Source organism: Prionailurus viverrinus, chromosome D1 (assembly GCF_022837055.1).
Source record: "Prionailurus viverrinus isolate Anna chromosome D1, UM_Priviv_1.0, whole genome shotgun sequence".
Lineage (NCBI taxonomy): Eukaryota > Metazoa > Chordata > Mammalia > Carnivora > Felidae > Prionailurus > Prionailurus viverrinus.
The window spans coordinates 67623842-67695930 of record NC_062570.1 but is presented as its reverse complement, the minus strand read 5'-3'; the positions used below and the strand labels follow the sequence as shown (position 1 = coordinate 67695930).

Below are 72089 nucleotides of genomic sequence, written 5' to 3'. Positions count from 1 at the left end.
AGCTGTTCAAGTCTTCTTTGCCTAGGACTTACACACAGGAGTCCAGAAGCCTTTAAGATGCCCAGACACCATCTGACTGCAACTTCACATGAGAACCTGAGCCGGAACCACTCAACCAAGCTGCTACTGAAACTATGAGAGATGACAAGTGACTATTATTCCTTTAGCCAATAAGTTTTGGAGTGTTGGATCTATGTTAGCATCAACCGATAACTAATACAGATTTCGGTACCTGTAAGTGGGGAGGGGTGGGGGAGGTGATGCTGTAACAAAAAACTAAAAACACAGCAGCGGCTTTGAGGACAGAAGTTGGAAGCGTATGGAAGAAACTGTGGAATCTGATGTTCTTCAAGGAGGCCACCTATGAGGGCTTAAAGGAAAGTAAGGAAGATCATGTTACAAGATGGAGGGAAAGGGATCTTTGTTAGATAGTGCGTTACTCTGCTCAGGCTGCTGGGACAAAATACCACAGACTGGGTGGTTTATACAATGAAAATTTATGTCTCACAATTCTGAAGGCTGGAAGTCCAAGATCAAGGGGCCAGCCAATTCAATTCCTGGTGAGAGCTCTCCTCCTGGCTCACAGATGGCCACCTTCTCACTGTGTCCTCACATGGCAAAGAGACAGAGCCAGCCCTACAAATTAGGGCCCCACTCTTAATGACCTCATTACCTTTATCACCTCCTCACAAACACTGTCTCCAAATGCAGTCACATCGGAGGTTAGGGCTTCGATATATAAACTTTGAGGGACATAACCATTCAGCCCATAACATATAGCCAGGGAAATCGTAGCAACACTGTTTGCTGTGACAAAATGGAAAATAGGAAGTGTACTGTATGAATTGGATGATGCAGCAAAGAAAATTTCCAGGAAGAATGTCAGACATGCCATCTGACTTCGGGTTGCTTATAATAAAACATGAAAAGAGAGAAGACATGTTAAAGAAAGAACCATTGAGAACAAAGGAGCCAGGACTTGCTGGGTTTGAAAATAAAAATGTCTTACTCCTAAGCTCTCCAGACAGAAATGATACTAAAATTTTAAGTGGCCTCCAGGCAAGGATCAAATCTAGGAAAATATCAGGAAAATGCGGTATAAAGATGAACCTGAGGGAAGCAATATAAAACCCTTTATTAAGAACTTGGAAATATTTAAGGTGGTGATTCAAACTGGAAAAAAAAAGTCCCTCATAGATCCTTACCAATAAACAATAGGGCTTCTGGTAATCTTAAGTGTGGTGTCCCACAGCAGCCTTCCAGAAAACTCACGGTAGAAAGAGGCTAGTCTCATTGATATGTGTGGTTGTGACTTTTATCTAAGGAGTAAGTGCCCGTAAGATTCACAGAAAGCTCACAATGATTGTAAAATGACTACATTGTCTGAAACACTGCCTGTTTAGACTAAAAGGTAGAGCGGCAGTGCAAAATGATAATAGGTCTTTGGCCCTCCAACCTCCTGTAAGAAAGCAGACTGAGGAAAAGACTTAGCTGCAAACAACTACCATTTCTTATGGAAAAGAGAGCCTGGCTTGGAGGGCTGCTGCCTCTGAGCCCAAAGGGTAGAGCCAGGAGCCATCGAGAACCATCCCCAAGCAGTCGTGCTGAGTTCTAATCCAGAAAAGACCCATGCACCCAGCAGAATTTCTGACTTGCTAAGGATCCCAGTGTATCTCCCATTTTCCCCTCTCATTTTTTTTTTATAAGAGGACCTACAATAGTTATCCTATGCCTGTCCTACTGTTGCATATTATGTAGAGGGAAGGTAACGTGTTCCTTTATTTCACAAGCCCACAGATCAAGAGGAACTCTACAGGAAGAGCTGTATTTGAGAAATTCGTCCGGGGAGCCTCATCTGAACCTGGACCTGATTAGATGACAAGGCCTAGGACTTCAAGTTGATGCTGCAGCATAATGAGACTTGGGGACCTTGGAAAGAGGTGAGTGTATTTTCATGTGGGAAATATAGGAATCATCAGGAGCCAGCAGGTAGACTGAAGTAGCCAACCTCCGATGACCCCACGGGTATTCGTGCCCCCATGTGGTCCCTTCTTACACGGCCTCAGGGTTGGTCCAGAGTGACCAGAAAATCAGGTAGGCCTTAAAGCCTCTCAACTTCTTCCTTGGACTCAGACCTTTTGCTCTGAGGGAAGCCAGCTGCCATGATGTGAGAACACTCACGCTGCCCTGTGGAGGGGCACAGACACCCTGCCAATCGGCAGCACCGGCTTGCCCGCCATGTGAATGGACCGCCTTGGGAGGAGACCTTCCAGGTCCAGTGAGGCCTTCAGTTGGATACAGCCCTGGCTGCATCTGACCACGACCTCGTGAGAGGCTGTGAGCCAGAACCATCCAGCCACACCGCTCCGGAATTTCTGCCTCCAAAGAAATCATGAGAGAGAGAGAAAAAAAAAAATGATTATTGCTGTTTTAAGCTACTACATTTTCAGGCAACTTGTTACATACCAGTAGAAAACAAACACAACTCTATAGGGTATGGAAAAGGGAACCTAATACAATCCCTGGCAGTGGAGTAGAAAGGAAGTGGGCAGACACAGGAGAACACACAGACACTCAGGCAGCATGAGATTCCCTTGGCAAGCATAACAAAGGCAGCTTCCCTCTCCTGCTGACGTTCTGGCATTGAGGAGCCGGAGGTGACGTGCCTGGGGATGGTAAGACTTCGGGAGACAATTTCAAGAGGTGAGCTGGCCGTGTTAGATGGGACTAAACCTGCCCAGGTCCTGGCTTTGTTGTGACAAAGGAGGCCTTTCCATTTACCTGTGACATCTATCTGTTACCTGTGACAAAGGCAGGTCAGGGATTGCCAACCCCATATCACAGAGGACAAAAGTGAGTGTCCCACTGGGGAATGGGCTTGTCCAGGCCCTGGGCACTTTTTCCTCCCAGAACAGCTCTCTGTTAAAGCTACCTTTGCCTGCCAGAGGAATCAAAGAATCCAAAGTGTCTCAAAACAGGGCCGGAAACACGCATTAAGGAACAACATGGAGAGAAAATGCAGGCCAACTGCTCTGATGGGGACTCTCAGTAAGTAATAACAGACTTTGGCTGCCTTAAAACAATCTTTCACACCTATTAAAATCTGTGCCTCGGGACGTGAAAGCTGAACTAATATCATCCTTCAGATTATGTCCTTCTTCCCCATGTGGCCTCCGGCCTTCCTGGCTCTTTGAGCTTCATCCATATTATGTGAGGTTTGACTGACTGGTCTCTTAGGCTCCATGTGGCTCTGACAATGTAGGATTTGCAAGGGATTTGTGGGACCTTCAATACTGATGTTGGCATAATAATACCAGGCCATTCCCATTTCGAGTCTCCAATCTGTAAAATCAATGCCAAACAGGAAATTGCAGGCAGTAATTTATTCCAAATTTTCCCACCATGGGACTTACTTTATATACATTGCTACATGGACTCTAATAAAATATTGAACAAAAGAGGTTTCTGCCAGCTTCCCCAGCCCCCTGACATATGCTCCCCTTTCTGCCAGATACCTCTGGAGAGGGGACTTCCCCGGGACTACAGCTGTTCAAGAATAACTGCAGAGAGCCAGGTGGGAGGTCGTTTGCAAAAACAACACAGCCTGTAAAATAAAATGGAATGACATAAAAGAAAATAACACCATATGAAATAAAATAATAAAATGGCCAAGCTAAATTAATGTCAGAGGACCCAACACCCACTCTTAGTCTCAGAGTATCCACCTGTCCAGCCCTAGCCAGTTGACGTGGTCCACCCAGGCCCTCAGAGCAATGGGGATCATCCTGGCAAAACAGTAAGATGAAGTGGGGTCTGTGTTGACACCACAGCCCGCGCTGGCACCTGTTCTGCTGTACTTGGCTTTGGGGCCCAAGTGAGCATGGAGCTGATGCTGAATTTCATTACCCTTCCCACCAAAGAATAACAAACCTCCACTCTTTCCCTATTACATCAATATCTGCAGTAGCACATAGGATTAGAAATACCTAGAAACCCAGAAACCTAGTAATGAAACCTCAGGAATCTGAAGGCTAAACTTTGATGCCTCCCCACAAAGCAGCCATACCTGAGAGCTTTGGGTTGGGGATGCGTCTGCTCTGAACAAGGAAATGACCAGCGTGGAGCTGAGCACATCATGAGCCGGCACAGGAAGCAGAAATGGGTTAGCAGAATATGCATAATCATGACAAGGCATGGGACAGGGGAACTGGATGGTGCTTAAATCGCCTGTGTCTAAAGAGGTCAATGTCACCCAGGGGAGTCAAGGTTGACAGCACACAGCCCTCCCTGAAGCGGAGCCTCGTATCATATCGTATGTGGCTGATGTAAGTACAGCTGTGATTAGGTTAACTGTTGGAGGAAACGAAATACAATGGGCTTGCTTCTTAGCTCATCTGTTTGTTGTCTTTACAAATTCCTAAACAAAGGGTGCTTGCTGATACCTTTAAGGTACTGACTAAATTATGATGTGTGCAGTAGGTACCGTGATGCTCAGCAGAAACAAACCTAGGAAGCAGATCCCTGTTCCTTCCCCTGACAGAGGAAAGAGGGAGAGCCTCTTCCTGCTCCAGTATGAGCCTCTCCTTATCCTTTAAATCCCCTTTTCACTTAGCAAAGGGTACACCCAAGATGAGATCTCATCTGTCTTGACTCCTAGTCCAGTGCCCTTTCACTGAGCTATGAAGAAGCAGAACTCAGAGACTGGGCCGGAAAACAACACCAACTTTCTATCTGGTGAAAATGGAACACGAATGACCCTGTTTCCTGTCTCAGGTCTGCACACATGTGCACACACAAGCCTGCCCACTACTAAGCATCAGCACCCCGATGTGGAATGGGGAGTGAAGATGTGAGGACAGAGCCATTGGATTGGCCCAGTTTCCTGGAAATACAGAGGCATGAGTACAGAGGGCACGAAGCCTGGCTACAGGATAGTAGACACCTGGCCCTCTCCCACCCAAGTAGACTACCCACCAGTTCTCTGCCAGCCCATAATGGTTGTGTGCTATAACCGACCTTACTTCTCACAAACCTGCCTCCTCTCTGACCTCATCCCCTATCACCACCCTCACCCCCAGCCCCATTCCAGCCCTAGAGATATTGCCTCTGTGCAAGGATGATGGCACCAGAGCCTCACTCTTCCCCTATGAACCGTGACTTAGCTCACCTGAAGGCCCAAGGCACCCAGTAGCCTCTTCCATCTCCAGCCCTGAAGACATCAACCCGAATCCCATCCCCTTGGCCAGTGTCTGCACAGGCCCAGCGGCCCCAGGCAGGGTGAAGACAAACAGCAGAACCCTCGTTCTATTCCCAACGCTGCACCCAAGAGACCAGGAGTTTATATTCCCACCAGCGATACATAAGGGCTCCAGCTTCTCCACATCCTCCCCGTACTTGTTATTTATTGTTTTATGGATAATAGCCATCCGAATGGGTGTGAAGTAATGTTGCTCTGAGGTTCCGATTTGCATTTCTCTAGTGGCTAATGGTGTTGAGCATCTTTTCATGTACTTACTGGCCATCTGTATGTCTTCCTTGGAGAATTATCTATTCAGACTGGATATTCTAGGCATATACCCAAAAGAACTGAAAGCAAGGATTCAGATACTTGTGCAACAATGTTTACAGCAGCATTATTCACAATAACCAAGAAGTGGAAACAGCACAAGTGTCCATCACAGATGAATGGAAAAGCAGAATATGGTATATCCATACAATGGAATATTATTCAGCCCTAAAAAGAAATGAAATTCTGATCCATGCTAAGTCAAAGAAGCCAGTCACAAAAGGACAAAGATCCCATAGCTCCACTATATGAAGTACGTAAACGGGGCAAATCTATAGACACAGGAGGGAGAACAGTGGTTAACAGGGGCTGAGCTGAGGGTAGGGAGATACAGGGAGTTGCTGCTTAATGGGCAGAGTCTCTATTTGGCATGATGAGACAGTTCTGGAAATAGGTAGTGATGATGGTTACCCAATATGGTGAATGTACATCAGACCCTCTGAATGGCACACCGAAAAATCATTAAAATGGCAAGTTTTATGTTATGTATATTTTGCCACAATTTAGAAAAAAAACAACAAAGTCAATCAATGTACTTCACCATTTTAATGGACGATGGGAGCAAACACAGGCTGACCCCCTCCTGATTTCTCCCACCAAAGGCTTCGAGGAGGATAGACACAGGAGGCCAGCCGGGCTCCCGGGACTTAAGCACATGCAGAATTAAATAGGAGGCTCTCCCAGGAATTCTGAGGGCAGGCAAGAACTCTGGGGGGAATTCTCTAAGTGGCGACCAAGCGGTGACCAGGCCTGCAGGAGAGGCAGAGAAGCTTCCAGGATGGGGCGGGGCTGGTGGAAGCAACCGAGCTCACTACATGTGTAAGCCAAGGCCTACACACTTTCTCTAGGTTTCTCAGTGGCAGGCATTTGATCCCAAACTAACCAGAAAATTGCTGCTGCATAGTGGTAAAGCCAGAGGAGCAGATAAGCCACCCTTGCCTGTCACGGGTGAGGCATCGTAGGAGGAGCTCAAGTTTGGGCATCAGATGGACACTTACCAAGAATATGGCCTTAAACAAGTCACTTGACCTTGAAAAGACCCTAGCTCTCCACTGTAAAACAGGGACAGTAAAATCTGTAGAGTGTGCAATTTTTGTTGTTGTTGTTCCTGTTTTCTATATACTATGATGTTCTGACATCATAAACTTTTCTGACCAGGGAGACACTGCCCCTCAGGACAATCTGATTCTTAGAGATAACAAAGAACTCAGCTGGGAGCACAGCTTTGACGTGCAAACTAAGCAATCCCGACAGCCTCAGCTCCTCTATCTTGCCTGCCCTTACACCCCAGGAGGCAATATTCCTCTGCTTTAACCATCCAAGGGCCAGGGGCCAGGCAACTAGGGACCACCCTATAGCTTAGAGCCTGCCCAAAAGATTCAAACTAACCAGTCCTAAACTGTTTTCTCTGCCCTACCTTGTCTCTGCCATGGAAACCCCAATAAAGGCTCTGGCCTAATGCTTTCTCCTCATCCCATCTTCCCCACCTGACCCAAACCTCGCACTCGCCCTGTGACCATGTGGCACACAGTGACCCCCTATCAAGGATCTGTGAGTGTAGTGAATTTTGTTTTCTCGTGCCTCTCCTGTGTCCCACTTCTAGCCATACCTGACCAATTATCGCCTAAAAGAACAGAACAACCCACCACGCAGGACTGATGCAAGACTGGTAACTGAATACCTATTACATGCCACATAGAGTCCTGTCAACAGCCCCGCAAAGTAAATGCTACTGGCCCTCCTTTATTGGTGAAGTAAGTGAGGCACAGATAACTAAAATAACTTCATTGTTCATGCATCAAATATTTTTTAATGCCTTCCATGATTCCAGACCCTGGGGAAACAGCAGCGAACCCAATGCAATCTGTCCTCAAGCAGCAGCACCCATCCAAGCAGAGAAGACAAGCCAGGTGATTTCAGTATGTTTCCTGAGTATAAGGATGGGGATGTGCTGAGAGCTTTAGGAGAAGCAAGGGGGGAGGGTTAGTCTGAAACGTCAGGCAGAATGTCCCAGAGGCAGTAATAAGAAAGGCTAAGAGGACAGTGAGGAGAAGAAAGTAGCCTGGCAGGTCACTGGGCTGGGATGCAGGTAAAGATCAAATGAGGCCCAGATACGCCATGTGCTTGGCCCCCAGTAGACACTGGAAGGGGTTATCTGTGCCCTCCACCAAATCAGAGAAAGAACAAAGAACACTGGCTGGGGATTCAAAGACATGCATCTCATCTCAGCTCTGCTGCTCATTTGCTGACTGGCCTTGAGTGAGCCACACCCTCACCCTGGATCTCAGTCTTCCACCTGTGAAGAAGCAGGTTGAAATGTTTGGCCTCTGAAGTTGAGTCCACCTCATTCATTCAACCAACATTTATCAAGTGCCTTTTTTGTGTCAGTCACTTTCCTGGAAGGTCAGAATATGTCTCTGAGAAAAAGAGATAACCCCTGCCCTAATGGAGCTAACGTTGTAGTGGAGGGAAGCCAGGCAATGAGCACAAATACATGATAAGCAAATAAGTTATATGTATTTTAGAAAGCGCTAGGTGCTTTGAAAGAAAAGAAAAAGTAGGGGCGCCTGGGTGGCGCAGTCGGTTAAGCGTCCGACTTCAGCCAGGTCACGATCTCACGGTCCGTGAGTTCGAGCCCCGCGTCAGGCTCTGGGTTGATGGCTCAGAGCCTGGAGCCTGTTTCTGATTCTGTGTCTCCCTCTCTCTCTGCCCCTCCCCCGTTCATGCTCTGTCTCTCTCTGTCCCAAAAATAAATAAACGTTGGAAAAAAAAAAAAAGTAGACTGGGGTTAGTTTTCATTTTAAATAGGGAGATTAGAACAGGTTGCAGTGAGGAGGTGTTTTTGAGTGGTAAAGACTTTAGGGAGGTAAGATTTCAAGCCATAGAGAGATCTGGGTGAGGAACAATTGGGACAAAGGAAATACAGCAAAGGCTCTAAACAGAGGGTGCCCATCATGTTAGAGAAACAGCGAGAAGGCCAGCATGCTTGCATCAGAGTGAGGAAGGGAATAACAACAGAAATTAGGCCAAAGAGGTGAAGGAGGTGGCTAGGTAGGTCAGAAAGGCCTGGTAGACTGCTATAAATTCTCTATAAACTTGCTCTGAGGCCCCCACGCTCCCAGGCAGCCCTTTTTAATTTACTTGGGACCCTGGCAGGAACTTCAGGACAGCAATTCCAGCCCAGCCTGTTCTGTCAGAGGCGGGCTGTGGCACTATCTCAGGAATGGCTCCATGTGTCTTGGCATTGAACTTGGCAGTCTGGAGTCAGGCTTGCAGTGTGGCCCTCCCACAAAGAGGCCATGTGCCCAGGGCCTCTCCTACCCCATCCCACCCCTCAGCAGGGCTCCCACTCTTCCTCTGGCTCAACCTATCTCCTCCTTGCTGGGCATAAAGGAGAAAGGAGGAAGGCACTGACTGTGTTCTGGGTTGATGCTTTTCCCAGCCAATGCCATTACTGCTAATTGAACTTTATTGTTCACTCCATCACTTTGAAACCCATTTCAGCCCCCAATTGCTCTCTGTTCCTCTGAAAAGTAAAAAATCGCTTGGGCTTGAACTGAGCAATAATTATCTCAGCATTGTGAGGCCAGCTAGGCCCCTCACCCTAGCCCATTACCTCTCTCCTCTTTCCAACTTGGAACAAAAAATATGAACCAATGTAAAAAAAAGTCATTTATTCTCTACTTTACAAGCTGTGCCTCAAATAGTTTGTCGAGGCCTTTTTAAAACCACTCTCCTCACTCACATTCTGCTCAGAAGTTTGCTTTATCTTTTCCTTGACCATTGATTTTTGCATCTTGTTGGATTGTTCTGTGCTCCTCAGGAATTAATAACAAATTAGCCCAAGTCTAATGAGCTGCAGCTCAGACAGCTGGGCTTACCTGGACAGCCAGTGTGCACTCTGCTTTTCTTCCATTTCATGCCAGGAGAAGGGGGGTGCCCCAAGGATGGAGGCGAGGCTGGAGCACAGCCTGGGGGTCCTGGTCTTACTTTGCATTGCCCAGGAAGACTAGGCTTGATCTTGGAGTTCTGACGATTGAGTGTAGACCACTGGAGATAAGGGGCTGGGGATCTATGGAGAATGGTGGATGGATGTCGTTTTGAATCCAAACTTAACTAGTTACTGGTTATGTGGCCTCTGGCAAGTGTCCCAGTGTTTGGGGGGGCTACAAGGTGTCCCAAGGGTGTCCTGAGGGGGCATCCAGCTGCAGGTTGTGCTGGGTCTCAGCAATGGGAAGGACTAAGGATGGTGATGGAGGAAGCTAAGGAAGTACAAGTCTGGAGCTGGGTCCATAGCCTGACTAGAGCGCAGACCCCTGAACGGGAAAACGGGAATCTGGAGCTCGGTGTTCAGTCTGGGGTCACCGAGTATTCAGGTTTATTCCAGTCTGGTATCAGTGACCAAGAAATTCTACATGGGCCCTTGGGTTCTGAGAAAGACTCTAACTGGGACCCTGTACTGCATGCAAACAAGAAACATCACAGTGGCCAAGAGCAGAGACTGGGAGCCACATTTCCTGGGCCCAAATCCTGACTTGGCCATTTACTAGCTGTGTAAGCTCAGACAAGTCTCTTAACTTTTGTGCCTCGCTTTCCTCATCTGTAAAATGAGGCTAATCATTGTACCTCATGGAGCGATTGTTAAGATTAATGAACTAATATATGTAAAGGCCTTAGAGAAGTGCCTGGCACCTGGTAGGTGCTATAGATGGTTAACAAAAAAATAAAATAAGGAGAAGGAGAGGAGAAGAAGAAAGGAGGGAAGGAAGGGAGGGAGGGAGGGAGGAAGAGGGAGGGAATGAAAGAAGGAAGGAAGGAGGGAAGGGAGGTAGGAAGGAAGGAGGGAAGAAGAAAAAAAAGAAAGGCAGGGCTGGATGAAGGGAAGGAAGGAAGGAAGGAAGGGAGGGAGGAAGGAAGGAGGGAAGGGAGAGAGGGAAAAAGGAAGGAAGAATAAAAGAAGAAAGGCAGAGGCTGCCAGGACAGAGAATGAAGAAAGATCTTCCCTGGAAAAAATAAAAGATGAGGATGATTTGGCCCTTTGGGAGGTTTGCAATTTTATCTCCATGATGTTTCTCAGGCCAGAAAGAGCCCCAAGTCTGAGAGCTCTCTTTGTAGCTAACACTTACACGTAGCCTATACCGTATGCCAAGCACTGTTCTAGCTGCTATGCATGCATTAATTCATAAATCCTCATGACAACTCTACTTTACACATGAGGAAAAAAAGTTAAAGACTCAGAAAAGTTAAATGACACAATACTCTTTCTCCCCATGGGCTTATCTTCCATTTGTGGAGCACCTAGAAGCCCTAGGACAAGGACAGTTTCAGCCTATCTTCCAGAACTTCTGTCAGAGAATTAGGTTTGGGGAAACAGCAGAGATTTGACTTTCTGGAGGCCAAAACAGACATTTTGGAGGCTTCTAACCCTATCTGAACCTCATGGCTCAGGTAATAGGCCAGTGGCCTGAGAACAAATTTCCAAGATTATTCTCACTTTGAATGCTATAAGCATTTTCAAGCTAAGAAAGACTGAACTTTTCATTAGTGTTCATGTTTTACAATATCCTTTGGTGAAATTAAAAAACAGTACAGGTTGGAGCCAGATAACAAATTGCAAGCCTCCAAGCCCATCTCAACATGACACTTGCGTGGAATTAACAGTGATAATATTATGACAGGAGACTGATCTCTCTGCACACATCGCCAGAGCCAAACACCCAGAGGCTGGCGGTGCGGAAACACAGCTCCACTCAGCCATGCTCCGCGTCCCCTACGCCAGGCGTTTCCATAGTCTTAACTGGATAACAACCACAGCCCCTCCTGGGAAATCACTGCTTCGGAAATGTTTTACACCGATGACAAGAGAAACAGCTGTAATTTGTCATTATAGAAATATCCAATTATCAGGCCACTGAGTGATGACTGCAGCCTCCCGTCCTCACTGCCATCAGTCTGGGCTCTGAGCTACACACCTGTCACAGCCGGGACCTGCTGGGCGACAGCCATGGAAGAGCCCAGCTTCCCTTCCCAGCACCTCAGGAAGGGCCGGCAGCCCCTGCCTCTGGCAGAAGCAGGTGCCTCCAAGGCCTCCTCCTGATCCAAGTGCAGGAAGAGCAGAGTATAAGCAACAACACCTGGCTGAACGGCCTCCTCCTCCAAGCAGGCTGCAGGAGTCACTCCTCCTCAGCTTTCCCACCAGAGGATGGATTGGACTGTGAGAAGTTAAGGGGCTGAGACTTTGAAGCCAGGCAAGCCTGGGTTCAGTTCATGTCCCCAGGATATCCTAGCCGTGTGCCCTATGAGGCACACTGGGGACAGAACCTTCCGTGGGTGGAAGGCACTAGGGAAAAAGCAAAGGAATGGAAAACAGCTGAATCCGGTACAGCGGTAATGAGCCAGCATTTATAGGTACTGATTGTATTCCGTACTTTAACCGTTTTTATCCTCACAACCATCCTACACAGTGGGCTATTATTATGTCTATTTTACAGTTGGGGAAACTGAGGCAAAGGACGGTTAAGGGATTTCACCAAGGACACCTGGCCCTGAGGGGCAGACATGGGTCTGCACCCAGCAGTCTAGTTCAGGGATTGTGTTCCTAATGTTTTACATTCCTCATACCAAATATTACTCTTGTCTATGTCCCAGGTGCTATGTTAAGTTTTTAATACACATTATGTCATTTAATCCTCACAATACATAATCCCCAGCATACAGATGAGTAAAGTGAGGCACAGGAAAGCTACATCACTTACCCAAGTTCACACGGCTACTAAGTGGCAGAGCCAGAGCTCAAATCCAGGCCTTTTAGATACCCAGCCACTACCTACCTATTCATACTGCAATGTGGGTCCCTGATTACTTTCTATGCAGATTTGCATTTAATTAATTCGCCCAACAACTTCAGAGAACTATACTATTATTAACTCCAATGTATACAAGAGGAAGGTGAAGATCATAGAATCTATGTAGATTACAGTCAGTAGTTGAGGATCCAGGATTCAAATCCAGATGCCATCTGGCCCCCTCTCTGCTACACTAACCTCCTACCCTAACCCAATGCCTGCTCATATACAGAACATGTGAATTTGAATTCAGTTGAGCTGAAGTGTGAATGAGCTGCTCAGCACCTGAGTCAAATGCCACCTCCTTCAAGGTGGCCTCCCTCAATCCCCTGACAGAAGTTGTCTCTTCCTCTGTTTAATCTCTGACCTGGCTTTTGTACCCAGAAGGGCTCTTGATCACTTCTATGGACAGTCATGCTGTGATGGAGCAAAATCTCCTATGCAGAGAAGTTAAATGTGGTCTGGCCTGGCCCCGACCTCATTGCGGTGACACTGGAGAACATAGTCAGTGAAAAGAGGGAAGGTGGCCATGAGAGAGTCTGGTCCACGGCACAGGGCCAGAGGCCTTGTGAGAAACAAGAACCACAAAGACAGGAAACAGAGAAGAGAAGAGACCACAACACAGAACTTGGGGAAACAGTGAACAACTGGAAGAAAAGTCACTCACCTGGCAAGGCCAAGGAGACTGGATCCTAAAACTGACAAGGAGAGAGCTGAGAATTAACACAAAAATAAAAGGCACAAAATTTAGCAGCAATGATACCAATGGGGTTGAGGGTAAAGGAGGGTAAAAGTTAGATTTGTTGCAAATTATTTAAGAAGCGATTTGAACCTAAGCTCCCTTCCCCCAACTCCATGCCCCCAGGTGACTGCCCTCCCTGTCCAGAGAGGACTAGAGGTTTATTCTTTAGAGAGGACAACACAGATGGTGTCTGGACTGAGGGACAACAGAACCAGTTGAAGGCCAGGGTACCATGTTGAATGAAATGACCACAACAGACAGAATGTTCAGGTTCTCGTCTTGCTTCCTGAACTGGGCTCCCAGAACATCAGCATCCAGGCCTTTTTTCCAGGCAGGAGAGTGAAAGAGTCGATAAGAAGAATCTAGCTAGTTCAAGAGGAAGGATTTTTAAAAGTTACATTGGAGTTTTCCCCAACAAGTGGCACCACTAGATTACCCTACAGATGAGTTCCCAGTTGACAAGCACCAATGACAGCTTTTTAGAACCCCACTCCTCGGCACAAAGATATGCAGGGATCACCAGGCTCGTCTGAGAAGTTTCCAGCATGACGGACAGAGACCAAAAGTACAAGGGGCAGGGGAGCAACCTGAAGGAAACAGAATGTAGTTGAAGTAGGTAATTAAAGTTCTGCCCCTCCCTAAAGGGTGGAGAAGAATCTACATAGCACAGTTTGGTCATATGAGATATGCCCTCCCTGAGCACGTCCTGTTCACCATAAGTCACCAGAAATTTGGGGACAGCTCTCCTGTCCAGCCACAGAGAGCCTGTATCGCCTCCTCTACTTGGGAAACAATTCTGACCTTCTTGACAATGTCATCTTCCATGTGAAAAGTGTCAGCTATATGCCAAGTCACCACTGACTCTACCTTAGGATCAGGGTGCACGAGGAAACAACCAATGGCTCGCCATGCTAAGAATAAAGGGTCAGCAAGCACATGTCTCAGTAGGGCCGTCTACTCTACCATGGAGGAAGACAGGAAAGAAGGGAAAGAGGTAGGTTCAAAATGGAGACAATGAAGAACTCTCCCTCTGCCAACTGTTTAATATCATACTTGGCTTTCCATCACTCTTTGTTATAGATTTTCTGAATCACAGCCCGCAGAGGAGGCACCCAGTCAGCCCTGAGATTGTTTGTTGCACTTGCCCATTGTAAAAACTACATTTCATAACCAAAAGATGAGCTAATATTCTACTTCAATATCAGTAGTAAAAAGCAAATAACTTTGGGCACGAGAACCAAGATATATGAAGGGAAGTTTAATGCTCCCATAGAGAAGCAAATATTTGTACTTATTAATATCCTGAAACCCATGTTGCCATGAATAGTTCCTTCTCCTTTTATCCCACTCTTTTGTCTAACACAGTGATATATTGCCACCCTTTCAAAATCCTGACACAGATGACATTGAAGCAAATTATGTACCTCAGCCAGATTTCTCAGTTGAAATGGAGATAGCTGATGTGTACATTTTTCCATCTAATTAACATTCCGCAGTTTGAATAGCTGTTATCATGCCCTGGGTCCCATATGAATGGGTGAATAGATAGAAAGATCCATAAACAGCTTGGCTTGCATAGAATGAGATTTTTTTCTCCAGACAAAGAGAAAATGGAATGAATCATTGTCATCTGGATGGTAGCAGCCATCAGAGACTAACACAAGCACACCCTCCCCTGTGTTCAGAACACAAGTGTGTTGCTTAGCACCAGCAGCCATCCCTGAAGGATCTTTGTCCACTCCCAGGCTCTATATTTGGCCATGTAACTTTTTTCACCCAGGTCTTTGTTTATGCTGCGTGGTGGTTTCCAAAAACTTGTTCCCAATTTTTTTATACTCTTTCACTCAACAGGTGTAGATGAATTCTCCTTTCCCTGTACTTAGTGATTCAATTCCAAGAGAATATAGCAGAAATGATGGTGTATAACTTCTGAGACTAGGTAAAAAAATGCATCTCTCTCTCTCTCTCTCTCTCTCTCTCTCTCTCTGTCTCTCCAGTCACTCACTCTGGAGAAAACCAGTTGCCATTGCAAGAGGTCAGCCATATAGACCCATAGAGAATATTTGAGGCCTCCTGCCAAGAGCTATGGGGATGAACCATCTTGGAAGGGGATCCCCAGCCCCAGACAAGCCTTCAGATGAGACCACAGCCTAGCCACCATCATGACTGCAACCTCATTAGAGACCCTAAGCCAGAACTGCCCAGCTAAGCAGCTCCTGTATTCCTGACTCTCAGAAACTGTATGATATAATGTTTGTTGGGTTTTTTTTTTAATTTTTTAAATGTTTATTCATTTTTGAGAGAGAGAGAGAGAGAGAGTGAGTTGGGAGGAGCGGAGAGAGAGGGAGGCACACAATCCAAGGCAGGCTCCAGGTTCTGAGCTGTCAGCATAGAGCCCAATGTGGGGCTCGAACCCACAAACCGTGAGGTCATGACCTGAGCCGAAGTCAGACGCTTAACCAACTGAGCCACCCAGTGCTCCTAATGTTTGTTGTTTTAAGCTGCTAAATTTGGGGTGATCCATACAACAACAGATAACTAGTACACACTATGACTTCTGTTGACTCTTACCACCATATTTACGGGAAAAAAACAAAAAACAAAAAACCTCTTCTCCCTAATTTTCAAAGGCCAAAATTACTACAGCCGCCACAGCAAAACTCCAAAGTTACTGCGAAGGGAGGGGATCAGAAGCTTACTCGGGCCTTCCACAAGCCAGCCAGCTCTCTGGGAACTGCACAACTTGCTGGAAAAGGACATAGAGAAATTGAAGGAAAATGTCAAGAGCGTACCGCAAGCCACTCATTACTCACTCCCTCTTTCCTCCACGCTGCCTCCAAGCGATGTCACCTTCTCACAGACCTCACTGCATTCTGCAGCCTCTTTCATCAGCTGTGTGCATGCTCTTGGCCCTGCCTAACTCCTTGTACACCAGTCTTCCCCCCAGAAGCCTGCAGCTGGCATACTAGTGCTCACTGATGCAGACCCTGGCCCAGACCAGGTCCTGAGCCAACTCGGGCCACAGCAGGCAGTGTCAAGATCCCTCGGTGCTTTCAAAGCAAGCTGAACATGGAAACCCCCATGGGTGGAGTAACTACAAATTAGCAGAGCAGTTGAGGTCTTCAGTTTGGAGGTAGATAGAAACAGGTTTGATTCCAGAATCCACTGTTGACCAGCTAATTGGCTTTGGATAAGATAAGTAACTAAAACTTGAGTTCCTCCTCTGTCAAATGGGAGCATACTATTGTCTACCTTAAATGGGATTAGATTGAATCCATGTAACCTCTTGATACAGGGCCTGGTGCCTTACTCAATAAATGATGCTGTTCAGACCAGGAGTAGAAGGGTTGATATCACAAGCTTGGAATCCCTTTCTCACCCTGTGCAATTAGTTCGTTCCATCACATCGTAAATTCAAGCGATGCCTCATACTTGGCGTGGGTGCTTTGGGATTTTGGTTTTTCCCTGCTATTTTGCCCATTCTTCCCTGGTTTCCATCAGCTCTGGCCCTGGCTTCTGGCTCCTGCCCTGACTTCCAACCCACTGTTAGCCCCAGTCATGCTCTGTCCTTGCTGGTATCTGCCCACGTCCACCTTCACACACCCTTGTCTCATCCTGACCAGCTCCAGCTGGTCTACGGGACACGAAAAGGATCTCAGCACCCCTACCATGACATGTCTCTATGCATCTTCAAAAGGTTTCTTATACATTTCGTCTTTAGGAGAAAAGGGAACTTGTCGCCTCCTTTAATGCAGGGAACTGTCTATTCTGGGGGAAACTAGCTAAGGTAATTTATATGCCCTGCTTAATTACTTCACAACCAGACTCCCAGCTAAGTTGCCCTAGCAACACCTAGCAACTGGCTACTGTCACCAGCTGCTTCTGTAAGAGATTTCTTCTAGTTGTGTTATAAAGTCTTTTTCTGGTAGCCTTGATACAGAAAAGAACAAATTAAACAGGACTCTGAACGCTGTGTAAAACCAGTTTTATGCACCCCTCTGCTTGGCTTTGCCTCTATTTTCCTGGGTAGGCATTTCTCCAGCACTCCCATTTAGAAACTGCTGGAGGCAGCAGCGGGCAGTGTTTCAGAGCACATCTTTAGAGTCAGATAGATGTTCTAGCTGTGTAACATTGGGAATAGTATGTAACCTTGCTGTGCCTCAGATTCTTCATCTGCAAAATGGGAGTGATAATACTCCCCCAAGAAAATGCACACTACCTGGCATATAATACATATTCAGTGCTGGCTGCTGTGATTATAAATAATCCCAAATGAGAAAACAAAAGCCAACGTTCCAAATGACACTGCAGCTGAGCCGTGTGACTGGAATGCGCGGTCTGCCTCTGGGGTTATACAAACTGTGCACCTCGCCTTCCTCCCTGGTCCTCTGGCTGCCCACCACCCTGTGTTCTATCCCCACTCCCACCACATATAAGCTCCATGGGGGCAAGAGTTTTTATCCCTTTTGTTCACGACTGTATCCCAGCACCTAGAACCGTGCTTGACATATAACAGGTGTTCAATAAACATTTGTTTGATGAATGAATGTTTGCAGAGAGTCGTCTTGCGCATACAGGTTCCCTAAGGAACTGTACATGCTGAGATATGAGAATTCCTGCACCCCTAGCTTTATCCATCTTAATAACACACAAACCCCTCACAGTTGCTGAGCCTGGTCTTTGTAGGAGGCCAAGTCTAAGTAAAACCCCAAATGTAATGTCTAAGCCCATCCTAAGTGGTCATTTCATGTGGATAGATCTCCCAAACGTATTTCTTTACAATTCAAGTTGTAACCATAACAGGAAAACTAAAGTGAATTCCAAATCCTCAAGACCTGGTATAAGCAGGAAGACAGGGGCAGAAGGAGGTGTTCTCAGTGTGCTATCCTTAGGTGTTTTTCTCCCTCCAACCCAATATATCTGCCCTAAGCAGGGGATCTAGAGGGAGAGGGAGAAGGAATGTCCAAACCATAAGGACAGAGCTTGTCCAGGGTGTGGAAAGGATGCAGAACCAGGGCCAGAGCCAAAGCTTGCCAGCACCTGGAGTCAAGAAACCAGAATTATAAGGGAGGCCAGAGAATCAAAGCTGTGTATTTGGAGCAAGCAAAGAACCACAATACAGGTAACAGTGGAGTTGTTTCCAAAGTGATCTGGAAAGTGTGAGAAGCTATTCCCACAGATTACAAGGCTGTTCCCAAATAGGCATCTTTGGAGGCCCAGATTCTGACTTCCAAACCTGGGTCTTCTGTCATAAATAAGAAGAGCTTTATGAAGATAGAGGGAGCAGCTTATGCCTCATACCAGGGCCAACTTCTTGTGATCTAGCCCATGCCCTTCCAAATATTCATTTTGGAAGCAAATTTGAGAGGATCCCAGAGCAGCCTATTAATTAGCAGGGCTCCCTGACCTCTGCTAAGGATCATGACACAGAGGGCAAATGAGCTCTGTCCTGCCCAGTGCCTGGTCCCCTTGGATATGATCTGGGAAAAAGCCTGTCCCCGCTGAGGGCAGAATGAAGACCCTGCTACTGGGGTCCCAGGGCAGGGGCACATGCATCCGAGCTGAATGTCCAAGAACAGCAGGCAAACACACCCTGGCGTCCCGTGACCCTCTCTCCAGCCTCCGACCTCAGAACCCAGGTTTTGTCTCCTAGACTCACTGCCTGTGTGACCATGCAGTGACAACTCTTATTGATTAGATCGTGAAACAGATTCAGAAAGGGGACCTGACCTCCATGGCACACACCAAATCCATGGGCAAGCTGGGATGGGTGCCAGGGCTCCTGACTCCTGGTCTCAGGTTCCCTTTCCATTGCTCCCAGACTCCACACTAAGTCTCCCAGGACCTGAAAATGAATGCGCTGCTCTGAGTGCCCCAGCATATAGCTGGGGCATGAGTGTCCTCTCAAGTCCAGCCCCTCCAGGGGCAACCAGCACAGTGGGGGGAAATGTGAGATCAAATGTCAAAAGACCTGAGTTAGTAACCAGCATCCCCTGTCACTAGCTGTGTGACGTGGGCAACTCACTTAACCTCTCTGACCTGTGGTGGGAATAAGCGTCAAGTGGGAGCAACACTAACTATACTTAATGAAGTTGTTTGGAGGACTTAATGGAAAAGGTGTAAAAATGTTCTGCATATTCGAAAGTAATGATTTGATTATGATTTTCTTCCTTGCGCTTTTCAGTATTTTCTGATTTTTCTACAATATTGATTTTAAAAGAAAGAACAAATTGTACATAACTTTCAAAAAGAAAATTTTTTGAAAGAAACAGTACCTGTAAATTGGCAAAACTTTCATTTCTTACTCTGATGTCGAAGGGTTCAGTGAGATGAGCCTTCTCATGCTCTGCTAGCGGGAGAATAAATTGGAATTAACTTTCTGGAAAATTATTTGGCAACAGGCATCAAGAGGCTTTTAAAAAGTTTATATCTCTTGGGGTGCCTGGCTGGCTCAGTTGGTAGAGCATGTGATGCTGGATCTCAGGGTTATGGGTTTGAGCCCCGCATGGGTGTAGAGATTACCTAAAAATGAAATCTTAAAAAAAAAAAAGTTTTTATTTCTTGACCCAATAATGCCACTTCTCGGAATCAATGTGAAGAAAATTACCAACTAGGCAGTTAAGAATAATCCTGAAGGCAATTTGTAGCAGAATTTTTCTCTTAAATATACCTAAAAACTGGAAACAACTGAATGTCACCAAATGAGAAATTGTTACATAACTGTGTACTCCTTACAATGAAATATTGTGAAGCCCCTAAACATAAACTTTCCAAACAATATTTAATGAGCTGAGCAAATAGTCATAATATAATATAAAGTAAAACAAATAGAATATTAAACTTGATATATAATAAAAACCATTCTTTAAAATACAGAGAGATACACAGAGAAAGAGAGGGAAAAAAAACCCACAAAAACATTAACAGTTGCCTCTGGATGATGGGATTATGGGTTCCATTTTCTTCGTTATGTTTTTTTTATTTTGCATTTTAAAATTAATTATAATGAGCTTGTGTTCTTTTACAACCTGAAAATGCTATTACAAATAAATAGGCAAATAAATAAAGTTGTATGTTTTTGCAGTCCATTTTGTCTCTGTGGTAGTAGTTATTTACATTTATCTGTATCAAACCTTCTCTTGTTAGTGGTTAGAAGTTTTTATTAACTTTTTATATCTTTTTTTTTCTTTTTTTCAATATCTGAAGTTTACTGTCAAATTGGTTTCCATACAATACCCAGTGCTCATCCCAAAAGATGCCCTCCTCAATACCCATCACACACCCTCCCCTCTCTCCCACCCCCATCAACCCTCAGTTTGTTCTCAGTTTTTTTTTTTCAAAGTTTTTTATTTATTTTGGGACAGAGAGAGACAGAGCATGAACGGGGGAGGGGCAGAGAGAGAGGGAGACACAGAATCGGAAACGGGCTCCAGGCTCTGAGCCATCAGCCCAGAGCCCGACGCGGGGCTCGAACTCACGGACCGCGAGATCGTGACCTGGCTGAAGTCGGACGCTTAACCGACTGCGCCACCCAGGCGCCCCTGTTCTCAGTTTTTAAGAGTCTCTTATGCTTTGGCTCTCTCCCAATCTAACCTCTTTTTTTTTTTTTTTTCCCTTCCCCTCCCCCATGGGTTTCTGTTAAGTTTCTCAGGATCCACATAAGAGTGAAAGCATATGGTATCTGTCTTTCTCTGTATGGCTTATTTCACTTAGCATCACACTCTCCAGTTCCATCCATGTTGCTACAAAGGGCCATATTTCATTCTTTCTCATTGCCACGTAGTACTCCATTGTGTATATAAAGCACAATTTCTTTTTTTTTTTTTGTATTTTATTTTATTTTTATTTTTTTATTTATTTATTTTTTTTAATGAAATTTATTGACAAATTGGTTTCCATACAACACCCAGTGCTCATCCCAAAAGGTGCCCTCCTCAATACCCATCACCCACCCTCTCCTCCCTCCCACCCCCCATCAACCCTCAGTTTGTTCTCAGTTTTTAACAGTCTCTTACGCTTTGGCTCTCTCCCATCCTAACCTCTTTTTTTTTTTTTTTTCTTCCCCTCCCCCATGGGTTCCTGTTAAGTTTCTCAGGATCCACATAAGAGTGAAACCATATGGTATCTGTCTTTCTCTGTATGGCTTATTTCACTTAGCACCACACTCTCCAGTTCCATCCACGTTGCTACAAAAGGCCATATTTCATTTTTTCTCATTGCCACGTAATATTCCATTGTGTATATAAACCACAATTTCTTTATCCATTCATCAGTTGATGGACATTTAGGCTCTTTCCATAATTTGGCTATTGTTGAGAGTGCTGCTATGAACATTGGGGTACAAGTGGCCCTATGCATCAGTACTCCTGTATCCCTTGGATAAATTCCTAGCAGTGCTATTGCTGGGTCATAGGGTAGGTCTATTTTTAATTTTCGGAGGAACCTCCACACTGCTTTCGAGAGTGGCTGCACCACTTTGCATTCCCACCAACAGTGCAAGAGGGTTCCCGTTTCTCCACATCCTCTCCAGCATCTATAGTCTCCTGATTTGTTCACTTTGGCCACTCTGACTGGCATGAGGTGATACCTGAGTGTGGTTTTGATTTGTATTTCCCTGATAAGGAGCGACGCTGAACATCTTTTCATGTGCCTGTTGGCCATCCGGATGTCTTCTTTAGAGAAGTGTCGTTTCATGTTTTCTGCCCATTTCTTCACTGGGTTATTTGTTTTTTGGGTGTGGAGTTTGGTGAGCTCTTTATAGATTTTGGAGACTAGCCCTTTGTCCGATATGTCATTTGCGAATATCTTTTCCCATTCCGTTGGTTGCCTTTTAGTTTTGTTGGTTGTTTCCTTTGCTGTGCAGAAGCTTTTTATCTTCATAAGGTCCCAGTAATTCACTTTTGCTTTTAATTCCCTTGCCTTTGGGGATGTGTCGAGTAAGAGATTGCTACGGCTGAGGTCAGAGAGGTCTTTTCCTGCTTTCTCCTCTAAGGTTTTGATGGTTTCCTGTCTCACATTTAGGTCCTTTATCCATTTTGAGTTTATTTTTGTGAATGGTGTGAGAAAGTGGTCTAGTTTCAACCTTCTGCATGTTGCTGTCCAGTTCTCCCAGCACCATTTGTTAAAGAGGCTGTCTTTTTTCCATTGGATGTTCTTTCCTGCTTTGTCAAAGATTAGTTGGCCATACGTTTGTGGGTCTAGTTCTGGGGTTTCTATTCTATTCCATTGGTCTATATGTCTGTTTTGGTGCCAAAAGCACAATTTTTTTATCCATTCATCTGTTGATGGACATTTAGGCTCTTTCCATAATTTGGCTATTGTTGAGAGTGCTGCTATAAACATTGGGGTACAAGTGCCCCTATGCATCAGTACTCCTGTATCCCTTGGGTAAATTCCTAGCAGTGCTATTTCTGGGTCATAGAATAGGTCTATTTGTAATTTTTTGAGGAACCTCCACACTGTTTTCCAGAGTGTCTGCACCAATTTGCATTCCCACCAACAGTGCAAGAGGGTTCCCATTTCTCCACATCCTCGCCAGCATCTATAGTCTCCTGATTTGTTCATTTTGGCCACTCTGACTGGCGTGAGGTGATACCTGAGTGTGGTTTTGATTTGTATTTCCCTGATGAGGAGCTACGTTTAGCATCTTTTCATGTGCCTGTTGGCCATCCGGATGTCTTCTTTAGAGAAGTGTCTATTCATGTTTTCTGCCCATTTCTTCACTGGGTTATTTGTTTTTCGGGTGTGGAGTTTGGTGAGCTCTTTATAATTTTGGATACTAACCCTCTGTCTGATATGTCATTTGCAAATATCTTTTCCCATTCCGTTGGTTGCCTTTTAGTTTTGTTGGTTGTTTCCTTTGCTGTGCAGAAGCTTTTTATCTTCATAAGGTCCCAGTAGTTCATTTTTGCTTGTAATTCCCTTGCCTTTGGGGATGTGTCAAGTAAGAAATTGCTACAGCTGAGGTCAGAGAGGTCTTTTCCTGCTTTCTCCTCTAGGGTTTTGATGGTTTCCTGTCTCACATTCAGCTCCTTTATCCATTTTGAGTTTATTTTTGTGAATGGTGTGAGAAAGTGGTCTAGTTTCAACCTTCTGCATGTTGCTGTCCAGTTCTCCCAGCACCATTTGTTAAAGAGACTGTCTTTTTTCCATTGGATGTTCTTTCCTGCTTTGTCAAAGATTAGTTGGCCATACGTTTGTGGGTCTAGTTCTGGGGTTTCTATTCTATTCCATTGGTCTATATGTCTGTTTTTGTGCCAATACCATGCTGTCTTGATGATGACAGCTTTGTAGTAGAGGCTAAAGTCTGGGATTGTGATGCCTCCTGCTTTGGTCTTCTTCTTCAAAATTACTTTGGCTATTTGGGGCCTTTTGTGGTTCCATATGAATTTTAGGATTGCTTGTTCTAGTTTTGAGAAGAATGCTGGTGCAATTTTGATTGGGATTGCATTGAATGTGTAGATAGCTTTGGGTAGTACTGACATTTTAACAATATTTATTCTTCCAATCCATGAGCATGGAATGTTTTTCCATTTCTTTATATCTTCTTCAATTTCCTTCATAAGTTTTCTATAGTTTTCAGCATACAGATCTTTTACATCTTTGGTTAGATTTATTCCTAGGTATTTTATATTTCTTGGTGCAATTATGAATGGGATCAGTTTGTTTGTCTTTCTGTTGCTTCATTATTAGTGTATAAGAATGCAACTGATTTCTGTACATTGATTTTGTATCCTGCCACTTTGCTGAATTCATGTATCAGTTCTAGCAGACTTTTGGTGGAGTCTATCGGATTTTCCATGTATAATATCATGTCATCTGCAAAAAGCGAAAGCTTGACTTCATCTTTGCCAATTTTGATGCCTTTGATTTCCTTTTGTTGTCTGATTGCTGATGCTAGAACTTCCAACACTATGTTAAACAGCAGCGGTGAGAGTGGACATCCCTGTCGTGTTCCTGATCTCAGGAAAAAAGGTCTCAGTTTTTCCCCATTGAGGATGATGTTAGCTGTGGGCTTTTCATAAATGGCTTTTATGATCTTTAGGTATGTTTCTTCTATCCCGACTTTCTCGAGGGTTTTTATTAAGAAAGGTTGCTGAATTTTATCAAAGGCCTTTTCTGGATCAATTGACAGGATCATATGGTTCTTATCTTTTCTTTTATTAATGTGATGTATCACGTTGATTGATTTGCGAATGTTGAACCAGCCCTGCAGCCCAGGAATGAATCCCACTTGATCATGGTGAATAATTCTTTTTATATGCTGTTGAATTCGGTTTGCTAGTATCTTACTGAGAATTTTTGCATCCATATTCATCAGGGATATTGGCCTATAGTTCTCTTTTTTTACTGGGTCTCTGTCTGGTTTAGGAATCAAAGTAATACTGGCTTCATAGAATGAGTCTGGAAGTTTTCCTTCCCTTTCTATTTTTTGGAACAGCTTGAGAAGGATAGGTATTATCTCTGCTTTAAACGTCTGGTAGAACTCCCCTGGGAAGACATCTGGTCCTGGACTCTTATTTGTTGGGAGATTTTTGATGACTGATTCAATTTCTTTGCTGGTTATGGGTCTGTTCAAGCTTTCTATTTCCTCCTGATTGAATTTTGGAAGATTGTGGGTGTTTAAGAATTTGTCCATTTCTTCCAGGTTGTCCAGTTTGTTGGCATATAATTTTTCATAGTATTCCCTGATAATTGCTTTTATCTCTGAGGGATTGGTTGTAATAATTCCATTTTCATTCATGATTTTATCTATATGGGTCATCTCCCTTTTCTTTTTGAGAAGCCTAGCTAGAGGTTTATCAATTTTGTTTATTTTTTCAAAAAACCAACTCTTGGTTTCGTTGATCTGCTCTACAGTTTTTTTAGATTCTATATTGTTTATTTCTGCTCTGATCTTTATTATTTCTCTTCTTCTGCTGGATTTAGGCTGTCTTTGCTGTTCTGCTTCTATTTCCTTTAGGTGTGCTGGTAGATTTTGTATTTGGGATTTTTCTTGTTTCTTGAGATAGGCCTGGATTGCAATGTATTTTCCTCTCAGGACTGCCTTCGCTGCATCCCAAAGCATTTGGATTGTTGTATTTTCATTTTCATTTGTTTCCATATATTTTTTAACTTCTTCTCTAATTGCCTGGTTGACCCATTCATTCTTTAGTAGGGTGTTCTTTAACCTCCATGCTTTTGGAGGTTTTCCAGATTTTTCCTGTGTTTGATTTCAAGCTTCATTGCATTGTGGTCTGAAAGTATGCATGGTATGATTTCAATTCTTGTATACTTATGAAGGGTTGTTTTGTGACCCAGTATGTGATCTATCTTGGAGAATGTTCCATGTGCACTTGAGAAGAAAGTATATTCTGTTGCTTTGGGATGCAGAGTTCTAAATATATCTGTCAAGTCCATCTGATCCAATGTGTCATTCAGGGCCCTTGATTCTTTATTGACCGTGTGTCTAGATGATCTATCCATTTCTGTAAGTGGAGTGTTAAAGTCCCCTGCAATTACCACATTCTTATCAATAAGGTTGCTTATGTTTGTGAGTAATTGTTTTATGTATTTGGGGGCTCCCATATTCGGCGCAAAGACATTTATAATTGTTAGCTCTTCCTGATGGATAGACCCTGTGATTATTATATAATGCCCTTCTTCATCTCTTGTTACAGCCTTTAATTTAAAGTCTAGTTTGTCTGATATAAGTATGGCTACTCCAGCTTTCTTTTGACTTCCAGTGGCATGATAAATAGTTCTCCATCCCCTCACTCTCAATCTGAGGGTGTCCTCAGGTCTAAAATGAGTCTCTTGTAGACAGCAAATAGATGTGTCTTGTTTTTTTACCCATTCTGATACCCTATGTCTTTTGGTTGGTGCATTTAGTCCATTTACATTCAGTGTTATTATAGAAAGATATGGGTTTAGAGTCATTGTGATGTCCATAGGTTTCATGCTTGTAGCAATGACTCTGGTACTTTGTCTCACAGGATCCCCCTTAGGATCTCTTGTAGGGCTGGTTTAGTGGTGACGAATTCCTTCAGTTTTTGTTTGTTTGGGAAGAGCTTTATCTCTCCTTCTATTCTAAATGACAGACTTGCTGGATAGAGGATTCTCGGCTGCATATTTTTTCTGTTCATCACATTGAAGATCTCCTGCCATTCCTTTCTGGCTTGCCAAGCTTCAGTAGAGAGATATATCATGAGTCTTATAGGTCTCCCTTTATATGTTAGAGCACATTTATCTCTAGCTGCTTTCAGAATTTTCTCTTTATCCTTGTATTTTGCCAGTTTCACTATGATATGTCATGCAGAAGATCGATTCAAGTTACGTCTGAAGGGAGTTCTCTGTGCCTCTTGGATTTCAATGCCTTTTTCCTTCCCCAGATCCGGGAAGTTCTCAGCTATTGTTTCTTCAAGTACACTTTCAGCACCTTTCCCTCTCTCTTCCTCCTCTGGAATACCAATTATGCGTATATTATTTCTCTTTAGTGCATCACTTAGTTCTCTAATTTTCCCCTCATACTCCTGGATTTTTTTTTATCTCTCTTTTTCTCAGCTTCTTCTTTTTCCATAATTTTATCTTCTAGTTCACCTAATCTCTCCTCTGCCTCTTCAATCTGAGCCGTGGTTGTCTCCATTTTATTTTGCAGTTCATTGATAGCATTTTTTAGCTCCTCCTGGGTGTTCCTTAGTCCCTTGATCTCTGTAGCAAGAGATTCTCTGCTGTCCTTTATACTGTTTTCAAGCCCAGCGATTAATTTTATAACTATTATTCTAAACTCACTTTCTGTTATATTGTTTAAATCATTTTTGATCAGTTTGTTAGCTGTTGTTATTTCCTGGACGTTTTTCTGAGGGGAATTCTTCCGTTTCGTCATTTTGGATAGTTCCTGGAGTGGTGTGGACCTGCAGGGCACTTCCCCTGTGCTGTCTTGAATAATTTGCGCTGGTGGGCGGGGCCGCAGTCAGACTTGATGTCTACCCCCAGCCCACCGCTGGGGCCACAGTCAGACTGGTGTGTGCCTTCTCTTCCCCTCTCCTAGGGGTGGGATTCACTGTAGGGTGGCGTGGCCTGTCTGGGCTACTTGCACACTGCCAGTCTTGTGGTGCTGGGGATCTGGCATATTAGCTGGGGTGGATAGGCAAGGTGCACAGGGGTGGGAGGGGCAGTCTCAGCTCACTTTTCCTTCGGAAATCCGCTTCGGGAGGGGCCCTGCGGCAGCGGGAGGGAGTCAGACCCTCCGGAAGGATGGATCCACAGAAGTACAGTTTTGGGTGTTTGCACGGTGCAAGCAAGTTCCCTGGCAGGAACTGGTTCCCTTTGGGATTTTGGCTGGGGGATGGGCGAGGGAGATGGTGCTGGTGAGCGCCTTTGTTCCCCGCCAAGCTGAGCTCTGTTGTCTGGGTCTCAACAACTCTCCCTCCCGTTGTCCTCCAGCCCTCCCATTCTCCGAGCAGAGCTATTAGCTTATAACCTTCCAGATGTTAAGTCCCGCTTGCTGTCGGAACACACTTTGTCTGGCACCTCCGCTTTTGCAAGCCAGACTCGGGGGCTCTGCTTAGCTGGAGGGCCACCCCTCCGCCCCGGCTCCCTCCCGCCAGTCCGTGGAGCGCGCACCGCCTCACCGCCCTTCCTACCCTCTTCCGTGGGCCTCTCATCTGCGCTTGCCTCTGGAGACTCCATTCTGCTAGTCTTCTGGTGGTTTTCTCTTAACTTTTTATATCTTTAACAGGTTTTACTGTTTGCTTCTTTCAAATCCTAAATTCCCTATCTTACCTTCTTGTTGTAATTCATTTTTATGTAATGTGGAGACATTTTTTGAGTCATTCTTATAGAAAAAGTACTTGGGTGGTACCTTTTCTTAGCTTTTAGAGATCAGAGAATGCTGTCATATATTGCTGACAATGTGGCTGGGTGTCTTAGTTCATTTGGGATGATATAACAAAATACCATAGATTGGATAGCTTATACAAATTTATTTCTCAAGAGTTTTAAATACTGAGAAGTCCAAGGGCAAGGTGCTGGCAGAGTCCATGTCTGCTGAGGGTCTACTTCCTGTTCATATAACCTCACATAGTGGAAGGGGGAGGGACTCTCTGGGGTCGCTTCATAAGGGCACTAATCCCATTCATGAGGGCTCTACTCTCACGAAATAACCACCTTCCAAAGGCTCCACCTGCAAATATCATCACATTAGGAATTATGTTTCAATACATGAATGGGGTGTGTGTGTGTGTATGTGTGTGCGTGTCAGGAAACCAAACATTCAGTCCACAACACTGGGTAAAAGTTTTCTATTTCTGTAGATATTCTACTGCTAACTTCTGGAATTTAGTGTTCCAGAGAAGAAATCTAACAGATTCCTCAAAAGCATCCTTAGGGTTTCAGCTTATTCGCCTGTAGGACTCCTACATCCTTAAAATTAAATTATAGTGAAATTGTTATTGATCCTGAACCCAAACATCAAAAGCCAAGGCAATAGCCAAACCTTCCATAAAAGGTTTCAGAGACCAAACCCTTCTCTCCAATGCAGAGTCATCCACGTTCTATTCCGAGTGCATACCCAGCTCTCCTCACCAAAACAACCTCCATCATCCCCCTTCCACTTACCCTCCTCCTCCCCATCTCCCAGCAAAACCAACTTTAAAATACTGGTGGTTGCCCTCAACATTTTTTCTGCTATCACACATTCGTGCAGTTAAATGACACACATTCTTATACAACACACACATTTGGGCAATTAAATGACACACACGCATTTGTGCAACTAAATTACACACACATATACAATTTGGGAATTTAGGCATTATTTTGCACACACAAAGAAAATACGATTCTATTATATGCACTTCTCCACACGGTGCTTTTAGTTAGCTCACCTAACTGGCAGTCCCTCTAGGTTATATCTAGGTTGGTATAGATATAATTCACTTTTTCTAGGCTTCATAATGATTCAAATTATCCATATACTGCAATCTGTTCAACAGTCTCTGTACTGATGGATATTTAAATTACCATTTATTATCCTTTTTTGTAGCTTCATTTTGTTGTTTTTGTTTGTTGACACAACTAAAATGCTGCAATGAACACATTTGTAGACATAACCTTATTTTTCAGTCCTTTAATTTCTACAGGAGAAATCCCCAAAAATGAAATTGTTGCATCATGAGCATTTTTTTTCTTTGTGTAAATGCTCTAACTATTCACATTTCTACCAGTATCGTGAGTGCCCCTTCCCCAGCAAAAAACCTCTGCTAGGCGTTACGTCTGTTTAATTTCTCCCAGCATGATGTGTGAGCGCCGCTATCTCCCCATCCCTTTGATTTACATTGCATAGCATCTTGCACAGGGTGTTTGATTTCCTCCTGGGTGCATTGTCTATTCATATCCTTTGTCTATCTTCCTACTGGGATGTCTTTCTTTATCAGTTTGGAGAGGTATTTCAATATTTTAAATGTTAATCCTTTATCTCTTTATATGCTGCAACTTTTCCCAGCTTATCATTTGTCTTTTGGCTTCATTTATGAAATATTTTGCCATGCAATTTTCTAAGCTTTATGCAAGTACGTAAAGCTATCTTTTCCAGTATAGCATCTTCAAGTCCATTGTCTTAGTTTAAAGGTCTCCCAAGCCACCAGGTTATTTCTGTGTTCTCCTAGATTTTGCTCTTGTACTGTTTTGTCCATTTCTTCCATTTAAATCGTTAATCCATCTGAAATTTATTCTGGAATGTAGAGAGACTTAAAGGTCTCTTCATTTTCTCCTGGATGGATAGGGTCAGTTAAAAAGCATGATATAATATGGAAGCCATTCTTTTCCTACCAGGGCTGGCTTCATAGGTATGTTACACATGCAATCGCCCAGGGCCTTATGCTCAGAAGGGCCCTATACGCCTGGTTTAATGCTCTGCTCCCGCCATCCTGAAATTCTTACCAATTTGATCTTCCAGTTTGTGTTTTATAAGTGAATTCTGACAGGGCACTGAGCAGGGGGCTTGGATTCTCAGTTCCATCTCCCACTGCCTCTCTGCTTCCTTGGGATTGTACTGGGCCTCCAGCTCCCCAGCCCCCTGGTGCCCTGGCCTTGCCCAGCTTCTCCCTCCCCTCATTAGTCGCTTATCAGACATGCAAAGACTCAAGAAATTTAGCTACAGGAACCCTTTCTGAAAAAGAAACTGGAGGATATACTCCACCCAAACTAGAGAGTAAAACAAGAGAAGGGAAGATATTGAGTTCTTTCTAAAAGCAAAGACCCAGTATGGGAGTGAGGAAAAGGGTGTTCAGTGAAGGTTCAGCTAGTCCTGAGGCCTAGAAAAGAACAGCCAGTACAAACCAGAGCAGGAGGACGGAGGTCTGTGGGAGGGATGTATCCAGGGAAAGGAAGAAAACTGCTGGATCCCTGGTGTGCCTGCCTGACCTCACTGAGAGGAGTTTTACAGCTCTGTGGAAGGGTTTGGGGAGGGGCACCTGGGTCGCTCAGGCAGTTGAGTGTATGACTTCCACTTAGGTCATGATCTCATGGTTCATGAGTTCAAGCCCTGCTTCAGGCTCACTGGTGTCAAGCCTGCTTTGGATCCTCTGTCCCCTTCTCTCTGTCTCACTCTCTCTCTCAAAAATAAATAAACATTAAGGAAAAAGAGAGAGTTGGGGAAAAACGGGGGATGAGTTCACAAACAAATCCCTAGCAATGGAGAAAATTGGACAATCATTATCTCCAAGAAAGAGAAAGTATTAAAAGGAAGGAAATGTATTCATAGGTTACTTCTTAGCCAGCTGCGATATAATTAAATGGTCATAAAGAAGGTAAATATTGAATGTTGATCTAACTTTATTGGGAAGATGATGAAGGAGAAAAGTTTGAGGGAGGAGGGAGAAGAGGACTAAAAGATATCTTCCATAATGGGAAGTGGATAGGGAAAGTCTAAAATTGAAAGTTTAAGAAATAGCAGTATAAGCGTGGTTTTTAGAAACATGAAGATAAATACCAGGGGAAACATCCAGAGTTAAGTGTGCCTCTGGGGAGTGGAAACTAGGTATGGGGGCATGGGGGCGGGGCATAAAACGATTGCTTTTTATTAAAATCTGTAGACTACTCTTTGCCTTTTTAAACTCTATATTTGGTGATCCTTTTTTACAATAAAAGTTAAAAATTTTTTAATGTTTATTTCTGAGAGAGAGAGAGAGAGAGAGGGAGAGAGAGTGGGGGAGAGAAAGAGAGAATGGGGTAGGGGCAGAGAGAGAGGGTAAACAGAGCCTGATATGGGTTCAAACTCACAAACCGTGAGATCATGACCTGAGCCAAAGTTGGAGGCTCAACCAACTGAGCCACCCAGGCACCCCTCAATAAAAGTTAAATTTTTTTAAAGTAATAGGCAGTGGGAATTCAGGATGTAGCCCACTTCACATGGGTGAGAGGCGTTCTTGTCATTCAAGGCAGGGCTTTAACGCCCAGACCAGCATTTCAATGCTGACACTTTGGTGTTGGTGTAAGCAGATCAGTTTTGCTTCAACCCTATGAAACCATCAAAGAACTGAATGATCCAAAGATGGTTAATCTCTAATTTCAGGATTTTTAGAAAATTAGCAAAATGGTTTTTTGGTAATACTTTTCATAATCGTTCCTGAGCCGCTTCTTAGTCTTTGACTTTCATACCCGTTATCACCTTTTCCTTCTCTTTCAGCTCAAAATATTTTCTTTAAATTCTGGGAGAGCTTTTCAAATTTGACCTCTGCTCCACAGGCAGAATTTTCTTCTGCTTTCAGCATTTTGTCAGTTTCTCAGAAATGACCTAGGACTTTTTAGCACTGAGAGTCAAAGTTAAAGAAAGCTCAGGGTCTTTCCTTAAAGCAGAATAAAAAACAAACAAACAAACAAACCAGGATTATAGAGAGCAATCATTGATAGCAGCTGAAATTTGGCACAAGAGAATTTCTACATTATACCTAGGTAGTTATATTTATTTAAATGTTAATTCTGAATTATCATTTTATGTATATTTAATAACAACTCAATTATTTTAATATAAGATTTTGACGAGGAAAGTGTAAGTGACTAGACCACCTGGGAATCAACCACCTGGGAAGCTTTTAAAAATACTGATGCCTGGATAGGTCCCACCCGCAAAGAGTCTGATTTAATGTGAGCACAGCATAGGTGTGGGAATTTTCTTAACTCCCCTTGTTATTCTGACACATAGCAAAATCTGGGTACCACTACAGTAAGCAATGTCCCAGATGTTCCCTCTGACTTAAAACATCCAGGAAAAATATCTAACTTATCTAATCCAGGTAAATTCACCTTGTGGCAAGTGCCCAGATGGCATATGAATTCCTGGAGGAAATAGCCAGTGGCTCTTGCAAAATTAAACTTCAAAGTGACGGCAACTATCACACAGTGATCCCTAAACCTTCTCCTCAGTTTGCAATAGATTCCCAAATAGGCAGGCCAAGGGTAGCATGGCTGGCTGGTTACTCCACCTCATTACAACCTCCCCCCATACAGACAATGCTCATTTCTTGACAAGTGGTTTGTTTGAAATACAACACTGCCCATTTTAGAGCCACCCTCTTTGCCCACACAACCAGCATCTCTGCCCTCTTTAATCAAAGAACTAGATGCTCCAAACATGGTTAATTCTAAGTCCTTTTGTTCTGGTCTGGCACATTGGATGAACAAAGGTTTCATGGAGCCCATTTCCTACGTGGAATTGGAGGTTGCGTTGTGAGCATATGTGAAATGGTTCTTCAACAACTACAATGGCATCTTCCCCCTTAGATAAGCATGTGTTTGGAGGGGATGAATCCAGTTCCACAGATGAGATCTAGGATTGGTGATTGCAGTCGGCAGTTGGTGCCTATTAGTGAAGCAGGGGAGGGAGCTGTTGGAAGGAGATGAGGTGGGGGCCTGCTGAACCAAGAGCCACAGATCAGACTAGGGCACGGAGAGTGTTTCTGAACTGCAGACAGGCAAGGGGTAGGTGCCAATGCACTGATATGGAGTTGGGTAGAAGGAGCCAGGCTGACATGGGGCCATATTGGCCTGACTCCCAGAACAGAATCACTACTGGACCTCCTAGGAGTACAAGGGTGGGCTCAGGGAACAAGAGAAGGAGACGGAGAGGGAAGAAAGCCATGATCATCTTCCTATGGATGATCAGCACTCCAGTGTAATTGCTGGAGGAGTGGGGGAAAAAAAGAAGACCCAGTAGCATCTCAGGGGCCATCATGTCACAGAACCAAAGACCTCCAAGAGCAGGAAGGGAGTCCTTGTGAAATACCCCAGTCCTAAACCAAAGCCATCAACTCTAGCTTCAGCCTACAGCTCCAATGCTATGCATGCCCAAGTGGGTTGTCCCAAGCTGCTCCATACCCATTCTGAGTGCAGCCAGACCATTGTGCAGGAGCCCAGTTCAGGCCTGAGCAGTAGGGAACACACTGAAAAGACCCCCTGAGTCTGGGCCTGGCAGAGGCGGGGAAACCATCAGTGGCTAATGACTGTAATCAGAACTTAAGTGGAACCAGAAGGGCCTGCCTATTTGGCCCTTTGGAGGCTGGACCAGTTTCTAATTTTCCCCGTTATACTAAAGAACCAACACTTTTGAGCTAATGCAGGAGATGAAACATGGATGCAAACTCCATCTTAATTTATTAATGAAAAATGTGAATTGTTATCCTCTTCCATATACATGTAAAATAATCCTGATTCATAGGTCTTAGAGAGTCAAACCCAGTCCCCTAAACCAGTCCCTTTATTTCCACAAATCCTTTAAGCAAGGCCAAGAATTCCAGGGAAAAAAAATGCTGTTTTTCCCCCCTAGGTTCTAAGTGTTGAGAAATCTCTACTACTCTACAACAGAAATTAAACAGAATCACACAGCTATGTGCTAGACCTTGGTTCATCAAACATTTACTGAGCACCTACTATAGGAAGTAGATGCTAGGAACTGAGGATAGAAATTAATCAGATCCAGTGCCTGCTTCCATAAGCCCCCTGAGAGAAAAAGATCATAAAATTATCATTTTAATACAACACAATATATGCAAACCACAGAGGTATGAATAAGTGATAGAGAGATAGGCTCTACATGAGGAAGGGAGGAGAGAATCAGCAAAGGCTTCATGGAAGAAGTAGCCCTTGAGACTAATACTGAAGAAAGAATAAAATAAAAGTTGAAGTGTTAGCCATGTTATTTTACAAAATGAGAATAAAGTCATTCTTTTTTGAGCATAGTAGAAAAGTAATAAACAGTTGGGGAAGGAAACTTCCCCAGCTCAATAATCATTCCAGCAGAGAAACAAGATGGTGGAAGGTTAAGAGGAATGACAACAACATCAGAAACCATGCAAAAGTGGTCAGTTCATCACTGGTGATGGCCAGAAAGGTGAGATCAGCATGGAGGAGAGATGTTTATGGGTCACATGGGGCTAGCCCACGCCTAAGGAACTATAGGAAAACAGCAGCTGTCAAGGCTTGGGTGTAAGAAGGTGTAACTGTGTTGAGATAGGAGGATGTAAGTGGTAGAAAAGCTCTCCTGAGTCTCCAGGACCCCACAAGGGAGGGAATGTGTTTGGGGAAGAGGCCCAAAGACCTAGTCATTTCACTGTGTGTCTGTTGTGGGACAGGGAAGGAAGGAGCCTACTGGGAGCAGTCATGCTTTATTAGAGTGTGGTGGCTCTGAATCTAAGGCCACAGTTCAAGTACATGAGAAATAAGACTTCCCTTTTCCATAACTGAATTTCTTTTTAAGCCCCAGTCCACTGAGGTGCCCTTTTTCCTTTTCCCAGAGGAACAGAGAACCAGGGCTTTGGAGTGGAGGCGGTGATCTGGTCTTTCGTTTTTATCTACCCACAATGATATAACCTCAGATGTTCTTTTGTTACCTGTCATTCCCAACTAAACACCCTGTTCAGGTTCAACTCGTCCAGCCACTTCCATACCACTCTCCAGTGCCTAGGAATTAATTCTGCTCATCCTACACCATGTGGGGCCTCCACAACTGTGGAGCTGTGTCAGACCTTGTGATATACAGGACAAGCTGGCCAAGGGAAACTTAGGACGAAGACACACAACCCAGCCATGTCTTCTCTGGAGTCTTGCCTCTTGTCTGGAGCTCTCAAGTGAAATGAATACAGTGGCCCCAGTGAAATGAACTGGGGTAGATTCACTATTAAGCTTCTTTCCCTTACAGGATAAGCACATATTTCCCAGTCTAGTCACCCTACGTGGATTTGGAAGGCAAGGTGAGGGGATATCCTGACTGCTGGTCCTTCAAGAATATAATACACAGACTCACCCGTGGCTGCAGGGCTGGGGGTTCTCTGCTGAAAGCCTACCCTGGTTTATGGCTTCCTGAACCAAGGACTTGTACTGAAGCTATAGTCAGGCTGTGGTCCTTAATACAAACCTAGCCTCACTCTCCTCTCAGGGCTGGGTTTCCTCATCTGTAAAATCTAGAGACTTCTAGTATCTGACAGTGACTATAAAGTGGGCACATCTGACCCAAATCAGTTCCGCAATGAATATATCACCATTTAGTGGGTATCCCTTGAGACCTGCAGGAAGGCTCATTAAAGCTATTAAAGCAGCCCCCTTAGGGACAGTGTGTATTCTGATATGCAGATTCCAAACTGACATAATAAAGAAGCTACTGTTCTTCTCTTCCCAGGAGCCAGTGCTTTGTATTCATACAGGGTATCCTGAGACCCAGCAGACACCCCTTCCCACACATATAAAGAAGTCATACAAGAGGGCGCCTGGGTGTCACAGTTGGTTAAGTGTCCGACTTTGGCTCAGCGCATGATCTCAAGGTTCGTGAGTTCAAGCCCTGCATTGGGTTCTGTGCTGACAGCTCTGGAGCCTTCTTTGGATTCTGTGTCTCCCTCTTCTCTCTGCCCCTCCCCTGCTCACACTCTCTCTCTCTCTCTCTCTCTGAAAAATAAATAAACATTAAAAAACTTTTTTAATTACACAGGGTGAAAGCAAAATGCAGGGAGAAATGTCTAAATCACAGACGAGTTGGGTTAGTTCACTCTGCAGAAACACTCAGCAGCAAGTGCTCTCTTGGCTTCAGTTTGGCAACTGCATAAAAGCTGAACAGTTTTCCCTACAGAAGGAAAAGAATCTGTGACCCTGCAGGATGGAGACTGGAACAACACACAGTCATAGAAGCCTGCAAGGGTTCAGCAGAAGCATCCAAGAATGGCCACAGGGTCCTTTTGGGGCAGCCACATCAAATCCATCAGTCAGCAATGAGCCCATTCAGGAAGGAACTGCTCAGGGCTGGGAATGGAGAGCATAGGACCAAACTCTAAGGAAGGAGCACTGAGAGGACTAGGCAGAAAATCACGACACAGACATGTGGGGTCAGGGCTCCCAGCCCAGCCTGGAAGTCCACACCCAGCAAAGAATTTAATGGGATGAATGTTGATTGAATGAGGGTTGTGGGGGAAGAATTCAATGCAAGTCCTGTGTCAGGGGGAAGAGATCCTTTGACTTGGTGGCTCTGGAGACTCAGAACTCCCCCAACCATGTGAAATACCAGGTCCCTGAGTAGCGATTCCAAACCCACCCACTGGGCCTCTGGGCCAAGTAGGCTGGGTCCAGGCAGGGCTGGAGGGCAGAGACAGGCACTGCACCCATTCGACCTGTTCTTCCGGGACCCAGAGACAGGGCATTCCTGCCCCACCACCTCCAACCAATCTTCATCACACCCCATCTGTTGGTAAAAAGCAGTGTAGACAGAGAATAAGAGCTGGAATCAGATGACGGGACTTGAATCCCGACCCTGCCATTCATCGGCTTTGAAATGCTGGGCAAATTATGGAACCAAACTAAGTCATTACATCTTCGTCTATGAAAGGGAAAATAACAGTACCTGCTTCCCAGGATTGTTGTGAGGAATCCGCGAGATAATACACGTAAGTAGTGTAAGCGGTTACCATAGTGCCCGACACACAATATGCACTAAATATGTATATATTCCCTCTCTCTTATGTAAAAATGTGTAGGGCTTGTGGGTAAGGTGAGGATTGTCTGCAGGACAGAATCCAGAGACAGGCTAAAAATCCCTTGATTTGACAGTTAAAATTCCATGCAGCCAATGGCACTTGGAGCTCCCGAGACAGTTTCGTGTCTAGAAATAAGAAAATCAGAAAACAGGAGGCCTCTTTTCCCAGGTCAAAGGAAGTTTTCCTCGTCCCGGTAACAGTAGTTCCAGGGAAAGTTGCCCTCTCCATAGCTCACCTGCTAATTAACAACTAATTAACAACCGAGCTCACTACTGCCCCAAGAGACTGACTAGGGTCCCTCCTCCACCCTGAGAGATGGGAGGGGAGCATGCCTCAGGGAGGCTGTTTGTATCCCCTTACCACCCATCCCTCCTGCTGAAACCAGAAGATGCCAAAGGATGTGCATTCCCCTTGTGGACCCCCCACAGCTCCAAAAACATGCTGCTCGAAGACATGGCCTGGCATTATGGGGAGCTCAACAGTGTAAATGAGTATTATGGTAGACTCCTCGAAGATGTCCATGTCCTAATCCCCAGAACCTATAAATACATTACCTTACAGGATAAAGGGAACTTTGCAGATGTAATTAAGGATCCAGGTGAGGAGAGTAGCCTGGGTTATGCAGGTGGGCCTAATATAATCACAAGAGTCTTTATAAAAGACTCATGAGGGTCAGAGTCAGGTAGGTGAGGTATGACGATGGAAGCAGAAATCAGGGTGATGTCCCAGGAGCCAAGGAATGCACTCAGTCTCTAAAAGCTGAAAAAGGCAAAGAGTGAATTCTTCCCTAGAACTTAGAAGGAATGCAGCCTTTGATTTTTTTTTTAATATTCATTTATTTATTTTGAGAGAAAGAGAGAGAGAACATGAGCAGGGGAGGGGCAGGGAGAGATGGAGAGACAAAGTCCCAAACAGACTTCATGCTTTCAGTGCAGGGACCGACGATGATGATGGACGACGTGGGGCTCGGTCTCACCATGAGATGACCTCAGCCATAATCAAGAATTGAATGCTTAACTGACTGAGCCACCCAGGTGCCCCTCACAGCCTTTGATTTTAGCACCCTAAGACTCGTTGCGGAGCTCTGACCTCCAAAACGGTAAGATAATAAGCTTGCGTTGTTTTAAGCAATGGAGTTTGTAGTGTTTTGTTAAGGAATAATTGGAAACTACTGAAAGACCCAGAGAGGTAAAACCCAAAGTCACACAGCTGGTACCTGGAGGGGCTGTGACCAGAGCTCATTCTCCCAAAAGCCCTGCCCAAAGAAAGAAGGGACAGCTCCTCTTTGTGTGTGCACCCCTCCAGGGCTGTGGGCTGGTTATACTGCTGCCAGTCCTTGCTATCGAACTGCCTCCTTTCCCTCCACAGCCCCCTTCCTAGGGATGGCAGGGTGGCAGACTGGGATGAGTAGAGGGACCAACAGGAATCAAAGAGCATTTTCCTTTGGGATCTTCTGCCCTCCCACCACCTGTATCTTTATAGCAGATCACTGTCCACAGCAACAAGGTCTGATATCCTAAAACAGTAAAACGCTGACAAACAATATCTAAAGTGTGAGTTCTACCATCTTTAAACCTGTCTACAAGGGCTTAAAGGGCTGAATCTTGTTGTTGTTAAGAGAAACATAACTCATGCAAGGATAGCGTTCTAGTACTGTGGACTTTGAGTACCTACTACTTGCCTATGTTTATATTTGGATGTCCTACCATATTTCAGGAAGACTTAGTACACATACACTGCAAATGCCTTTCTGAGCAGGGCTGTGAATGTGGAGGGAAGAGCCCACTGTCCAGGAGACAGGAACTCAGAAGTCCAGTTCTTGGCTCTGCGAACTTGAGTGTGATCTGAGTTCACTCTGTTCCCTCCATGCTGCTGCAGTGGGAGACAGCACAAAGGACAGGCTGAGTCAGAGATGTTGGCTGTAAACAACAGAAGGGACTCTGGTTACCTTAAGTAAGAAGGAAGCTTGCTGTAAGGGTACAGAAGGATCAGAATCAAGGGAGGCTGGAATACCTGGCTTGGTCTGGACCAGTAGAACCCAAAGTAACCCAGTCACTGGAGATCCAGGCAACCCACCAATAGCTATGGCCCAATCAGCTGGAAGCTGCTATTGCCTGAAAAAACCTCCCACCAGTCCAACTTAGCCTTGAAACATGTGCTCCAGACTCTCTGAAAAACTCTGCTCCATTGACCAAGCTCAGGTCACAGCCCATCCCTGCCTATACCTGGGCACCCAGTGGAAAGATTTGGAGTCTTCGGCTTTTGTCTTTAAAAATGGAGGGTACAAGGGCACCTGGGTGGCTCAGTCAGTTAAGCATCTGACTCTTGATTTTGGTCACATCACGATCTCGTGGTTTGTGAGATCAAGCCCCGTATCGGGCTCTCTGCTGACAGTGTGGAGCCTGCTTGGGATTCTCTCTCTCTCTCTCTCTCTCTCTCTCTCTCTGCCTCTCCTCTCTGCCCCTCCCCCACTTGTGTGCTCTGTTTCTCTCTCAATCAATAAATAAACCTATAAATAAATAAAATGGAGGGTACAATGGCAGACCATGTGAGGAAAGTAATTCCTTTATAATGGTGGTTCTCAAACTGTGGTCTCAGACCAGCAGCATCAGTATCTGAGAACTTTTTAGAAATGCACCTTCTTAGGCCCCCCCTAGACCTACTGAATCAGAAACGGGGTGGGGCCCAGCAATCTGTGCTGCTGGTGATAGTGATCCACACCAGTTTGAGAACCACTGCCCTCCAGGAACTCCAAATGCATGTGCAGCGTTGGTGGTATAGTGGTAAGCATAGTTGCTTTCCAAATGCTACTAAAAAGGTTGGATTTTGGCCATCAAATCAAAACTTAACAACTGCCCAGTATGTAGGTTAAATGTCAGAGCTTGAAGCCAGATTGGCAAGAAAACTAAATAAAATGTTGGGAGAAAGGGCACCTATATTTTCCTTAGTGATGTGTGATACACTATGCTTGCTGTGAGCTCTCCTACAGATACTCTGTCCTTTCCTGTTTCTCAGCCCCCACTTCAGCCTCCTTCTGCTCCCCCTCAAATTGTTCAAGCCTCAGGAAGTGGCCCTCCTACTCTGTAAATCTAAAACCTTCCATTGCCTTCCTTCAGACAATCCCAAAGTCGTCTTCAGAGTGAAACTTTGATATCAGAACTGTCCATGGAGAGCCTTGCAAGCAAACAAATCATTAGCCTCCAGCCTGAGAAATAGTCCTCGGTCCCCTCTGGCCATAGTGCCCTTCGGGCCTCAGCAGTTAGAAGTTGATTCAATGGCTTAGGGTCCTCTCCACTCTAACTAGCCCTTGCCACTCAGCCAGGCAGACTGCTGGAAGTAGAGTCTGGAAGTCTTAGACTGAGCTGGGAGGACACCATGTGGCCATTCCCAGTATGACACATCAAACCAGGGTTCTTTCTTTATGTGGTGGTATTTTGTTAAAGACTACGAAGCAATAATGATAAAGGTATTTTTGAGACTTAAAGTTCACCCACAATTATGCCAACAGGATTATTTTTATTCCTAATGTTAAATATTTTCTGACCAGGGGTACCTGGGTGGCTCAGTTGGGTAAGCATCTGACTTTGACTCAGGTCAAGATCTCACAGCTAATGAGTTCAAGCCCCACATTGGGTTCTGTGCTTTGGATTTGGAGCCTGCTTTGGATTCTGTGTCTCCCTCTCTCTGCCCCTCCCCCACTCACACTCTGTCTCTCTTTCTCTCTCTCTCTCTCTAAAAAATAAACATTTTTAAAAATTTTTTGATAAATATTTTCTGACCAATGCAGTGAGCCTTCCTTTCTTTGCTATGGCAATTGGATCATCAACATTTTCTATGCTCATTCAAGGTTCCTGCAATCATTCTTTTCAATGATTGTCAGTAACAGACCCTCTAATATTCATGCAATGAAATGGAATGAAAAGGCAATGAATTTGGGAGAGCCATGTGGTTAAGAGCTCCATTTCTGGAGTGACCCAGGCAGGGGTTCAAAATCCAGCTCTGCTACTTACTGGCTGTCTGATCTTGGGTATGTTTCTTACCCCTTCTGTATCAAGAAGAAGAATATTACCTACTGTATAGGGTTGTTATGAGAACAGTGTGTGAGAAGACAGTTAACCCAGAGCCTGGCCACAGCCCTAGCATGAGCACCTTACTATCAGTTTAAATGCATCCCCATTGGAACCATCACCGCTGATGCCAGCTGAAGACCTTTCTCAGATGGCACCCCCAAATCTGTAAATCTATGAGTTGACTCATAGCTGGAAAAAAAAACAAAACAGAAAATCGGCAGCCTAGATTTTAGCAACTAGGACCTTTGGAACAGACAAACAGGATTCCAGGTCACATGCCCCTTGTCCCACTCCTTAGTGTCACTACCAAGCTATATGTCCCTGATCCAGGTTCCTCACCTATAAAGAAGGGAAGAGAGTAACTATTATTACCTTCATCTAAAATACAGAAAAGTGGAAAGAAGCATAGGATTCTCTCCAGGACACGTTACCCTACAAGGTACTTAAGATTTGTTCCAGGGCAACTTGACATATCTGCCTGAGATCTGCTGTATACTCTGCCCAGAAATTTATTTCTACAGGAATTATCTTGCTACTAAGTAAGGCACCCCAAAACGAAAGAAAAAAGAGGGAAGAAAAACCCAGAGACCCCTAGAAGAGCATGTAAGGGGATTCTCTCTCCCTGGCATCTTCCAGAGAGCTAGACAGCCACTTGGTGAACAGGTCTTCATGACATGCCCCACAGGTGTCAGACCAGGGGATAAAAGATCCATCAGGCCCTGCCTCTGTCCTCAAGATTTCATCTTTTTGTAGAGGACAGGCGTAAGAGAGACATAGTCATGTATACCAACAACTCTGATCATTTCATGAGTACTGGAATACAGGGATGTTCGAAGTGCAGCAGGAACGGAGACGTGGGCCATTAATTCCCCCCTGAACAGTCAGGGGAGGCTTCACAGAGGAGATATCCTTTGAAAGAGGGTCCGATTACAGGTGGAGAGGCTAAAGCAGGGCTGGATCCACCAGAAAGCTGTTTAGTCAACTGAACACCATAAGGCCTGAACCAGGACAGGGCCCTGGTCTAGAGTGAAGGGAAGGGGTGCAGCAGAAATGTCTGGGAGTTCAAGTTAAAATTCAGATTCCAAGGCCCCACCCAGTGACCCAGATCTAGTAGGTCTGAGGGGCCCAAGAACCTGAAGTTTGCAAGTCCCTCCCTCTGGGTGATGTTACTACAGGGAATCCACGTACCTACCGTGCTCATTAATCCTACAAGCATTCTAGCCATCCCTCCTATGGTCTCTGCCTGAAAGGTTCTTCCCATTCCGCTCTCACTTGGCAAATGCCTTCTCCTTCAAGACCCAGCAGCTCAAGCACTGATAGACCCTTTTAGAGTATATCATTTTGTGCCAGGCACCAAATTACTACTTTCTATGGATCATTTCATTTAATCCTCAAAACAATCCTATAGGGTAGGTCTCCTAATAAGCCCCATTTTACAGATGAGGAAACTGAGGCACAGCACAGTTCAGTAACTTACCCATGGTCACCCCGCTGGGATATGCGTTTTGTCTCATAATATGAGGCTGAAGTTCTGTTTCTGTGGCCCCAGAGCCTGGGGTCATGCCCAGCACACAGTAGTCGCTTAGTAAATACCTGTCAACAAACACTACCTCCTTCCATCTGTGCCCCTCAGCCAGTGATCAGGCAACAATTCTGCCTTCTCCTTCTGTTCTCCTTCCTGTCCTCCCCACTGCCTTCTCTTCTTGTTTTGTTTTTGTTTCGGCGGGGGGCGGGGGGGGGGCAGGGGGGAGCACAATAGAGACTGGGACATCCTCTCCTCCAGTCCTGGCACCTCCAGGAAGCATTCAGCAGCCTCTGAGCACAGCCCCGCCTTGTTGACTAAGTGACTGAGGAAGGTGCTTTCCCTGTTGAACCCTTCTATTTGGTAATATCAGAGCAGGAGCTCTCTCTCAGCTGCCAGACTGGCTCCTCAAAGTCTCCTCCCCCTGGGGGCTTCTGGCCAAGCCTCTCCCAGGCAGCTGCTCTCTTAGGGCCTCTCTTCTGCTCCCCTCCCGGTATTCTATCTTTGCTTCCTTTTCTCCTTCCCACTTCTCTCCAGGTTTTTCTTTCTCTTTCCTTCTCTCCCTCCATTCTCTGCCTGCCCCCACCCCAACTCCTTCCTTCTGTCTTTCCTCCCCACCTTCCTCCCTTTTCTCTCGTTCTCTCTCTCTCTCTCTCCCCTCCCCCTCTCTGCTGACCTCTGTGCGTGTCTGTCTTTGTCTCTCTCCACTTCTCTGGCTCGTTCTGTTGATCTGTGTGGTTTGGGGGTGTCTCTGTCTCTTTCTGCCGATCTGTGTGTGTCTCTCTCACTGTCTCTTTCTCTCTGCTCCTCTCTCCTCCCCCTACTTCCCTTCCTCTTCTATCTCCCCTCCTCCTTCTCCCCTTCCCTTCAACAACCTCCCCCCAAATTCAGCACTATGTCCTTCCTGGCCTCTCCCACACTCCCGAGAGGTCAGTTGGCCACCCTGGCTCCTGCCTCTCTGCGTCAGAGCCTCCAGGTCCACGGGGACTCTGGGCCCTTCCCTCCAGCATTCTGGACCTGTGTCCCCCTGGCTCCCTTCTCCTGTGAGTCCTCATTACTGCCTTCACACCTCAAACTCTGCCCCACCCCGCTCCCCAGGGCTGCCTCCTCCGCCCTGCTGGGGACCTTCTCCCCACAACTCTGCCTCCCCAGCTCCCTCCAGTTGGCCAAAAAAAAAAAAAAAGGTAGTATTACTGCGCCAGGCCAGGGGCTCCCACCCACCCCTTCTGCTGTCCTCAGACAAACTGCACAAGTTCTGGAGAAGAGCCAAAGGGGCCAGGTGGCATCTGGAAGGCACCCAAGTGAGAGGCAGAGGGGCCTCCTGCTCCCACCCTGCCAGCTGCAGAACAGTTCCTAAACACCCTCATCTTTTCCCTGCGGCCTCACCCAGTCCTCGGGGGTCTAACTGGCTTGCAGAGGTGGGGGGATTTCCTGCTGCCCCTGGCCAGGCCCCTCTCTGACGGTTGGAGGCTGGAGGGGTGCACCCAGCTCCTGACTCAGACCTGGAGTCCCCCCCACCCCCACCCGGGAGCACTGCAGACGCTCACTGAAAGGCTCAGAAGTTCATTGAATTCATGACTGTTCCTGCCCTGGCCTCCTCCCTGCCTGCAGCCAGCTGCCTTGGAATCTTTGCTCCAGGGGCAGAAGCTGTCAGGGGGGATTCCAAACTGGCGTAGGGTGATAGTGGGGCCCAGAGCTGGGCTAGGGAGTGATCCAGCTGTGGGGGAAGAGGAGAGCCCTTAGAGCAGGTACCCCAAAACCTTCAAGCAGTTCACCTGGTTCCTTTCTTCAATAAACACTTAACTGAGAGCCTGAGATCTGCCACCTCCTGGGTATCAGAGATAAGAAAACATTGCCTCTGCCCTTTAGGGCTGGTGGGAGAGAAAAACAAGTAAGCAGCACATAAATTGCAATCATTGAAATGGATAATTATGGAAGGAGCCATTTATTGAGCACATATTAAATGTTGTAAACTGGTCTAAGCATCTTATTTTATTTCAATCCTCATCTGTTCAAAAGCTATTATTATCCTCATTTTATGGAGGAGGAATCAGGATCAGTTAACTACACAGCTAAGGAGTAGTGGCGCTAGGAGAAGTAAACTGCCAAATTGACTCCAAATTACTGCCTCCTACTGAAAAAGTTAACACGGGTAAACAGTCACCTTTGGGTAAACTCATTGTGGGTGGGGCACAAGTGGGCAAAACAGAACGGAAGGCTTCAAAGAGAAGATGAAGCCTGCTTGGTGTTTGAAGGATGATTAGGATCCCCCCTGATAACCAGAAACAAAGGCAGTCCAAGCCAAGGAATGGTGTATGCAATCTCCTTTGACTTGTGTAAATTTTTTCTTTGATGAAATTTTTTAAATCTGAAATAATTTCTGGTCACTCACTACAAATTGTAAATAACTTACTTAATATTTAATTCAGAAATTCCCTTAGGATCCCAACATGATTGAGCTCCTTAAAAAAATGCCAATTAGTATTTAACAGTAATATTAAAGTCAACTTAAAATTTTTTAACGTTTGTTTATTTTTGAGAGAGAGACAGACAGACAGACAGTGAGAGTAGGGGAGGGGCAGAGAGAGAAGAAGACACAGAATCTGAAGCAGGCTCCAGGCTCTGAGCTGTCAGCACAGAGCCCAACGAGGGGCTTGAACTCATGAACTGAGATTGTGGCCTGAGTCAAAGTCAAATGCTTAACCAACTGAGCCACCCAGGCGTCTATTTTTATTTTTTTAATTTTTTTAATATATGTTTATTTTTGAGAGAGACAGTAAAGTCAACTTTAAAGAGGAAAAAACAAAACATCCATCCTAACGTGGCTTTTTAGTTGCTTTTGTTTCCTGCCAATTCTTATCAGTCAATGCATGAACACTTTGCAGTATGGACGCTCTATTAGTTTGCTCCATTCGTGTGGCCAACCCAATGTTAGAGTCCTTGAGGGGATTTATAAATGTTCTCTAAGTGGCAGTTTTAGCATTGGTAAAACTTCTCTAGTCACTTTTTTAATGTAAGAGTATCTAATATCTCTATGGAAGTCATTCATTTCTTGCTTTACAAAGAAGACCCGTGCAGCATATGTGTATCTGCTTTGGGGAACTGTCCTCACAGTGGATGCTGAGTCCTTAGCTGGTGACCAAGGCCCAGGTCCCCTTCCCAAATGAATCTTTCTGTGTGTGTGTGTGAAAGTTTATTTATTTATTGGGGGGGGGGGGGCAGGGAGAGAGGGAGAAAGAATACCACAAGCAGGCTCTGCACCATCAGCACAGAGCCCAATGCGGGGTTAGAACCCACAAACTGTGAGATCATGACCCAAGTGGAAAACAAAAGTTGGATGCTCAACTGACTGAGACCCCCAAGTGCCCCCCAAATGAATCTTTTGCTCCCCAAACTTCTAGTGTCAAGCAGCCACGCCAACCCAACATTCTTAAAACGTGCCAAGTACACGGTCATCTCCAGGTCTTTGCTCTTCCCCTTCCCCTTGCTTCCAGCATCTCTCTTCTTCTTTCTGCTTTCCTCAGATTCTGTAGGATCCAAATGAAGTCCCGTGTTGTCAATAAAGCTTTTTCTGAATCCTCGGAGATATTTCCTGCCTCTGAACCCCTCCAGTTCTAACAATCAATACCACTCCTTGCTTTATACTGCTGTATCACATACAGGCATGCTCCATCTCCTAGATTTGAGGATCTCAAAGTCAAGGACTACATCCTATTTCTCCTCCTCAGCCTTCTGCTCACAGCTGACACTTAGCCAGTGTGTGTGGATTATAATGACACTAGTCACATGTGATACAAAACACTAGCATTTCTGGCCATAAGAGAAGAGCATGGACTCAGAAGTCAGACTCAGCCAGATTTGAATCCTAGTGCTTCCATTGACAAATGACGTGACCTTGGAAAAATCCTCTGAACCTCTCTGAGCCTTAGTTTCCTCATCTGTAAAATGGGAGTAATAAAAGAGTTATTGGGAGAGTCTAATAAGGTAAGGCTTAATGCAACATAAAAAGTGCTTACTGCATGGGAATGCAAGCTGGTGCAGCTACTCTGGAAAACAGTATGGAGGTTCCTCAAAAGCTAAAAACAGAACTACCCTACGACCCGGTAATTGCACTACTAGGCATTTATCCATGGGATACAGGTGTGCTATTTCGAAGGGACGCATGCACCCCCATGTTTATAGCAGCACTATCAACAATAGCTAAAGTATGGAAAGAGCCCAAATGTCCATGGATGTCCAATGGATAAAGAAGATGTGGTATATTTATATACAATGAAGTATAACTCGGCAATCAAAAAGAATGAAATCTTGCCATTTGCAACTACATGGATGGAACTAGAGGGTATTATGCTAAGTGAAATTAGTCAGAGAAAGACAAAAACCATGACTTCACTTATATGAGGACTTTAAGAGACAAAACAGGTGAACATAAGGGAAGGGAATATATATATTCCCAAAAATAATATAAAAACAGGGAGGGGGACAAAACAGAAGAAACTCTTAAATGTGGAGGACAAACTGAGGGTTATGGGAGGGGTCGTGGGAGGGGGGATGGGCTAAATGGGTAAAGGGGCACTAAGGAATCTACTCCTGAAATCATTGTTGCACTATATGCTAACTAATTTGGATGTAAATTTTAAAAAATAAAAAATAAAACAAGTTAAATTTTAAAAACTGCTTACTGCATAATAAGAACTGAATACATAGTTGGTGCTATTATCTTTTCGGTATTACTAACAAGGAAAAATAACAGGAGATTTCAGTTTGCCATAGATCTAAAAGAGAATTAGTTTAATAAAAGTGATAATCTACCAACATAATAAAGTTACCCATGAAAGAATTTCACATTCAAAACAAGTGACTGCTGAATGGCTCTGGGGACTTTGCGGCTGAGTGGAATTCCATAGCTCTGGGACGTCACTACCCAGGGCCTGATGTCTGTGACCCCTGCTCAGAGTTACTGAGGACATACTAATTTTTTTTATTCTGTTTAGTTTTGAGAGAAGGAGAGAGCCAGGGAGGGGCAGAGAAAGGGAGATACAGAATCCGAAGCAGGCTCTAGGCTCTGAGCTGTCCACACAGAGCCCGATGCGGGGCTCGAACCCATGAACCGTGAGACCATGACCGAGCCGAAGTCAGACTCTTTCCCAACTGAGCCACACAGGCGCCCCAAGGATATACTAATTGGAACAGTCATGACGTTGTTCCCAGATTTCTGAATGACCTGCCAGGCTAGCTCATTCTCCTAGAATGTTGGAAGGGGGAGCAATTCTGTGACTGGCCCACCTGCCCTCCTTCTATGCACAAGGAAGCAGCAGCCCTCAGGGAGTCACCTGGCAGATGAGCGACAGAGCCAGAATTCTGAACCCCAATATCCCAACCTCCAGCTGAGAGTCCAGGGTTCTCCACATCATGCTGATGCCTTGGAGAAAGAGCCACTCTGGGATCACCAGGGGCATGGGGATTTGATCTCAAAGTGTGTTGACTCCCATGAGCTCCCCTGAGTGGCTGTGATTATAGACTACAGGTAAGAGTGTGACTTGTTCAGAAGCTTTTAAATGTAAAACAATTCTGTTGCTCAAAGTTTTGACCTCCTCCAGTGAGTGCTACCTAAATTCCCATTTTCTGATAGTGAGATTAATTCATGCACAAAGATGCTAAACAGCAATTGTAACATGCATCTTCTCAAGTGCTCGTGCTGTTGGAATCCAGCCTCTGTGCTGTAACCCCACTGCCTTAAAAGGCAGCTCTGGGGAATATCTGAGTCCCCAAACTTGCTGGGGTTATATGCGGAGACACTTCTGTGTGTGGAAGCAAAGAGCGGGAGAGAGCCTGTATAGAAGGATGAGCTGCCAGCACACTGTGGGCCCAGATACGTGACCTCTCATTACTGCGGATTCTCCTAGGAGGAAAGCAAAGAAGAAAAATAAATGTTTGTTGAGTGAATGACTGATTACCAAAGATGGAATTCAGTAATTACCCACAGCCCCATCAGTCATTTCTGAGCAAGTAAAATTTCACACGTGGAGTCTTCACCCACCTGGCTTCTAGGGCAGCGCTTGGCTCCTGTGTCAATGTTCTGGGGCTTTCTCAGATGACAGACTGTAGGAGTTCCTGGCATGTAGAACTTGTAATAAAATTTGCCCAGTGGTGCATCTTGCCTGAATCAAATTTAACGGTCACAAAGTTTCCATAAAGGCACTTGGCAGGGAGGGTCTAACCCTGCTGAGCAGAAACATGCCTTGATTGATGAAGAAGCCCCGTCAAATTTGAGACCCAGACTAGACCCAGCTGAAGCTCCCTTCTGTCTCTCATCTTCTATGAAATCAGCCATCACTCATTCTGAGAATCAAGCAGATCTGCCTCCGGCTCGCTGTCACTTTACCACAAGCTCAGCCCTGACCTCATCCCCACACATGTGACCTCACAGCCTCTCTCTCATGATTCATGGCTCCCATACGTGACAGAATAATCCTGAGTGCTATCCCCAGCTGACACAGCAGGGTTCAGAATCCACAATGCCACCTCCTTTAGAAACAGTGATCTGTACCATTCCTCCCAAGCTAACTCTCTGAGTCTATTGCTTTACATCTATAGATGCATAGAGTCCCAGCTGGGCCCATTTGTTGAACACTTACTATGTGCCAAGGGTTTAGCTAAACATTTTACAGGCATTATCTTATTTTCCTGATAGCCAAATGAGGGAGATTTTATTATACCCCTTTTATATGTGTGGAAACGGAAGCTCCAAGATCACATAACTGGTCTGAGGTCATGCAACTAACAGGTGGCAGAGCTAGGATGAGTGCCCTGATGTGTCTGGCTCCAAATCCCAAGCTTGAACCCTCTGTGCTCTACAGTGGCCTCTGTCACATCGTCTTTCATTGCTCAAGTACAGCATTGTGCACCCATGCATGAAGACTAGGCAGGCAGAACTGGAGGCAGCTGGAACTGGTCCTAGCCTAGCCTCATCCATCCATCTGTTCATCTATCCAGCAGATGTTGGTAACCACTGTGTGTGGGGGGGTGGGGGCAGGTGCTGCAGCAAAAATAAATAGCACAGAAGCCTTGCCCTTAGATGAGGACTTCAAAGACAAACAAGGACTTCTTTTGGACATTGCTCAGCCTGTGGCCCATGTGTGCTCACTTTTACCTCCAGAGGTCATCTTTACCAGGAGCTATAGGGTTGGGTCAAGTTGGCTCTTGAGATCTTGATCACGTGAAGTACAGAGCACAGGGCCAAGTGTCACTGTTGTTGATCCCATGCCAGATCTTTATCTCAGGGGAACTCAAATAGTGGAGTCGTCCAAAACCTCTCCTTTCCACCTGTCTGGAATTGCTTTTTGGCTACACCCTTGAATGACTCACTAGTAGCAATATTTCTGGAGCCCTTACAACTCAAGTGAAAGTATTCGGTGTTTCCTCAGTTACTGGCTTTCCCTGACACAGAAGGACTGGAAAGCCCTGGAGAAGTTCTGCTCAATGCACCCTAACAGCCCCTAACACTCACATACTGGTTTTTTTTTTCAAGTTTATTTATTTATTTTGAGAGGGGGTAGGGACAGAGAGAGAGGGAGAGAGAGAATCCAAGCAGGCTCCGTGCTGTCAGCACAGAGCCTGATGCAGGCTTGATCTCACAAACTGCGAGATAATGACCTGAGCCAAGACCAAGAGTTGGTTAACCTACTTAGCCACCCAAGTGCCCCAACACTCCCGTACTGTTGATTATTTCCTTCCTTCTCATGGCAAACCAATAAGATTAGACAATTGTGATTCATTCTTATGCTTAAGTCACATCAAGTCTGTGTGCACCCTTCCAGAAGACTGTACTTCTTACAACAAATGGAACATGAAATGGGTTTAAGGTTTCTGTAATAATTTCTCTGTGTCCAGAAATTATATTCACTTGTACTTTAGTTACTCTTGCTAAGGATAGAGAAAGCTTGCACATTGGGACTGCCTTCCTCAAACAGAGGAACACTCCAGTTTCTTCCCCAGGGGAGGTAACCCAAGAAGCTTGATGGAACTCTCAGGATTTGGCCAAGAGCTGCAGACAAATGACTTCTGTTTTCACCCACTCAGACCAAGTGGGTCATTCCAACTACAGGGTGCAAAATCATTGTGTTCTTGTGCAAAGTAGCAATATACTACTGATATTTCCTTCACTCATCTAGCAGCTATGAAAAGAAAATTGCATGTGGTAATACCATCTTTTTGGCGAACAAATCTAAACGTTATCCTAAGGAATTAACTGAAGCTATATACAGAGATGTCCATCACTATATTTATACAAAAGGGGGAAAAAAGGTAGGGAATGTGTATAAGTAAATCATGGTACATCCATTGGAGGAATACCAAGCAGTCATTAAAAACCATGTAAAATGATTTGTAGGGGCACCTGGCTGGCTCAGTCAAAAGATCATTAGATTCTTGATCTTGGGGTTGTAAGTTCAAACCCCATGTGGGGTGTAGAGATTACTTAAATAAATTAAAACTTAAGAAAACATGTATAATTATATCTATGGTAAAATGTTTATTACATATTGTTAAATGTAAAAGATTTCATAGAATGCATGGCATTATCCCAATTTTGCACATGAGGGAGGTTTATGGAATATATACAAGGGAAAAAAGATGACAAGATTATTCCTGGGTTTTTCTTTATTCTCCAATTTTTCTGCCAGAATATGTATTTTTTTCTTGTCATTTTAAGTAAAAAAAAAAGTTCCTATTTTAAAAAAAGATAAATAGTAAGAACTTGGGAAGACAGAGTCTTTATAATTGAATACTAATAGAGCTTTAAGCTTGCTAATGGTTAAGAAATGGAAACTTTTCATGTTTCATGGTAATTATTAGATAAATGTTTATCTTCTAAAGAACACTTTTCTTTGTACTTGCAGTGACCTTGTCAGTTGAGCCTCTATAGCACGAAGAAAATATTTTTATACTGTAAACCATTCTAAGGGTAAAAAGAGGGAGGATGATTTGGAAGTACTGTTTGTACTGAGTTCCAGTTGTTTTCACTACATAGGGTACATTTAACTTCTGGCAACTACACCCTGATTTTCCTCTCTGGAACCATCCCCACCCTCACTCTCATGAAGCCAGGTTGGGTTTAGTTTTCTATTAATTGCATCCAAAAGAGTCCTAAATGATATGCCCTCAAGTTCTAAATCTCACAGGGATGCAGGATGGTCAAACACACCTTGGAGAAATTACAAATCTCCTACAGAGGCTGAAAAACACCCTATGAGAGTAATTAAGGGAAGCCATGATAAAGAAAGTCTTATTACTCCTATACATAAATCTCAGACCAGAAATCTTCTCTTTTTTTTACTTTAATTATCCTCTTGACTGGATAATTACACTCCCAAATAACTCCTCCCTCAGTGTGTCATTATGAAAAATAAATGAGGATAAAAATATATTAAAATGCTTAGCACCATGTCTGACAGCCAGAGAGGTCCCAACAAATTTTAGTTTCCTTCCAATATTATTGTCAAGAAACAAAATGCATGCAAACAAGATGCCTATAAATTATCAAGACCTCACCTGTCCAAAATAATGTTCTTTGGGCCTCCTTTGAATTGAAAGATAGATATATTTGCAAGAAAACCTCCCCAGAGCAATGATACTGCTGTATTTACAAGTGATGGACCAAAGTGTATGCCTTATGAGAAGCACCTCATGGTGGGTACTTTTGGGGAACAGTTGTAGCAATAGGAGAAATGACTCTGGACAGTTTGTCACATGGAAAGCAGGAAGGGCCTACTAAGGACTACACACAGTGATGTGTTTGATATGCTGACTGAGAACACAAGGAGCATGAAAATAGGAGTTTTTTTCCTCCAAGTCTTCCAGTCATTAGGGAAGCTCACAGTCCTGTTCTCATGCCAGATTTATGGTAAGGCTGCCCTCCCATATCCCCTTGAAAGCAGGGTGTGTTCTTCTGATTTGCTTTGGAAAATAAAATATGAGCAGAAGTGGCTTGTATCTGTTGAGATGGAAGCTTAAGAACCACGGTTTGCTAGGTCCCCTTCTACCTGATGAGATGATTCTAAAAGCAAGTTTTGAGATTGTACCTCTGTCAGCCTGAGTCACCTTGTGTCTATAATGAACAAAACTCCCCTGCTGAACTGCACTGGATATGGATCATGAGTTAGAAATAGATTTTTAGGGGGGGACCTGGGTGGCTCAGTCGGTTAAGCATCTGACTTCGGCTCAGGTCATGATCTCGCAGTTTGTGGGTTTGAGCCCTGTGTCGGGCTCTCTGCTGTCAATGTAGAGCCTGCTTTAGATTCTCTGTCTCCCTCTCTCTCTCTGCCCCTCCCCTGCTCACACGCTCTCTCTCTCTCTCTCTCTCAAAAATAAACATTTTTTTTTAAAAAAGGGATGTTCGTTGATGTCCTAGTTACTCCAGGGGTAAAAAATTGGAAATGATATAAATGTCCTACAATAGGAAGCTAGTTATATAAAACATGGTAAATGCATATATGGACTGCTGTGCAGCCATGAAGAACAATGAAGTCAATCCACATTTTTTAATACAAATGTATCCATGATGTATTATTTGTAAAAGGCAGGGTAAAATAGCATATAGTGTATTTCTGTTTTCATAAATATATATATTTGCAATACTGAACAAGCTACTAAGTGTAACTAATGACTATCATTCTATAATAGGCTACAGTTGATTTTCACTTTCTTTTTTTTCCGAGTTTCTGATTCTTTTTTTTTTTTTTTTTCACAATAAACATACGCTATTACTTTTGTAATCAGAAAAGGTAATGAAGCCGTTTATTCTAAAACTGGAGGGAGATAAGTGAGAAGAGGTAGAGGCAGAAAGAGTCCGAGAGACAGAGGGACCAAGAGACTCATCAGCCATCCACAGCAGAGGTTGTAAATCATGGCGGAGGAGCCTGGGAAACACCCCAAGTTCTGCCGAGGAGAGTTATGTTTAAAATGATTGTAACCAAGCAATGCCAAAAGCTGATCAACTGTATTAGGCCCCGAGAAAAGACATTTTGTAAAGGTTGTTCAGCATGGAGTGCAGACAAATAAAAGTGAAGCAGCCAAAATGTGTCACTGTGTCTAGAACTGCTCTATCCAATAGGACAGGCTATCCAATAGCCACATGTAGCCATTGAGCATCTGGAGTGAAGTTAATCCAAATTGAGATGCACTGTAGGTGTAATATAAACACTGGACTTCAAAGACTCAGTATGAAAAAAAGAATGTAAACTCTCTCAATAATTTTAACATAGGTTTTGTGTTGAAATAATATTTCAGGGGCGCCTGGGTGGCTCAGTCGGTTAAGCGGCCGGCTTCCGCTCAGGTCATGATCTCACAGTTCATGAGTTCGAGCCCTGCGTCAGGCTCTGTGCTGACAGCTCAGAGCCTGGAGCCCGGTTCGGATTCTGTGTCTCCCTCTCTCTGACCCTCCCCCGTTCATGCTCTGTCTCTCTCTGTCTCAAAAATAAATAAACGTTAAAAAAAAATTTTTTTTTAAGAAATAATATTTCAGACATATTGGGTTAAACAAAACAGATTATTGGATTAGCTTCACCTGTTGCTTTTTATTTTTTTAACGTGGCTTCTAGAAAACTTAAAAGTCTGTATGTGGCTCACATTTCATTTTCATTGGACTGTGCTAGTCTAATTTATTGTCCAGAGGAAACATTGTCAGCTCTTGTTTATTTCACCCAGACCAATTCATCTACAATTCATATTTATCAAATGTACAATGTTGGACATCTGACAGAGTGGTTTTCAAAACTGTTTTTTAAAAGCTGAACTTTTTTTTGTTTTCTATTTGCCCAATTTGGAGCACCTTCAGTGTATTTAAGCAAATTTATGTAAGGCTACTTCTGTCTCAATTTTAAGCTAAAATACTAATGAGAAGGTGAGACTATTTGGAGAAAGTTAGCTATATTCAGAAAAAGGGAAAGTTACTCCCTGTGATTAGGAAAACAACATAGCATTTCACAGCTTTCTGTCACCTCTTTTATTTTTTTTCAGTGAAGAGGGAAAAAAAGGCAGGTGGTTCAGTGCAGAGAATTCAGAAGTGCAAATCAGGCCCTTCCTCTGGGTAAAATTTAAACAGGTAGTCAGAGCCTATCCATAGATTTCATACCAACATAAATTCCAGATGGATTAAAGAGATACTCTTTAAACTATAAGAAAAAGTAGAAGGATATTAAATGTACTATGTAGTTAACCATTGAGACGAGAGGATTTTTTAAAAAGCAAAGAAGGAAAAAAGGAATGTACAGACTAGACCATGTACAAATTTAAAACATCTGGGCATAAAGTATAGAAATAAGAGACAAGAGAAAATATTTAGAACAAATATCACAAACATTAAATAAATGTTTTAAATGTATAGATATTAGACAAATGGGTTAAAAATACTTTGAACCCCAAAAGTAAAAGGCCTGAATCAATAATTCATCCATCAACAAAGAATTATAACCAGTAACTAAGCCCATGAAAAAATATTCACTCTCTCTTGTAAACAAATGAATGAAAATTAAAACAAAAGTAAGTTATCTATTCCACCTATCTGACTGGCAAAGATATTATCATGGTTGTTGTTTTGTTTGGTGTGGTGAGAATGTAGTGAAATGGCTACTCACATTGATCTGATGGTTCTGAAAATTTGTGTAAACCCTTTGAAAAATATTTGCCTTAAGAAGACTGATAAAGTAATTTCACATCTGGGAATCTATTCCAAGGAAGAACAAAAATACTTGTCATAGAGTTGTTTGTAATATTTAAATAATTTTTTTAAAAAATCTTAGTTTCCAAAAAACAAGGAAAGGCTTAAGTAAAATGAGATATTTGCTCAATAAAATATTATATAGTCAATAAAAATATTTGCTCAGACTATGCACTAACATGGAAAATAGGCTATGATATAATGTTTAGTGAAAAACAGAATTTCAAATTATATACACAGTAGGGCTAGAACTGTAAAAACTGTTCATTTTTATTTTTTTTATTTTTATTTTTAATTTTTAAATGTTTTATTTATTTTTGAGACAGAGAGAGACAGAGCACGAGCAGGGGAGGGGCAGAGAGAGAGGGAGACACAGAATCCGAAGTAGGCTCCAGGCTCCGAGCCATTAGCACAGACCCCGATGCGGGGCTCGAACTCACGAACCGTGAGATCATGACCTGAGCTGAAGTCGGCCACTTAACCGACTGAGCCACCCAGGCGCCCCGAAACTGTTCATTTTTAAAAAGACAGAAGGAAATGTTCATTGTGTTTACCTTCCAGTAGGCAAACCATGAGTTGTATTTTTCTCTGTTCTGTTTTCCTATATTTATTAATGCCTTATGAATGGGTATTATTAGGCTGAATAGTGTGAGTATTGTAGACTCTCCAAAGATGCCCATGTCCTAATCCCTAGAACCTGCGAATATGTATCTTGCATGATAAAAGGGACTTTGCAGATGTGATTAAAGATCTCAAGACATGGGGATTATGCTGGATGATCTGGCCCAATGTACCCACAAGGGTCCCTCTAAGAGGAAGGCAGGAGGGTCAGAGGAAGGAGGCAATGTGATGACAGAAGCAGTAGTGGGCACAGAGATTTGAAGAGTCTGCATTCAAAGATGGAGGAAGCGGCCATGAGTCAGAGAAAGCAGGCAGCCTCTAGATCCTGGAAAAGGCAAGGAAACTGATTTTCCCCTAGAGTCTCCAGAAGAAACACAGAGCTGCTAACACCTTGATTTTAGGACTTTTGATCTCCAGTACTGTAAGATAATAAATTTGTGTTGTCTTGAGTTGCAGCAGTTAGTTACAGCAGCAACGGGAAATGAACACAAATATATACTTTTTTGTAATGCTTATTTATTTTTGAGAAAGGGAGACAGAGTGTGAGTAGGGGAGAGGCAGAGAGAGACTGAAACAGAATGGGAAGTAGGCTCTAGGCTCTGAGCTGTCAGCACAGAGCCTGATGCAGGGCTCAAACCCATGACCTGAGCCGAAGTGAGTTGTTTAACGGACTGAGCCACCCAGGTGCCCCATACCATTTTTACAGTAGAAACAAACTTCATTTGGTTACAAGAAGCTTTAAAAATAATGTGTGGGTTAATATTTGTAGTGCAGTATGAGTTCATCATTTAGATGTCACAAAATCTAAAAGCAATCAAGCTTAATATGTTTCTGATGAATGTGTCTCCTCTCTTCATTCTCCCTGTCAACACAGAAATGCCTCACTACAGAGCAATAAACAGTGGATTTGGGGTAATTTGCTCAATAACGAAACCTAGTACACAAATATCTGAGAGGCAGACAACCAGCAGCAGGAAAGAGGAGCTTTAAAAAAAAAGGATAAAGCCGATGAATCATAAAGAAAACACCCCCTGAGTTGAGCAACTCCAGACTTATGCAAATTCAAGATTGCACAAAATTTTCCAAAAGGCACATACTACAGTTTTAAAGAAATAGCAAAGTATAAGATAGCCACGGGGCAATGGAAATATAGTGCAACTATTACTATATCATCACTTGCTTTCAGCCCATTCAGTCCAGTCTCTCATCCCATTCTGGGCTCCTGGTCTGATTTCAGCCCTGCTCCTGCTGCTTTGGTCTTAGTGTTTTAATCACCTGGACCCTTCTGGCTTCCGGCCATCAGCTCTCCCTCTGACATCCCTTCACTCTGTCACTCTAGATTTACTCTACCCATTTTCTCTATTGGGCACTATTTCTGGTCTTAACTAGCTCACGTCTGAAGACCCAGCCTCCAGTCTTGGGCTCTAGGAGACGAAGGTGTGAGGAGGTAGACAATCTTAGACCAGTGGGCAAAATATCTTTGAAATGAAGGTAGAAGAGAAAGAAGGAAGGAGAGGAGGAGGGAGGGTGGGGAGTGTGGGAGGGAGAGAGAAGAAAGAGAAAAGAGAGGGGACAGAATTGTACAACATAAAACAGTCGCTGGTCACCTTAGGGGAAAAATATTCAGAAAGCTGCGAAAACCATTCCATCGTACATGAGATGGTTTGACAAATATTAATTTTAGGTAAATGGCCCCTTAGCTGACTCGGCTTACGGGTGAACTGGTTTTAGTGAGTTGGCCTATTTTCCAAGCATACCCGAGCCCACGCTCATGCGTATACCACATGGAAGGTGTAGCATATCCTGAAAGTGGAGAAAAGTGCCTCTGGCCATCGTAGTGTGGAGACAGTCTGCTCAGATCCCCTAATTATCTGGTTCTGTCTGCACTCATCAGGCAGCCTTCTCATTATAATTTGGCTTCCCATGTAGATTTCCTACTGGGAGAGAACAGGCTGACCTGTAAGCGGGAGTATTCCGGTCCCACTGGCAGTTACTCTGCATGGAAATTTAATCAATCAGCATTATCTTGGGACTTTAATTTGCATGTCCATTCTCCAGAGTCTAAAAAATCTTACTGCACTTAAAGTTATGTTAGTGTCTTAGTTAAGGCCTTTTGGGTCGCGATTCAGTGAAACCCACTCTACCTAGCATTAACACACTGTGGGGATTTGTTATAAGCTGGTAACGATGTGTCCCAGAACTCAAGGACAGAAAGGGCAGTTAGGACCAGGACCAGAGAGCAATCAGGACAGATGCTTCTGCCCTCGCCCTGGGCGTACATCTCACACTCCCACGATTGTTCCCCTTCCTTCTCACACTCTGTGGCAGCACGGACGCTCATTTCTATTTCTCTCTTCACACCTGCCTCATTTTCCTCTCTCTGCATATAGATCAGCTATCTCTGCTTCTCAGCCATGCAGCTGAAGTAGGCTACTTCTCACCTGCTTCAGTGCCAGCAGCCAAGAGAGACACACATCTGTGAACCCCAATTCTAAATTCCCACAAGGAGAATATGGTTTGCCCAGTTTGGGTCAGGTATCCACCCTGATCAAATTCACTGTCGTTGGGGATTGGGAGACTGCTGGGAGCGGGAAGCCAGGATCATGCCCAACTCCATGAAATTGAGAACCATTTTCTGAAGGAGAAGGAAGATTAGGGAGAGGGCAAGCATCCCCCAAATTGCCACCGGTCTGCATACTCTGAGAGAGTCAGAAGTGTTTCAGGATTCAGAGTTTTTTATATTCTAGAATATGTTTGTGTACGTCACATACCACATCCCCTGCAGAGTCGAAAGCAGCTTCCTATAATCAAGTACATCAATATTTTTATAATGAAAACATGAATATTCATACAAAATAAGAAATAAGGATTGGGGCGCCTGGGTGGCTCAGTCGATCGAGTGTCCGACTCTTGGTTTCGGCTCAGGTTGTGATCTCATAGCGAGGGATCGAGGCCTGAGCCGGGAACTGTGCTGACAGCGAGGAGCCTGTTTGGGATTCTCTCTCACTCCCTCTCTACTCCTCCCCTGCCCCCACGTGCACTCTCTCTCTCTCTCTCATCTCGATAAATAAAAATATATTTCTTAAAAAAAAGAAATAAGGATTATAAATAGCCTCTCATGAGTTCAAACCAGGTTTTGCCTCAAAAGGAACTATAAAAATGCTTTTGGTTTTCAGAGCTTCTGGATTTCAAAATTGCAGACGATAGATTTAGATTGCACTACTTTGGGCTTAAAAAGCTGAGAAGCAGACTGTGAGGTATCCAGGCACTTCCTCCAAGAGGTTCCCTAGGTCACTGCTCCTCCAACCTGGGACCTTTTGGAAATGCTCTTTCTTAGGCCCCATCTCAGATATACAGAATCAGCATTTGCATTTTAAAGAGATGCGCAGGGTCTTAATCTTTTCAGGCTGCTATCACAAAATATTATAGACTAGGCAACTTAAAAACAACAGAAATTTATTTCTCACCATTCCGGAGGCTTCGGAATCCAGGATGAAGGCATCAGCAGATCAGGTGTTTGGTAAGGGCCCACTTCCTGGCTCCTAGTCTTTTCAGTGTCCTCACTGCCAAAAAAGAGTTAATGGAGTTCTGTGAGGTCTTTTGGATAAGGTCATCACTCTCATTCATGAGGACTCCACCCTCATGGCCTATGCACCTCCCACAGGCCCCACTTCCTAATACCATCATGTTGGAGGTTAGAATTTCAACATATGGATTGGGGGTGGGGGGGGCCTCAACATTCAGTCTATATATAGCACCCAGGTAGTTTGTGTGCATAGTGAAGTTTGAGAAGCTTTGCTGTACTTGGCAGTCAGCCTCCCCAAATCCCCAGTCTGCATTTGTGCACGTGAACTGCAACACGCATTTGTATAATCATCCCTTCTTATGTGTGTGAGTGTGTGTGTGTGTGTGTGTGTGTGTGTGTGTGTGTGTGTTTGACAAGAGCTCCATAGAAAAATGTGGATTCATTTTCACAGTTAACAAACCATAACTTTTACAATAACAAAGAGCTCCAAGTCTGTGCCATACCACTCACCACTCTGCTCGACAGATGCACGGTCTCTCTCGCATCACTTAATGAACACTTCTTCCTGCACTCGTATTTAAGCTTGTGCACCTGGGTAGAGGCTTCTTTTTATGAAACTATATCAGAGAATATTTGTATAATCCTTCATGAAAGTGGATCCAATATGCTAGAAAGCAGCTAGAGCTATAATTAAGAAATTATTCAATAAAGAATACAAGCAAGTGAAACACAGAGCAGTAGCCACAGTATTAGTTCTTTTTCCCTCTTGCATAAAGAATAGAATTTTCTAGATGGACATACAATACACAGCCCACACCCAGAATGCTCTTGCAATATGGCAATGGCCTTTTGACTTAACACCTTTTACCCTGCACCCTGTTGTTTTGGAATTCATAAGGACAGTAAGAAAGGAGTAAATAGAGTTTTCTCAAACAATAAGACGTATTCATTGAATTCACTTTTAGGTTCTTTGGGAGTAGAAGAAACCTCCAAATTCCAAAGAAAATATAAAAGTTATGAGCACAGAAGAAACTCTCAGGGTATAACTGCTTCCTGCCTGCCAGAAACACCAAGAAGAAAATCATTCAAAGAACCAACTTGTGATATTGGGAGCTTTTAGGAAAACTCAATCGTAGTAGAGAACACTCTGAGAATCTGCTAAAAGTAAGTGACCCTTTAGCAAACTACTATCAATAAGGGGTAACTGACTGGGCAACAAAAGCAGAAGTATTCCACGGGATGCTTGTCTACCCCAAGTCTCCCACTGTATAGTGTGTTTTTGCCCCACAACATATCTGTCATGGCTTCCATTAGTTTTTTCAAGGGAGTCTATGACCCCATAAAGGGTAAGCATTAGTCTTCTGGTAATTCTGAACTATTTATATTCCCCACACCTTTTTTGTGCTTAGACCACTTCCTCTGCTGAGCTGAGCTTGCTCTCTCTCTCTCTCTCTCTCTCTCTCTCTTAAAGTAATCTCTATACCCAACACGGGGCTCAAACTCACAACCCTGAGATCAGGAGTCACGTGCTCTACCAACTGAGCCAGCCAGGCGCCCCAAGATTTCTTTGATAAACTCACATTTCCCATGTGCCAGATGGTGGGAAAACCACACTGCACAAGCTGAGAGGGCTCCTCTCACTGTTTGGCATCCGGCTTTTGCTCACCCTTCAAGTCTTTGCTCAGGCCTCAGCTCCTCCTGGAAAACTAAGATATGCCCTTCATTTTTGACCTCTTGACACCTACTTCTTATCTCTGCAATTTTATAGTGAAAGTATCTGTTTATGTGTCTTCTTTCCCACTGTAAGCAACACGTGGGCTCAAGCTAACTTTGTGCTCTCTGATGCACAGCTCCTGATGCACAATATGGGTTCAATATGCATTTGTTGAACTGAAAAAAAGAAAGAAAGAAAGAAAGAAAGAAAGAAAGAAAGAAAGAAAGTTTAAGATTTATTTTCTTTCCATGAAATGGAAACAAATGGTCCATTCCCTACTGATTTCCTAAGACTACTTGAGAAGATGCCATAGGATAGAGATTATTATGAGACTTTGTTCAGAATCAAAATGAATTTCATAGTTAGATAATTTATCCTTCTACTAATCTCTAAGACCTGAGTCAACAGGAAAAATGCTAAGGATGATGGCACTGCTAAATAAATATGAGCAGCTGCAAAATAAGTCTTATTCTTGGGACCTGGTTTTGGAAAAGGACCCAAATTGCATATTTTCACATGATACAGATCAGGAGTGGAGGCTTGGATTCTGCAGAATGTGTCCCTCCAGCTCTGTGGAGCAAGACTTTTGGGGGCATGACCTCTACTTCCCTTTACTTCTAACCTCCGGAACATGATCCTTCACAGCAGATGGCAATGTTCTTTGAAGGCATGATGCGGTAAGCCTTCAAACATAATCAAGGTGCTTTTCCGTTTTGCATTGTCTTGTACTCCATTTCTTCCCAGTGGCAATTGTGCATCGCCACAGGAAGATTAGGAATGTCACAGCTTAAATACAAAGAGAAGACTCCAAAATGGGTTGATAAAATACTTCCGTAGCAATAGCTATGAAAAAAAGTACTGTGCCAAAGCTAAGCCTTTTGACACAAAAAGGGAGAAAGAGAAATGGCTGAAATTCAAAGGACAAACCTATAAGAGAATAGGGCACGATGCCTGTCCGTTAAAAAAAAAAAAAAAAATTGGCCACCCTACCAAAATTGTTAACCAAATACAATGAAGCCTTTAAAATTAATTTCCAGTTTACGAAAAATGTAAGAGCTCTGTTAAAAGAAATTAAATGACACCACAAGAAAGTGATCAGGTAAGTCAGAAGGTGAGACATACTACATGACAACTGACCTGGCTCCCTGAGTGTCAATGTGATTTTTAAAAAACGGGGAGGATTATTTTAGAATAAGAGATTAAAATCCATAACAACTAAATGCAATGCACAAACTCTGATTGGATCCTGGATCTAAAGTATCAATTCAAAAATTCATAATGGAGGGGTGTCTAGGTGGCTCAGTCAGTTAAGCGTCTGACTCAACTTCAGCTCAGGTCATGATCTCATGGTTCATGAGTTCAAGCCCTGCATGGGGCTCTGTGCTGACAGCATGGAGCCTGCTTGGGATTCTCTCTTTCCCTCTCTCTCTCTCTCTCTCTCTCTCTCTGCCCCACCTCTGCTCATGCTTTCACTCTCTCTCAAAATAAATAAGTAAACACTTTTTTTTAAATCCATATTGGGGACAATGGGGAAAATTAAATATGTAATTCAAATTAGATTATATTAGCAAATTATTAATTTCTTAGATGTGATCATGGTATTTTATGTAGAAGAATATCCTTATTCTTAGGAGATGCAAACTAAATACTGAAGTGTTAGGAGGGAAAAGTCTGCAATTTACTTTGAAGTATTTCATATATAAGATGTTCTATATAAGTAAATATGACAAATGTTACAATTGCTTTAATTCAAGATAGAGTGCATGCAAGTGTCACAGTTCTGTTCTTTCAACTCTTCTGTATGTTTGAAGATTTATGTAATAAGCAGTTCTTAAAAATAACTTGAAAAGAGAACAGATGAAGATCACCAGATTCCCTTAACATTGTACTTGCCATGGGTGGGAGGGCAGGGGCCTGAGAAGGGAAGTCAGTAAAGCTTCCAGAACTGAAGGGGCCACTGGAAGATGAGAGTCAGCCTCAAGAGACTGCCTCACCTGGGCCCAAGAGAGCACTGTCAGTGGGATCTCAGCCAATGCCCAGAATTTAGCCAATATTTGTCTATGCTGATGAGCCCCTTCTGCTGCCGACATTGTCCCCAAGTGAAGGCATCCCATCACCAGTTACCTCCATGTAGCCATGCATGGTCCAACAGCAACAATGCCCACCCATGTCTCAACATTTTTCTTAGCACAAGAGACCTACCTAATCAGAAAAATCCTATTTACAATGGTTAAGGACACCCATAAGCCCTACCAAAGGGAAGATGGGGATCTGAATAGGTCCTAGCCTCCAGTGCCTGTACTTGAATAGGATTGAATGGAATCATTTCAACAAGAGTAGTTAATGTTGGCAAGGATGCAGAGAAGGAGGAACCCTTTTACATTGCTAGTGGGAATGCTAACTGGTACAGCCACTCTGGAAAACAGTATGGAAGTTCCTCAAAAAATTAAAAATAGAACTACTCTGCGATCCAGCAATTGCACCAGTAGGTATTTATCCAAAGGATACAGGTGGGCTGCTTCAAAGGGGCACACGCACCCCAATGTTTATAGCAGCACTATCAACAATAGCCAAAGTATGGAAAGAGCCCAAATGTCCATTGACAGATGAATGAATAAAGAAGATATGGTATATAAATGCAGTGGAGAATTACTCAGCAATCAAAAAGACTGAAATCTTGCCATTTGCAACAACATGGATGGAACTAGAGTGTATTCTAAGTGAAATTAGTCAGAGAAAGACAAATATCATATGACTTCACTCATATGAGGAATTTAGGATACACAACAGAAGGGAAGGGAAGGGAAGCAAAACTAATATGAAAACAGGGAGGGGGACCAAACCTAACAGACTCTTACCTATGGAGAACTGAGGGTTGCTGGAGAGGTTGTTGGGGTGGAGGGATGGACTAAATGGGCAAGGGGCATTAAGGAGGACACTTGTTGGGATGAGCATTGGGTGTTATATGCAGAGGATGAATCGCTAGAATCTACTCTTGATATCATTACTGCAGTATATGCTAACTAACTCGGATGTAAATTTAAAAAAATAAATATTAAAAAAAAGAGTAGTTAATACCCACCTGCATGACATGTAGAAATACCCAAACATGTTCCTGCAGGAAACTAACAGAGAATGGCTCAAAACAAAACAAAAACTTGTCATTTCTGAGCAAACACCCCTTCAGATCCTAGCATTCCAGAACAATGATAAATGACGCATTGGAAGAAATAGAAATTGCTGATAGTACAGCCACTCAGAAACAGAGATTGGTTTAGCAAACTTCGTCGCAGAAAAGTTATATCCCATAGGCTTCACGGCTCGCTTGCCTCCTGTTTTCTCAATGTGTTCTTGTGTTCTGAAAATGTGACTAAATCCAAAAAACAGACTATAATAATGATGATTTCATCTATTCTCAAAGTCCCTGAGTTTCATAAACAAGCCAAAAGCAAGAGGTGTACCTTCCCTATGTATTGGCAATTTGTAAGTTCTGCTTGAAACATTTTAAATGAAATGACATTAACAAATTAGTAATCAGAATAAACCACATTATAGTTGTGTCATTAATAAATCAAAACATATAGGGCCACCTGGGTGGCTCAGTCGGTTAAGCATCCAACTTCAGCTCAGGTCATGATCCTGCAGTTTGTGAGTTCGAGCCCTGCGTTGAACTCTGTGCTGACAGCTCGAGGTCTGGAGCCTGCGTCAGATTCTTTGTCTCCTTCTCTCTCTGCCCCTCCCCTGCTCACACTCTGTCTGTCTCTCACACAAAAATAAATAGACATTTAAAAAATAATAATAAATAAGTAAATCAAAACATATATAACCCGCAGGTTGCTGATGCACACCAGCCAATAGGTATGACTACCATCACGGTCATGTGAATAGCTGAATCTCATTGGCCGAGCCTCTAATCCAGCGTGTCAAGAATTACAGCCTCTTACAAAGTTCTCCTCCAGGACTTTACAGGAGTCTCCAAGGGACTTGACATCTGAACATGAATCAGCTCAGGCTTCCCCATGCTGCTGGCCTCTATCCATACAAACCAAGCTGTTGATGTGCCCTCTACATCAACAAGCCTGAGATCTGGGATTCCTGCTTGCTTCACATCATCTCAGTGACTAAAACGCCCACCACTGTCACTACGCTGAGTCTGCTGAGCTGGATGGAGACCCTCTCCCCGACACCAGATTCCTGAGCCACTGATGCTCGTGACGCTGCTACTCTAGTCACCAGTCACTGTCATACGGAAGAGGAGAATGGCCCCCCGTCATCCTGCTATAACTTCCTTGGCAGGTTTGCATTGGACCCCAAAGTATTACAGAGTTTAATGGTTTTCTAATTTTTATATGTGGCCTTTCCTCCTGGGGTGCTCAGAGGTCTCGATGCTGCTCCCCTCAGGTGCTAGGTGTGGCTCACCATGCCAGTCTACCTGTTCCCTTTCAGTGAATTTTCCCCAAAGGGTCCAAATCCCTTTCCTAAAAACTGGCTTTGGTCAGAACCCTCAGACCATCAGCTGTGACACTGATGTTTGACCCCCATTTGTGGACAGGGTTTAAGTCTTCTTCCTCAGGACTCCTCCAGTTCCCAGGTAAGTCATCAGTTACAAATAAACAGTCGGGGAAGAAGAGTGTTGCCCAACAACACTTACCAAATATTGCACACTCGCTCAGCTGCTGGCCAACTGAGATTGATACAGATACACAAAGTATTTTATTTCTTATTTACAAACATGACTTTCCAGTTATAAACAGCATCTACAAACTTTGTACAGCTACAACAGCACAAACAAAGAAGTGGATATATCCATTCAGACTCCCTCCCCCCAATTTATAATAAGTTCTGGCAAAATTGTTGGGTTTAAAAAAAAAAAACCCCGATTGCTTAAAACTTTCTGGGAATTGTATCTCTGAAAAGAAGCAGACGTGGATGATCCTTGAAAGAGATGCTAAGTGAAACAAGCCACACACAAGTTTGGAACGCTGAAAAAAGTTCTGGAGATGGATGGTAGCAGCAGCTGACAAGGACTTAATGCCACTACACTGTACCCCTAAAGCACTTATGGAGCACTTTAGAAAAAAAAGGCAGGAGGTGTTGGGGGGGGGCGCTACAAAGGTGTTGTGAACGGCGTTAAGGCGTTGGTCCAGCTTGGGGAAGCCAGAGAGAAAAGGTTTGCCTGGGATCCTAAAGAAGCACCACCCGCTGACAAGACTAGGTTGAGTGTGAAGAAAACTGGAGAGAAGAGACACTTCTTGGGGGGGGGGGGGGGGGGTGGGAGGGACATGGTATACAGGAATAATGACCTCTCTCAGAAATGTAGCACTTTAGTTTTCAAAGCGTTTCCACACGTGGTCTAACTTAATGTCATAACAGGCCTGGGAAGCGGAGGGTTGGGGTTCAGACGCCAGGGCTCCCGAGGGGGAAGCCAGCCTGCCCCATGGACGCTCCCAGCTTCCTCAGGGAACTGGCACCCCATTTGCCAACGAAGAAACTGAACCTCAGAGAGGCGAACTGACTTGACCCAAATCCATTCCTTGGGAGCAGAGCAGAGACTTGACCCTCAGTCTCTTGACTCCCTACTTAGTGTTCTTCCCACAAGTATGAATTAAAACAGAATGAAACTAGAAAAGTAAAAAATAATTCCTGACTGTGTCAAAGAATGAAAGAATTCCTAGTCTACATTAAAACTCAGGAGAAAAAAAAAGATATAATTTGGGGATATATTTTCAGCTTTATAAAATCCTCCCACCCCCGCCTCTGAGTAGGAAAGTGGGTAAAAACAGAATCTGGGGTGAGAAGTCATCTGATTCATCCATGATGTGGTGGAGAAGAATCTGTAAGCAAACACCCTGCATTTATTTCAAGTACTGTGTCTCATTCTGCCAGCCTTGGCAGCCAGCCCACTGCGTTTGCTTCAGGGGCCCTTCTTTGCAGACATGGTCAGAGCGCTATTTTGGGATGATAAAAGTGGCCTAAAACACGTGGCCATTAAGCTGGAATTTAAAAGGACAGACACGTTCAAAGGACAGATGAAGCCATCTGGCTGCCATTGTATGCTGGGGTTTAAGCATCCAGATGTGCGTCTGGGCCTCGCCTGGCACAGCACAGCCTTATCCGTGCAACATCATCCCTGTGTCTTGGCCCGTTCCAGGAAGCGGCTGAAGTCGCCTGCAAGAGAAAGCACGTGGTCTCAGAGGTGAACCAGGGACAGCGTCTGAGGTGCCAGGGATTTCTCCGAGCAGCCAAATGTACACTGACAGACAGGTCTGTGTGTGCTAGAGAAGCTGGTTCCACAGCTCAGATGAACGACTCATTGCAGAATTCACCCAACAGGGGAAGTGAGTTAATGACTGGGGCGTTTCACCTTCTGCCCAGATGCGTCATAAAATCAGCTTGTAAAGCCTGGCTCTGAGAACACATTTGCTCACCCAGTGTGGTTCTGTGAGGCTACAAAACACTTCCAAGAGGGAAAGCTCACAGAGAAGAAAGTTCTTAGGATTTCTCTGTGCTAGGAACAGGGCCAGTGGCCTGAGCCTGACAGCTGGCCCAGGCGTGGTCAAATCTGCTGACAAGAAGCCCAAAGCTGCCTACAGCATCTGCTCCACATCTGGGACTTGTGACTCATCAACCACTCTCTCCTGCAGCCCTACATTCTCATACAGGCCTGAGCAGGCAGGCCCCCCCACCCCCCACCAGTGGTGCTGTGCTGAGGCCCCAGTGCTCAGACTTGTTCCTCCACCTGAGGGCCCATCAGGCTTTGTCCTTATCTCCAACACTGCCTTCCCCTGTGACTTGGCCTGGTCGACTAGCCCCAGGTCCAGGGCAAACTGTGCCCAGACTGTCTCAGACTCAGCCCTGGCTATCATAACAGGCTCCCAGGCTGAGTCCTGGCCCTTTAAATTTAGCAGACCCATACCCCACCATACCCAGCTGGCCCACCAGAGTGAGCCACAAGCTGCACCTGTTCCAGGCCAATCCTGTTTACCCTGGACCTACTATTTTTGCTCTCACCTCCCCAGTTCTCAGATTCCTGGCTCTATATCTCAGCTGCCATAGCTGCTTCTGGCCCCTTCACTTTGGTGACCCTTTGGACTTCCCTTTTTAGACCACAGCTTCTCACATGTTTCTGACTCTGCAGTGCTGGCTTCCTTCCTAGTCTCAGGTGAAGACTCCATGATTCAGCCCCAGCCCCTGGGTACTCTTTCAGCCGGGATCATTCCCAGGACAGGCAGAGGATGAGGATTTGTCCCTATGGTCCCTGCCTGCTTCTGACCCTCAGCCTGACTTTACTCTCTAATTCCAGCAGCTGGGGGTTCCCTGATCAAGCCCCTGGGCCCCGATTCCTGGAATCCCTCCATCACTTGGGACAGCTCTGCCCCGGGCTCAGTTTCTGATTTCATGCTGGCCTTGCCGGGGTTATACCAGGCCCACTCCCACCCCCCACTGTCTCATTGCAGTCAGAGTGGGAAGGTTCTCAGGCCTCTCAGAGAGTGGAGGTCTGAGAGAAGAGGGCAACACTGCCTCAGGCAGAGCCCTGACAGGGCACAGAGACTGGAGAGAGTCTCACACCTGTCTGCGAGCATTTCTGTCTACAGGTTTGGGGTTACTTATGAGGAGAAACATAATGAGGCACAAGAAGGCAAGGCACTTGCCATCTCAAGGCTTGCTTCCTACTCTCTAAGTAGTGTGGGGGAGCATGTTGTTTCAGATATCTCAAACAAGCATCCAGTTCTAAGTCCCTGGAAGTTAAGAGTGGCCCCATAGGTTCAGACCCTTTTCTTTGTCAGACTCCAGGTCTGAATTGAGCAATATGTCTGTCATGGACGTTCTCCACCAACGAATGTGTGAATCCTGGGTTGCCCTACTCCCAACCTCTCCATTCCCTCCACTCCAGAAGATGCAGAGACAAGAGCCAGAGCCAGCCCCTGTTCCTCTTTTCCCCCTCTCCAGACCCTCATCATTCCCTTCCCTAGAGACCTAGCGACCCAAAGACCAAAAGCTCAGCCGGCCATTTCGTTTTCTATAAGCCAGCATTCTTTTATGAGCATGTACTGTGATGGGACAGTGAGGAGCAAGATTCTGCCCCTTACTGGTGATGTGACCCTAAACAAGCAATTTAACTTCTCTATGCCTATTTCCCCATCTTTAAAACTGGGATACTGACAGCCTCTCCCTCACTGCATTGTCATGAGGATTATTGGAGTCCATTCATGGAAGAGTAGTACCTCTTATGTAATAAATGGTGATGCTACAAGCTCTTATTTATTGTTCACTCTATGTCCGATCTTATTCTAAATACTTAATATCCAATAATTCATTTTCCCTAAGCACCGTAAAACAGGAATGGGAGGATTATTCCATAATTCTAATGTACATTATTGTTAATTAAACATTATTAATAGTAATAAAATACATTTTATTTAATATTAATTTAAAATATTGTTAAACATTGTGTCCGTCAGCAGGAATTAAAATGCATTATCAAACTCATCACAATTCCTGTTACCCCAAAGAATCAAATTGTTTCTGTTTTTTAGTCTCTCTTTACTGGCCTTGGTAAGTTTTATGGATAAAAAATATTCACACCTGATCAAAAAATAAACAAAGTTTTAAAAAAAGATAATTTAGTGGGGGTGCCTGGGTGTCTCAGTCTGTTAAGTGTCCAACTTTGACCCAGGTCATGATTCCGTGGTCCATGAGTTCAAGCCCTGCATCAGTGCTGAAGGCTTGGAGTCTGCTTCAGATTCTGTGTCTCCCTCTCTCTCCACCCCTCCCCTGCTCATGCTCTGTCTCTCTCACTCTCAGAAATGAATGAATGTTAAAAATTTTTCTTTTTAATAAAAAAAATAAAAATAAAAAGAGACTTTAGAGAATCTCCCCATCTGAATACAAACCCAGTGTGGAAAGATGAAGAAAATGAACACTTAGAGAACAGAGACTCCAGTAGGACCCTGATATAGACACAAGCCCGTGTCGTAGTATAAACACAATTCTGTGTGTATCTTTGATTTACCTGGCTTATAATTTAATAAATTATATTAAATAATATATTAATGTTACTGTATAGTCTTTGAAGTTATCATTTCAATGACTGCAGAATAACCCATTTAGTTAATTACCATAATTGAACTGACCTCATTACTGCATATTGACAAGTTTTTTTACTATTAAAAATAATCCTGTAGTAGGGATACCTGGGTGGCTCAGTCAGTTGAGCGATCAACCTGTGCTCAGGTCATGATCTCATGGTTCATGGGTTCAAGCCTGGCTTGGGGCTCCCTACTGTCAGCACAGAGCAGGCTTTAGATCTTCTGTCTCCCTCTCGCTGCCCCTCCCCCACTTGTGCTCTCTCTCAAAACTAAATTAAAAACCATTTAAATAAATAATTCTGTAGTAAACATCTTGGCACAAGGTACATTTTCTTTCTTTTAGATTGTTTCTTAGGCTAATTCTCAGAATTATTATGGGGTTATGGGGGGTTGTGGGGCCAAAGAGGCAGACTGAGGCTATTTAAAACTAGAATTGCTTCCATCATCTCAGGCGTGCCCACTCAGTTAGTGGAGGATTGCATGGGAGGGATGGAACACTCCTGGGGAAAGCAGGAAGAAGGAGATAGGAATTAGCGTCTGCTGTTAAATGCCAGGCATCATGCTGGCTTCAAACTGAATCTTTGATGTGCTGCAATCTGACCTGCCCGGACTTTCCTCACTGATGTTGTTTTGGCCGCTTATGAAGACAACTGCCAAGCAGTACATTAGAAGTTTTGTTCATTCAATCTCATTTAATCCTTGCAACCATGCTCTGAGGAAGATCTTATTATTGCCATTTTACAGAAGGGGAAACGGGAACTCGGGGAGATTAAGCCAAGATTGCACAGCTAACGAATGGAAGAATCTGGGTCCAAGTTTATGCTCTTTCTGCTCTGCCACTCTGTGCTCCAGCCTTCCTCCACCCACCACACCCCTCAACCCTGTATTTACAGATGGGATTTTTCACTCTGCACTGTATGGATGGAGAAAATGCTGGAGATGGAGGCAGGAGGACTGCAAGCTGCCAGACTGCTCTGAAGAGGACTGTATCCTCCTGGCACTCTGCCCACAAACTATTTCCCTTTCTTTTCTTGCTGGTGAAAAGTATAATATATATTATATATTATACTTACATAATATAAGATGCAGACTTATCAAATATCTTTTGAGACTAAGTATCTCTCAGAACAGGTGTTTCTGAACCCAGAGCACACAAAGCGGGCCTATCCTTATGTCAAAATCATTCTCCCATGGAATTATTTGATCTGGCCCAGCATTTATAAACTTTGCACACATTTTAATATCTCAATTAAATCATCTAACCTCAGGGGTGCCTGGCTGGCTCAGATGGTACAGCATACAACTCTTAATCTTGAGGTTGCAAGTTCAAGCCCCATGTTGGGTGTGAAGATTGCTTAAACATAAAATCTTTAAAAAATTAAAAATAGGGGCGCCTGGGTGGCGCAGTCGGTTAAGCGTCCGACTTCAGCCAGGTCACGATCTCACGGTCCGTGAGTTCGAGCCCCGCGTCAGGCTCTGGGCTGATGACTCGGAGCCTGTTTCCGATTCTGTGTCTCCCTCTCTCTCTGCCCCTCCCCTGTTCGTGCTCTGCCTCTCTCTGTCCCAAAAATAAATAAAAAACGTTGAAAAAAAATAAAGAAAATAAAAAATTAAAAATAAAAAAAATAAATCATCTAACCCCAGTCTATATTCATTCTAGCCTTTTTTTTCCCTACCAAGGAA

General features: G+C 44.1%; 2 long non-coding RNA genes across 2 annotated transcripts in view; both read left to right on the top strand.

The window, feature by feature from the left end:
* The window catches only part of LOC125175997 (uncharacterized), a 4085-nt gene extending 133 nt beyond the window's left edge, over positions 1-3952 (top strand). The window contains exons 1-4 of the long non-coding RNA XR_007156092.1: positions 1-381; positions 1791-1940; positions 2911-3048; positions 3512-3952. The exon at positions 1-381 is cut by the window's left edge and continues 133 nt beyond it. This is a non-coding gene — a long non-coding RNA (uncharacterized LOC125175997). The remainder of the gene's footprint in view (positions 382-1790; positions 1941-2910; positions 3049-3511) is intronic.
* Positions 3953-35809: 31857 nt separating this feature from the next.
* On the top strand, positions 35810-60743 carry LOC125175998 (uncharacterized). The gene is made up of 3 exons (XR_007156093.1): positions 35810-35946; positions 38077-38245; positions 60569-60743. It is a non-coding gene; the product is annotated as an uncharacterized LOC125175998 (long non-coding RNA).
* Positions 60744-72089: the final 11346 nt, after the last annotated feature.